Source organism: Helianthus annuus, chromosome 4 (assembly GCF_002127325.2).
Source record: "Helianthus annuus cultivar XRQ/B chromosome 4, HanXRQr2.0-SUNRISE, whole genome shotgun sequence".
NCBI classification, from domain to species: domain Eukaryota; kingdom Viridiplantae; phylum Streptophyta; class Magnoliopsida; order Asterales; family Asteraceae; genus Helianthus; species Helianthus annuus.
The window spans coordinates 205,823,228-205,895,316 of record NC_035436.2 but is presented as its reverse complement, the minus strand read 5'-3'; the positions used below and the strand labels follow the sequence as shown (position 1 = coordinate 205,895,316).

Below are 72,089 nucleotides of genomic sequence, written 5' to 3'. Positions count from 1 at the left end.
TGTTATGTTTACAAAAGAAAAAGGGGCAGCAGACAGGTTGTTAGACGAAATCATAAACGGGTCAAAAGTTGGTAAAAAGGGTAATAGGCCGAAGAGTTTAAAGTCTTAATTTTTGATAATCCGGATGCTGGATTTTAACTCCAAATGATGGGGGATCAAGTTACAAGTACGTAGGAAGAAACGGTAGGTCAAACAGATAAGCGGTTTGAAAGACACGAAAGATTTCGTGTCAAATTACGGCAAAATGGAAAGGCTGAACCCAGTGCCCACCGTAAATTACGGTCCCACCGTAATTTACGGTGGAGATGATTCGTTTACGGTGAAGGTCTACTGTTTTATGGTAGAAAACCTTGAACCCAGGTGCCACCGTAAATTACGGTCCCACCGTAATTTACGGTGGAGATATTTTTCATATATTTTGTTTTTCATTTAAAAATCAATTGTTTCCCGGACATCGTTCGGACATGATTTAAACCCCGTATGACTAAAGCATTTCATGTTTATGAAATGTAGGTACACCTTGGATGCCGGAAGACGATCAAGCTCAGCGAAGAACCGAACACGATAATGATATACGCTTCCGCACTTTGCTACGTTGTAATTTTTTTTAAACAACAAATTCGATCACGTTATGTAGAATAACTTATGATTTATAAAAGTTTTAATAAACCCGAATTTTTGTAATATGTGTTGTCTTAGTTACACACTAATTGTTGGTAATTACATACAAAACCGTTAATTAGTAACCAGGGTGTTACAAGTTGGTATCAGAGCCTTGGTTTAAGAGATTCGAGTATGGTGGGGAGGAACCATGCTTGGACTTAAACCTTATGCTCTTGATAAGGAATAGTGTTCGGTTCGAGGCTTGATCGCAAATCCGGTAAGTACGCGTATGTTAATAGTTTTGTATGCTAAGTTGTTGTAAATAACACATAGGGCTATCGTGTAAAGCATGTTACCCCAATTAAACGATAGATGTGGTTGGCGAAAATACGCGCGTTGACGCGTATAGTAGAAAAAGCCTTGTATTATAATACGGGCGATTATTAAAGCTGACGTTACTAACTTTTGTGAATGTTATAATAAAAGGACACTCGCGTTTGAAGACGACGAGAGTCAAACAAATTGCGGATATGATGATGAAACGGTCCGAAGTATACAAGAGGAGCATGCTCACTAAGGACTAAATCGCGCAACGACCGCGAGCAAGGTTATTGGCAAAGAGAGCCTGTTAAAGCAAGCTTTATCAGGTGCACACTTTTAAATTTAAATGCACAAGTAGTAATATGCAACAAACACGTAAGTAATGACGGTTGCATACATATACGATAGAACTTGGAAAACCTGATTTCCAAGAAAAATTTAATAGAAAATGTGTTATTCACGACGATGAATAACAAATGAGTAACAAGATTTGTTCACATGGAGACTTGGATTGGGGTAATTATCCAAGTGGAAAACTCTTAATTCGATGCTATTGAGAAAAGTAGCAATCACGTAAACAAATGTGATTATATATATTAGTTTGATAAAAAAAAAAAAAAAGAGAGGAACATTGTATATGTTTAGGAATGAAACCTATAAATCTAATAATTGTTAAATAGTAACTGAATAAATGGTTGCCAATGAAAGTCAAGAATATAGAAAGATTAGAGGTGTCACTTACATGGGGTGTAGTGCGGAAATTATGAAAAGGTCATGTGCGTCATGTGTTGATCGCTTACTCTGGCCAAGTAAGTAGTGAACACATGATGATATGAACTTTTTATGATGGACATACTTACATTCGATGTAGTAGGGACGGGGTGAATGGGACTGGCATAAAAAGTACCCAAATGAATTAGATAAGCAAAATACTTGATTATCATGTAAACGCACAGCTGAGTGACAGAAGCGTATTATATTAGAAAAATGAGCCCGAGAGAAGGGGGCAAAGAAACATGTAAAATGATTAAGATATGCATTGGGAAGGAGTGTACTTACACTCGAACCCGGAAAATGCAAACATGTAGAATGATCAAGATATGCATTGGGAAGGAGTGTATTTACACTCGAACCCGGAAAATGCGAATACGTCTCTAAATGGGTCGTTTTTGTAAAACGCCAAATTCGAGAACAAAGTAGGAATATAAAGGCGAAAGGAAGTCATAATGCATACCGTAAAGGTTGCAATAATAACGACTTCGGTAGAACACCCGGTTGGTGGGTAAGGATTTAAACACATGCGTGAACCGAGAAACGGGAACTCGGATGGAAAGTTAAAAGACTCGGGTTTTGAGTCTTAACTAAAAGACGACAAAATAATGTAAATAGAAATTTTGAATAAATCATGTTCAGCCATTTCAAAGCTGAACAGGTCAAACAAAGACTGAAGTTTGGCATTCGTAAGCGATGAATGTTCACACGAACAAGTCAAACAAATTTAATAAAGGATGACACTTGCTAAATTAAGTAAGTGCGAATCGAATAAATTAAAGTGCAAAATATTAATAAACCTATGTAAAGGAGTTAAAGGCGTTAAAAACACTGAAATAAAAGAACCCGGGTAATGGGACGTAAGGAAGTACAGGTAAGAACCGGGTAACGGTAAGTGTATGGAAAACCTACGTGTAATTGACGTTAGAAGTCGAGAAGTCGGAAAGATGATTCGAAAGAAAACAATGTAGCCTTAGACTACGGTCAAGGTCAAATGAAATCCAAAAAGTAAAAAGATAAATAATTATAAACATAAAAAAAAGGGATGCCTTAACTCCATATGCGTATATAAACGTATACACATTTGAATAAAGACTAGAATAAAAGATGATCTACGGGATCATCATAACCTACGGGATGTTAATTAGGGTAAAGGTCTACGGAGCCAAAATGACCCACGGGACACGAATTGAAGCAAAGGGGTCATAAAGGCCTCGTCTTAAAAAGGTGAAAAATCTAAAGAAATAAGCCTACGAGGCTGAGTGAAAGAACCTACGGGTCAATAACGTGAAGTGAGGAAAATGGTTAAACTTCTCGTGTAAAATAAATAACGGAAGGTAAAAGTAGTATAAAAGCGAGGGGTTTCGCTAACTTAACTAAGTGAGTTAAAAGCTAAGGGATCGAGAAAGGCCTGGTTAACAAAAGTGAGGGATTTCACTAAAACATCTAAACGGACAGAAATATTACCGAAAAGACAACGGAAAGAAATGAAATTTCAGATGAAAAGTCCTGGAAATGAGTAAAAGATGTAAGACAAGGAGAAAAAGGGAAAGCTAAACAAGAATTTAGTTTTAGTAAGAAATAATGTTTTAACAAATATGGATATTACGAGAGAGATTAGAAAATAGTTAACATCAAAGAGCATGGGTCTCGACATTGATAGGTGCGAGACAATACATTCGAAAAGAGAAGCATGATGAAGAAACGTTAATATAAATTAAACATGACGTGACACGATCGCGATCAAGAAATGTAATGTGAAGTAGAATCACATTATAACCAAGCAAGCGGTAAAAAGGAACTGGACAAATAAGTCTAGTTAGTGAAACCGGTTAAGGTCAGCAATTCAAGTTAAGAAAATTTGCTTCGCTTGTAAACGGTAAATTCGGTATAACTAAACCGAATAAATAAAATTGAAAATAAAAGGAATTGTTGCTAGAGTGAAAGATTTCACTAGAGACCTTTAAACGGGTCAAAGTAATGGATTCATAAGGAATTCAATAATATATAAAAGCGATGGAAATCGCTAAGTTAACTAAACTAGTAGAAATAACGGAATTACGTTATTTCGAAGTTACACTATGTCGTATGAGATATGAAGACAATTAGTAACTAAAAGATGTTACCGTACTTTTCGGGTAATACTAACGATTGGTTAAGAAGTATAGGTAATGTTTAAAAGACTCCTCGGCTCAAATACATTGAGTTTAAACCCAATGAATTATGTAAGAACAGGTTTCGAGGACGAAACCTCTCTAAGGGGGGTAGACTTGTAACACCCCAAAAACGGGTTTGGTAATCAAACTCCGTTAATACTAAAAGACGGGTAAAGTACCGTTAGTAGCAAAAATAACCAAGTAAATATTTGGATTAAAATAAGAAATCCTAACATTAAATACAAGTGAATCAAAGTTTCAAGTGATTGAATTTAAAAGAGCCCGAGTTAACGGGACTTAAAATAAAACGGTTATGACTTCCCGGAACCCACTAAGTAACTAGGAATATCAACCTAGTTAGTTAAGTGTTGTAAAAACAATAAAAGAAACATAAAATAGATAACCCTTTTATAAACTATGAAACTAGAGGGACTAAACATGGGCAAATGTAATAAAGTTTGGATTAAATCAAACTTAACTCAACAAAAACACACACGTACGTGTGTTCCTGCGATTTCCACAGAGCTTCTAGAGCTCAAACCCTAAACTCCAAGAATTCACCAAATTGAAAGGGGAAATCAAGCCTAAATCGAAATCCAAGCATAGATTATTGATCCTCATCACAAGAGGATTACAAGGTATGTAAAATTTCATAAAAACTCTCAACTTGAAATTCTCATGTAATTGGGAAAATCTGAAATTATAGTTGCATGTATGTCATATGATGATCTAGGAACAACTATAGTGTCTAGGGAGAAACCCTAGACAAATACAAGTTGAAAATCATGTGAAATTGTAGTGAAACCTATGAACACCATTGTAGGTGATTGATGGTTTATGTGAAATTTGATGAACACTAGGAAATAGAGTGTTGATCTAGTATAATGTGACAATTTGAAGTGATTTCAGAAATTATGGAAGTTAACACTTTGTGAGATGGTTGATTTATGTGAAATTTGGGGTAAGAGATAAGCTAGAGACATGATAAATAAACATGTAAAATTCTGCCCTTAAGGTGTTTGTTGAAATGCCTCAAAGAAGGCTCGAAACTAGAATTTTTGTAGTTAAAACACCTAGTTGTGATGTTTCGACTATTATGCAAAAAGTGATTAAAGAGAGTTCTAAATGTGTTAAACGCGATTAGAACTTTGGTTAAAACGGAGGTCTAAAGATAACGCCTACCGAGTAGTTAAAGAGTGCTAAAACTAGTTGATAACTAGAAAATGCAAATTAGTATACTAATGGGCACTTGACTGTTAAAAAGGGTCAAACTGACCTATAATACGATAAATAGCAATTTTGATATGAAATGCATAAGGTGGAATAATCGTATTAGAGTATGATTAAACTAACCACCTTGAAAATGATGATGATAGTTTGACGCGTAACAAGCTAGATGGAAGCTTGGAGTGAAAGCGGGTCAAACAAGTCAAGCATGGAAGAAAAGCGTAGCTCGGATGCAAGGTAAGTGAAACTTACATAATAGTGTAGATTGCTTGTTCATTCTATACGTTATAGATGTAATAATGCTAATATTGAAAATAAGGATTTCCGACGTGATTAATACGAGTCGGAACATATAAAGATGATAAAAACCATGGTTTATGGCAAAAAGGGCAAAACGGTAAATTAATTATGTAAAGACTAGGAAATTATGAATTTCCGTCAAAGTCACCTTGTAATATAACCTAATAATGAGAGAAAGGGTAAAATGGAAATTGGTCAAGTATTGACTAATGTAAACCGAAGCCTAAAGGGAACTGTTGGCGTAAGCCGAAACGGGTTGAAATTTCAAGAAAAGAAATTAAGAGAAAGTGGGATTCGGTAATGAAATCCGGGACGGGATGGATGTATGAATTAGAAGTCAAAAACCATGTTTTTGATTTAATAGGCAACGTTGGGCATATAGGCCGAACGGGTCAAATAGTGGTGATAACACTATTTGACAATATCGACTAATGCGATTGTCAAGTCTTGTGTTAACAGGAGCGATTAGCGGTTCAGTTAATTTCGCCCACACTAAATGTGATAATAAAAGCAAGGTATAAATTTGGGTCTATATGTTGACCCTAGCCAGGTACGTATGCATACGATTATAGTTAACATACAAACTTGGTCAAATATGTAGTGAAAGCCCCTCGTAGTAAATGAGGGGCTAATGTCGACTAAAATGCCCTTGAAGGGTAAATTGAGCAAACAACTTTTAAAGGTTGTTTAGGAACTTATCTTACGATCTTGTAACCTTTAGACGCGTGTAAAAATAGTAGATATAAACTATCAAGGGTTAAATGCCTAAAAATACGTGTTATTGCAAAATAGCATATTTGAGGGGTAAGACTCGGGATAGATAGTCTATTACATTATACTCACCCCATTCATAGTTGTGGTGGGGAAACTAATCAAAGTAAAAGGGCGGGATTATGAGGCATAGAAGAAATGAGCGAAATTAGGCTTAAAAGGACATAAATGTCCTTAACGGGTCAAAATAAGCACTTGAGCATAAACGGGTTTAGAATGTGTAATAACCCATGAATTGAGCCTTGTACAATAGGATACAATTACAATGTTATGTTTACAAAAGAAAAAGGGGCAGCAGACAGGTTGTTAGACGAAATCATAAACGGGTCAAAAGTTGGTAAAAAGGGTAATAGGCCGAAGAGTTTAAAGTCTTAATTTTTGATAATCCGGATGCTGGATTTTAACTCCAAATGATGGGGGATCAAGTTACAAGTACGTAGGAAGAAACGGTAGGTCAAACAGATAAGCGGTTTGAAAGACACGAAAGATTTCGTGTCAAATTACGGCAAAATGGAAAGGCTGAACCCAGTGCCCACCGTAAATTACGGTCCCACCGTAATTTACGGTGGAGATGATTCGTTTACGGTGAAGGTCTACTGTTTTATGGTAGAAAACCTTGAACCCAGGTGCCACCGTAAATTACGGTCCCACCGTAATTTACGGTGGAGATATTTTTCATATATTTTGTTTTTCATTTAAAAATCAATTGTTTCCCGGACATCGTTCGGACATGATTTAAACCCCGTATGACTAAAGCATTTCATGTTTATGAAATGTAGGTACACCTTGGATGCCGGAAGACGATCAAGCTCAGCGAAGAACCGAACACGATAATGATATACGCTTCCGCACTTTGCTACGTTGTAATTTTTTTTAAACAACAAATTCGATCACGTTATGTAGAATAACTTATGATTTATAAAAGTTTTAATAAACCCGAATTTTTGTAATATGTGTTGTCTTAGTTACACACTAATTGTTGGTAATTACATACAAAACCGTTAATTAGTAACCAGGGTGTTACATTATTGTCCATGTTTTTCTAACCTGCAACTTTTGAACTATTTTTTTATTAACATGCGTTTTCATAATTTATAACATGCGTGATTATTTTAAAAGACCGTACCTTCTTATTTTTGTTAGAGGCTTCACGCGCAACAGCATCCCAGTTGACCCCCGTTAGTTGAAGCGGAGTGCTGCAATACTCTATGAGTTGTTGCATTTGTGTTATGATGCCCATAACTAGATTCAACTCTGATATATTATTAATTTCATAGTTTTCCTCAAACAAATCAGAAGTAGATGGTATGTAACACTCATCAGTGAAAACAATTACAAGCAAACATGGAGTAGCATCGGATTGCTTGATGAAGTCATCAACTCTCCTCCATCAGACTTCAAGAACAACGCAAGAGAGTTTATCACACAACCCCTGAAACAGGATCAGAAGATCTGCGACATGCTAGCCGATCTGCAAAACAAAAGAAAGAACGAAATCGCGTGGAAGAAGGCGAGAGTCGTCGAAATCCTAGGAAGTGTTAACTGTAGCGTGTAATATTTTATGCATATTCTTAAATTTGGATGTTTAATATTTCTTTATATTTAATAAAATCAATATCCATATTAACATATTCTTAAATTTGAGTGTTAAGAAAAATTATCAACACTTGTTTCTTCATAATCAATTTAAATAAGTATAACTACAATAAAAAATAACCTACAAAGCTAATATGCAACTAACTATCAACAAATAAAGTAAAACAAACACTAAGCACCCTGTGCAACTCAAAGATAAAACAAAACTTAAACTCTAGGTCAAAACATAGAACATCATAAATCAACTGTAAAAAAAAACAAAAAAAACAAAAAAACAAAAATCATACCTCATCACTATGTGATCGACTGCTTTCATCTAGCTTCGGATCTTTAGCACCCATTTGAACATCTGTTCAATCAATTTTAGGTTTTAATCAGCGTCTGGTGTGAATTGTGATGATATTTGGAGATGATTTAGGGTTTAATGGACGTATGAGTAGAACAATGAGTTGGGAGCTCTGGATTTGAGAGAGAAAGATAGATTGAAAGTATGGTTTGAATTTTGAATGTGGAACCAGAATCATGTATCAGTGTTATATATGTATCAGAAAGTATGGTTTGAATTTTGAATCTCGAGCCAGAATTTTGAATGTGACAGAGGTTTTAATTGAGCCCATTCTCTAATTTGTATTTTAAAAGATTTTAAATTAAGGTGCTGTTTGTTTTTTGGCCAGAAGTACTTCTGGCCACTTATGTCTGCGCCGCGCAGACGCGGGTAGACGTTTGGATGCTGCAGATTGTTTGTTTTCTCGCAGACCTTTCATTAAAAAAGGTCTGCGAGACCTCTTCACCACGCAGACAATGACCCATGTCTTCTTGGAACCTCTTCACCACGCAGACCTCTTCTTCCCTGCCAACCTCTCCACCACCACATCCCTGCCACCACCGCTACCACCTCCACCACCACATCCCTGCCACCACCGCCACCACCACATCCCTGCCACAACCACCGTCACCAACACCCACCTGCCATCACACCCCACCTGCAACCACCTCCACCTCCGCCACCATCTCCATCTCCACCTCCAACTTCCTCTGCCACCACCATCTCCACTCCGCCACCACCTCTGCTCCACCTCCACTCCGCCACCACCTCTGCTCCACCTCCACTCCGCCACCACCTCCGACATCATCATCAACATCACAAACAAAACCCCCAAATCGAAAACCCTCATCATCATCAACATCGATCGCAAACAAAACCCTAAATCGAAAACCCTCATCATCATCATCATCATCATCATCATCGACATCTGGAACGAAGAGAGAGAGAGACCGTAGAGAGAGAGGGGGCGGCGGTGGTGGTGGGTTTTGATGGCAGTGGTCGATCTGCATCATCATCATCATCGATCTGTGGTGTAATGGTGACGGTGGTGGCTGTGGTGCAGTGGTGACGGTGGTGAAGTGGTGGCGGTGGTGAAGTGGTGGCGGTGGTGACGGTGGTGGCGGTGGTGAAGTGGTGGCGGTGGTGAAGTGAAAGCAGAGAGAATAGTCTGGTGTGTGTTGTGTGTGTAATGTGTGTGAAGAGGTTTATGTATAAAAAAAAACCCTCTTCTCCTTGCAGACTGCAGACATTTGGTCCACCTCTTCTCCTGCAGATACCTACAGATGTGGTCCGCAGACTGAAGACCTTTTCCCGCAGAAAAAACAAACAGCACCTAAGATTTATGATGCAATAATAACATTAAATAAGCATTGTTGAGCAGCCTTTCTGATTGCTACGTCAGCATTGTGATAGATATTTGTGGAAACACAAATATTTGTGGAAAGTATAGATTTTTTCTTTTTATATAGAAAGTAAAGATATTTGTGGAAACACATTTATAGCTAGATGAGAATAATTAATAAACATAGTGGGAAACCGTTTTGAGAGGATCACTATTCGGAGAAAGGGACCCTAAATATGATAAAAGAAATATATATTAAAAGTGAAAGGTGTAGAATAGTTTAGGGGCCATACATGTAAAATCCAAGGTCCACAGGCGCTTTTTTAGTGGCGATTAGGCGAGAGAAGGTTGACAAGCATACAATAGTGGGACATATATACTTCTGAACCAATGTTACCAAACCGTCATATTTACTCAACTGTCAGAATAGCATACCTCTGTCACCATAAAGACAGTTACTCCGTACCTGCATTCAAGTGAAAATAATTATCATTATGATATTCTTTACACGACCATGTTAAAGATTTAAGAGTAAATTGCCATTTTAGTTCCTAAGGTTTATCTAGATTTATCATTTTAGTTAATTTTTTTTTCTTCTCAGTGTCTCTAACTTTTCTCTTTTGTTGCCATTTTGATCACATACCCTCACCCAATTACGCAAGCTGCGACAACCACAAACCTCCGATGCCCTTTGATACTCGCCGAACCCCAGACCTTCGAAAACCCTAATTGTCGTCGGTACTACGTTTTTTCGGTCGTCTGGAAGCTCGTTAGGTTTGCAAAACTAGGGTTTGGGTAATTCAGATGAAGAAGATGTTAAGAGTTGATGATGAAGAGGGAGAGGGTGATGGTCGGCATTGGAGGTGTGCCGGTGGTTAGGGAGGTGATGCTGGTGCTATGTCGGTGGTTGCTTTGTTATTTAAAGAGTAAATTGCCATTTTACTGTGATAAAAAGAATGGATCAATATGGCAAGTAGAAAGATTTGCTCAAGATTTAATTAAAAAAAAAATTAGAAGCATTTTTTTAATTTTATAAGTTTAATAAAATAAAAACATATCTAGATAAATCACAAGTGAAAAGCTCCCATATAGATCCTGATACATCCGAGTCAAATATAACCTGTTGAATCCAGATTGTGTAGAGAAGTTTAATAAATCATATGTATAGGTTCTCACAAAATGCATCGTAGTGTGACTACAATCAAATTAGAAGCGTCAATATCAAGTTCGTTATACCCTTAAGGGGCTCATATGTTATTGTCGATGACAGATAACAATACCTAGTATAAACGTTAGTGAGTTCATGTAAGTTAGATTCGTTTAATATCTCTCGACACATACTTACTTTCCGGTGATAAACAAATACTTATTCTCAATCCGGAGGGTAGTCACATGGAGAATACCTTTCTTGTGGTGAGGCTAATGACTTTCTGATTTGTAGATCATGTTTTTGACTCCCAAACTAACATACTCCTAAATGTTTCATTTTGTACGTCCATAACGGGACTTGAACTGTCAGACAACTCTCATGTGGAAGTTAACGTCCTAATACAAACTAGTTTCGGGTCTTGCTTCTTCAACACACGAATAGTCTTACACGTATGCTTGTGAACACACAAACACATGCATGCGAACAAGAGTGAGTATACATAAATATAAATATATATATATATATATATATATATATATATATATATATATATATATATATATATATATATATATATAGAGAAAGTATAATGTACATCAGGGCTTAACCTACATTAACATACATGACAAAAAATATAACGTGCGTTATTATCATAGAACGTGCGTGATTATAGTCCCATGCGTGATTATGTGGTCCCATGTGTGATTATGTGGTCCCATGCGTGATTATACCCCTGATCCAACGGTTACCATTGTCTCCTACGTGATGTATGATAAGGCTTTTTGTATGTTAACCTTACTCTATATATATATATATATAGGGTAAGGTTATTGTAAAAAAAGTTAAAAGTGTGAGAAATATGAGAAATATTGTGGAGATGACATGTGTCCTAAATCTAAATTAATTTAAAAGGGTAAACAAGTAATTTATCATTAATTCAATTACTTAAAAACTTCCCATAACCGCCACCTTAATTATAGGAACTGGATTATTTTAAAAGATCTCTATAAACACCATTCAGCACATATATAACACCATACAGTAAAGTATATAACACCATTCAGTAAGTATATAACACCATTCAGTAAATATATAACACCATTCAATAAAGTATATAACACCATTCAGCAAGTATATAATACCATCCAGTAAGTATATAACACCATTCAGTAAGTATTAACACCATTCAACACATATATAACACCATACAATAAAGTATATAACACCATTCAACACATATATAACCCCATTCAATAATCATTACATCTCTGTATCATCTTCTCCATTGCCGCTCCGCCGCCGCTGTCGTGTAGAGGTGGCCAACGACCCGACACCACCTTGCTGGATGTCTTTTTGTTGCTCGTACCAAACAACCAGAAACCACCTTGTCGGAACCCCTGCACCTTCGGACACCCAAACCACCGCTGGAACGACACATCCACCGTCGCCGCAATCATCGGAAAACGAGAAGGGGGCGCTGTTCGAATTCTGGAAGGAGGGGCGCTGTTCGAATTCTGGAAGAAGGAGGAGGATGATTCAAATGAAGAAGAAAGAGAATTTGTAATTTTAGGGAATTGATTTACAGTTTCCTATTTTCATGTTGATGTAAAAGACACAATTGCCTATACAAAATTCAAATCAGTCCAAACTAATAAAAACATTTTACAATTTGGTCTCTTTTGATCTAAACCATTAGATCAAAAGATCTAATGGCTGAGATTCTTTCTCACCCTTCTCACACTTTTGGTCTTTTTTACAAGAACCTTTATCTATATATATATATATATATATATATATATATATATATATATATAGGGGAGGGCTATATAGAAAACCCTATATATATAGAAAACCCAACCTCCCGACATTTTTTTTTTGAAAAAAATAACACATGTAATATACATGTTTTTAAGAGTTTTGGGCCAAAAAAATCCAAAAAGCGCCGAAGGAATGATTTTTTTTTTTAAAAAAAAAAATCAGCAAGTTTCTGTCTTTTGTGCCTAACACATGTTAGGCAACCGGACATTGCTGGAATTTGTTTATTTTTTTTTAAAACATCCCTTCGGCGCTTTTTTGTTTTTTTTGGCCCAAAACACTTTAAAACATGTATATTACATGTGTTATTTTTTTCAAAAAAAAAAATGTCGGGAGGTTGGGTAAAAATGGGGGGAGATTTGAGTTTCCAGAGTTTTCTAAAAACTTAAGGGTTTTCTGTCTAGCCTTCCCTTATATATATATATATATATATATATATATATATATATATATGATACGTAATAAATTAGTTGATATTCACTTCATTACACACACATGCATGCCATACTCTTTGGACCTAAAGACAGTTACACCATACCTGCATTTAAGTGAAGGAGAAATTATGAATATTATTTAATTTCATTTGAACGAACATGTTTATATACATTTACTAAAAACTAATGTAAAGTTACGTCTATTTTTTTTAAATATGTTAGTCGATTACACACGTATACTTGCGAGCACACACACAAAGACGAGGGAACACATACTTGAAAATTCAGTTCGTTACATGCAAAATGCAGTGCACGAGTTTATGAACATTTTATTATAAACCTTGGCTTTAAATATAAAATTATTTAAGATTGATATATTTGAAGTTTTTCTTTTCGTATTCCCCAAACAAGCTTCAAATGAAATAAAATCAATTTCATTGTGAGACATACCAATCAAAGCAAGTAAAGTTTTAAAATTAACTAAAACAGGGGCTTGATTAATCCGCTAACATTTATTATATATATTAAATTCTGTAACTACAAACTAATCATTAAAACTATTTTCTAATAATAATAATAATTATTATTATTTCTTGTAACAAAAGAAAATAAAAATATGAAGATATATATTTGGTTGACTTTCTCCCCACTTGTTATTTATTTTAGCATTATTTTTATGTGGATTTAAGTTGTTCCTTTCCATACAAAATATTAACGCGGATTGTCAAATATGGGTTCATTGCAACCTTATAAATAGTGGTGTGCATAGGTCACCTTAGTTCGGTTTTTTACTATTAATTATAACTATAACTGTTAGTTTCGGTTACGGTGTCACGTCGTTCCTTGCCAAAGGGTTAGAAAAAAAGACATTGGGGACTCAGATGTTAAAAGTTTTCTTTTTGAGCTAAAAGGATAAAAGTGATATAACCACAGGGGCCAAAATCATAACTTACTAAAAAAAAATACCATACTTTAATTTAGTAAAAACCCTCTAATGTAAAACATAAATACATTATATAGACTTAACACTATAAGTTCAGTTCGGTTTCCGTTATATCAGTTAACCAAAGTTTCATAACCGTAGCCATAACCAATTGATCGGTTAAACAAAGTTTCATAACCATAACCATCGGTTATTAGTTATGACGGTTAATTTGGTCAACCCTACTTATAACTATACGAGTATTTTGCCAAGAATCCTTAAACGAGGGACTTTTTCGTTAATTCTTGAATAATACAGGGGGCTGTAGTTAGCGGGTCTTCCCTCATTTCTGTTAAACCGACGTCCTTCCCTTCAAAGAGAGAGATACAAGGTGTGTATATATATGGGTTGTATATATGTATATGTATGAGAGAGAGAGAGAGAGAGAGAGAGAGAGAACAAACAAAGCAAAGGGATAAAGAAAGGTACAAACTAGAACAAGTACAGGGCACCTCTTTATATATTCTCTCTCCATTTCCCTCTGTTCTTCAAAGCTAAAATTATTTCAAATTATTTTGTGTTATCGAATTCGGGCTCGGGTTTATCTTCATGAGTTCGATCGAATGAACTGTGTTCGTCGATTCACAACATGAAAGAAACACTTATTATGAAGAACAAAGGAGATCAAAAAGCTTCAAGAAATGTTATATCGCAAAAATGGACACTTCTCTTATGTATTAGCAGTTTTTGTGCTGGATTACTCTTCACCAATAGGTATGTATTTATATATAGAGAGAGAGATACATGATCTTCATTGTTTTCTTACAAACTTTTGAGTTTGATCATATGCTTTTCCTTGTTTGTTAATTAAAAGATGCATACAGATTAAATATTGTCGTGTTATGAATTTACATCGAGATAATAAGCTGCGTTGCTACCCTTTTTTGAATAGCAAAACTAAGTCTTTTAAAAACTACGTCCATAGATCTCGCGGTCATAACATAATCTGGTATCGGTGATGGTTGCCAGAAAAAAAAAAAAAAATCATGAACTTCCATTATTTGGTTATTTTTTTTATGATATATTCTTTACATGAACCCCATTCTTTTTACCAAGTTTTTTTTACGGACTTTACATGATTGACGGTTCTGTGAGTTTTTCGGTAGCAGATTCTCATGGTTATTTAGAAAATATAAAATTCATGGACTTTCCTTATTTAGTGGTTTTTTTTTTTTTTTTTTTTTTTTTTTGTGATATATTCTTTACATGAGCTCCATGCTTTGTAACAAATTTGCAGATCTAATTTATGATGTCTTGTACTGTTGCTTGTGACAGTATATTTTATAACTGGTTTCTGGAATATGATCATTATATGTACTTGGTTCTAAGCATTAATATCTTTTTAGGAAATAAATATAAAAAAACAAATGGGCAGTTGGTATACTCATAATTGTTTTTCTGGTAGTTCTACCTAGAATAAATCCTAGTACTTTAAAATTTACAAAATATGTTGGATTTATAAGTTTCAAGAAAATGGTGTGTTACAGAATGTGGCCAGTTTCTGACTCTAAACTTATTACAAGACCAACTTCTCTAGAATCTGAAGGCCTAAAGTTGGTATCAGAAGGTTGTGATCTAAGAAAGGTATGTTTTTTTTTTTTTTTTTTTTATTCATGGTTGATTTTATAAACGTGATTGTGTTCGGTTAATACAGTTACATATGAAGAATGTCAAACGCGATCCGAAACAAATATTTGGGGAAGTATCCAAGACTCATCAGGCTATACAGTGAGTTTTATCTGCTTCTATATTAAGTTTTTTAGATTGTTTATTTAACAATTTATATGTTTATTATTGCTGCTGTTCAAAAATAATAATAATATGTTTACTATTTTTTTTTCAAAGAAAATTAGATATGAATTTTTGAGCATTTTTTCTGTGAAGATTATTTATTTGTATATAATTTTATATTTAATCTATTAATTATAGGACATTAGACAAAACGATATCAAGCTTAGAGATGGAATTAGCTGCAGCTAGGTCCATCCAAGAATCGATTGTGAACGGATCTCCAATATCAGGAGAAGATGCAACGACATCGTCTGAAAAGAGAAAGTATTTGATGGTTGTTGGAATTAATACTGCGTTCAGTAGTCGTAAAAGAAGAGATTCAGTACGCGCTACTTGGATGCCTCAAGGTTTGTAAGAACGCGCAGTCGGTTGGGTTTATGTTTTATCTCTAACGAGCAGAAAAAAATTTTGCTCAAATGAAAAATAGTCAAAATTCATCCAAATTTGTGAATGTAACGTTTATAAGTAATATTATTTTTATACCCATATTTGACTCACCACCTATTTAAAGTATACAAAACCTGACCCATAACAAAGTGTCTTCATTCTCTAACTTTATTGTCTTTCACTTGAATTATATAGGTGAAAAAAGGAAAAAATTAGAGGATGAGAAGGGCATTATAATGCGTTTTGTTATCGGCCACAGGTGTGTTTCTACTTTCTTATCACTTCTTTAACATTTATATTTTAAAATTTATATCAATTTTTTTTTGAAAGATTTATATCAATTTTTTTTTGAAAGATTTATATCAATTTTTATAACCTTACAAGATTAAAATGTGTTTTTTTTTTTTTTTTTTTTTTTTTTTTTTGTTTTGTATTGGTATTTTAACTAGATTAAATGATATTTAGGTTATAGCAATAATGGAAAAAGTGAAGTTACCTCAAATACATCAATATCAAGTGAACTTTTGCTAAAAATAAAGCATATGATAACATAAACTTTTCAGGATTTCATGTGACCACACTTTTATGTTGTTAATCATTTGGGCTTCCACCTTTAAAGTTTATTAGATCTTTATATTCTTAACTAAATAACCATGTTTTGTCTCTAAGACCATGTTTGGGCTTGAGAGATCTAAAACAATTATATTTCTTCTATTATGGGTTGAGTTATGTTAAAAAGGAGATTAGCCTAAAATGTATAAAATAAGAATTAACATATAACGTTTTAATTTTTTTTTAGATACGGTGTATTGTTTCTGTTTCTAAACCACGATGTTTTGTTATTTTTTTTGCACGTGGTATTTTTGTTTAACACCATGTCTAAAAAAATATTTAAAACATCATGTCTAAATTTTAAAACACAATGCCGTAAATTCCTTTTTACACTTCTAAATTTTAAAGTTGCCTTTTTTTTCCCTAATTATTTAATGGTTTTCACTTGAAACCCCCATGTGTGTGTGAGATTAGGAGCAAATGAAAAGTATATAATAATATTAAAGAGTACTAGCGGCAGCAATGTAACACTTTTATAACATTGATGAAACCCCATATTTTTTAATAGAAGTTAGACACTCATTGAATAAAAAGTGCTATATTGAATACCATTTTATACAACTCTCATAGTTTACTATTTACTATTTGAAACTTGTTTTGTATTGAATGAATGAATACGTCCCTATATAAGCCATCATATAAAAGACTCATTATATAAGAATCATGAACTGAACTATTTCTAAATTCTATGATTTTTTTTCGACAGTGCGACGGTAGGGGGAATACTAGACCGCGCTATCGAAGCTGAAGACAGAAAGCATGGCGATTTCTTGAGACTGGTACGCCTTTTTTTCCTCTTTTTCTTTTTTGATTTTTATAATTTAGTTTGTTTGTTTGTTTGTTTTTTTTTTTTTTTGAAATTTTGATAATTAACTCTTAATGACTAAAACACAACCAGGACCATGTAGAGGGATACCTAGAATTGTCTGCAAAGACAAAAACATATTTTGCAACTGCTGTTAATATGTGGGATGCAGAATTTTACATCAAGGTTGATGATGATGTCCATGTAAACATAGGTAACTTTTACCTTTCCATAATCCAAATTAACTTTTGACTTTAATAATTTAAAACCAAAATTAAACATAGGTAATTTTGACCTGTTTTTGTATCTTGATTGTAGCCACACTAGGTCATACATTAGTTAGGCATAGGAAGAAGAAAAGGGTGTATATTGGATGCATGAAGTCTGGCCCGGTACTCGCACAAAAGTAAGCAAAATACTAATCTATAAATTGTTGAAAATAAATAAAAAATGTTGTGTTTTTAATAAATTTGTGATGAAACAGAGGAGTAAGGTACCACGAACCCGAATATTGGAAATTTGGTGAGAACGGAAACAAGTATTTTCGGCATGCCACAGGACAATTATATGCAATTTCGAAAGATTTGGCTACTTATATCTCATTAAATCAGTTAAGTTTCGCTAACAATAATTATATTTTTTTTTTTTTTTGAATAGCCAACGGATCTCATATTATAACAAACAAACCAAACACATTAGTTTTCCAGCCAGAAGCTGGACCAAACAAAATAGAAAAAAAACAGAATAAGCAAATAAAACTAGAGACGGACCGATTACAAATTTAAGTTAAAATCCCACCATTCCTGACGCGAGATCGTCCGATGTTTTGATCTATGCTTCACACCTTGAAAGGAGGCCTCTTTTATTTCTTCCACAATCGTTTGTACCACGCCTTGTCTTCCCGAAAATACCCGTTCGTTCCTTGTTTTCCACAGCATCCACAATGTCTGAATCACCGCAGCGTGTATCAGCTTCCGAATGTTCCGGCTTCTTTGTACTTCGATTATTTCAGCAAGTGTTTCTTTTAAATTCAGCTCCGGATTCACCATTGGAATTCTCAACCATTTTGAAATCATTTCCCAAACCCTTTTAGCGAAGTTGCATTCAATGAGAATATGGTGTGCCGATTCATCAGCCGCTCCACATGTTTTACATGTCACATTAGGAAAGTTCATACCTCTATTCCGCAACGCCAGCAACGTCGGAATTTTTTCGTCTACCGCTCTCCATACAAAAGTAGTACATTTACTTGTTACCCAGTTATTCCAACAGAACATGTATGGTGGCACGTTCAGATCCAAATTTTGACCCAGAGTTTGTTTTACATTTTTTACGCTAAATTCTTGATTCTCAAAATTTTTCCAGTACCATACGTCTCCTGTTTGTGACATTACCTGATTTTGCAATTGATTATTCAAACTTATCATATCTTGTTTCTCTTCGATACTAGCAGGTGCTCTTCCCCAACTCCAATTCCAAAGTTTCCCTCCGTTTACTATACTATAACATTCCATCACAGTTGCCATTTTCTTTGTAGATAGCTGAAATAAAAGAGGAAATTGATCTTTCAACGGTACATCTCCTGCCCAAATATCGATCCAGAATAGCGTTTTGTCTCCTATCCCGACTCTGCTCCTTATGTTTGTTGTAATATTAATATTGCTTTTCATGAAATCTTTGTCTATGTCACCGATACTCTTCCACACCCCTGGCAATGACTTTTTGAACGGAAACGGTTGAGCTTTCCTATTATTTGTATGCAGTGATTTTACGATTCTTACCCATAAATTCTCCGGTTCCATCTTCAATCTCCACCACCATTTTGATAGAAGAGCTAGATTCGTATCTTTAATGTTACCAATTCCGAGGCCGCCGAAGTCTTTTGCCGCCACTACCTTTTCCCATTTAACCCATCTTAGTTTATTATTTGCGCTACAGCCCCCCCATAAGAATTTTCTTCTGATTCCTTCCAGTATTCTAATAACTCCCTCCGGGCACTTGTAAAGGGATAGATAATAATTCGGGACGCAACCAAGGACTGCTTTTATGAGGACAACTCTCCCTGCAAAAGATAAAGTTTTTGCCTTCCAACTTGTTAATCTCTTGTTGAACATATCAATAACTTCCCTCCAGTTTGCAATTCTATTCATACTTGCTCCAACTTTTAACCCGAGATATACAAAAGGGAACTTGCCGACCTTACAGTTGAAAATTGATGCCATGTTTTGTACCTCTTCTTCGTTTATTCCCACCCCAAAAATCTGACTTTTACGTGGATTAACTTTGAGGCCCGATATGAGATAAAAAATGCGGAGGATCCTTTTGAGATTCTTCACATTGTTCCCTTCCCATTCACCAATGAATATAGAGTCGTCTGCATATAACATATGAGTTATACAGGGACCATTTCTAGGCAGTTTTACGCCCGAAAAAATATTACATTGTTTGGCCCTCTCCATCATCACATGTAGGCCTTCCATAGCCACAATAAAGAGGAATGGTGACAGAGGATCTCCTTGCCTTAAACCTCTCTTATAATGAAATTCTCCCGTTGGTGAACCATTCACCAAAATCGACCCCCTTCCTGCGAATAAAATACCCATTACCCAATTCCTCCATTTTGCTGGGAAACCCATGTGTGTAAGTACTGAAATTAAAAACTTCCAATTTAGTGTATCATATGCTTTCTCGATATCTGCCTTGAACACGAACAAATTCTTACCAGACTTCTTCGCCCAACCCACCACTTCATTTATTATTAAAGGTCCATCTATTATGTTTCTATCCGATATAAACGCCGACTGTACACTTGATACTACACACTTCAAAACCCCTTTCATTCTATTGGCCAAGACTTTTGAGATTATCTTATTTACCACACCAACTAAAGATATTGGTCTAAAATCAGAGAGGGTAATAGGATCATGTACCTTTGGAATGAGTGCGATAAACGAGGCGCTACACGAAGGGTGTATCGATCCATGTATGAAGAACTGATGCATAACCTCCATAATTAAACCTTTCAATTCCTCCCAATAAGTTTTAATCAACTTAAAAGTAATTCCATCCGGGCCCGGGGATTTGTTTATACCACAACTCCAGATCGCGTTCCTGACTTCGTCCAAGGAAAACGGACAAATTAATCCATCTGCTTCTGTCGAACTCAACTTTTTAAACCCCTCGGCTCCGATTCTCGGTCTAGAACACACGGGTTCCTTGAACTTGGTATGAAAGGCTGACAAGAATTGATTCTTTATCACCACCGGATCCGTTACCCACTCCCCATCTAACCAAAGCCCGCATATCTTATTCCTGGCGATGTGATTGTTTACTATTGTGTGGAAGAATGCTGTATTTTCATCACCCAATTCTACCCATCTCGATCTTGCCTTTTGTTGCATGTCGGCAGCCACTTTATCGTTCCATTCTTTGATCTTTCTCTTGCATTCGTGCCAAGTAGATAATTCGGATTCTGTTAGCTGTCTATTCTCCACCTCATCGTCTAATAGTTTAAGTGAGTTCCGTGCTTCGATTAAATCTCTTTCTTCTTCATCTTTTTTATTCTTACGCCATAACTTGATTTCTTCTTTTATTGCCTTGAGTTTCTCTGCCAATACCTCATCTTTGAACCTCGATTCACAAATTCTACCCAATCCCCTTTTTATTACCTCATCGAAACCTTCAATGCCGAACCAACTGTTGAATAATCTGAAAGGGGACGGCCCAAAACTATTGTTCACCGTTGTTAATACTAAGGGGCTGTGGTCCGAAATGTCTCTGTTAAGGGCTGTAAGAGAAGCATTTGGCCATTTCCCCATAAAATCCCCGCAAACCAGTACACGATCGATCTTACTTAGATTTTTTCCATCTCCTGATAAGAATGTGTACTTCATCCCCCCCATATTATATTCCATAAAACCCCCACTACTAATGAAACTGTTAAAATACATTGCTCCACTTATATCAAAATGTGAATTGAATCTTTCCTCTGGGAATCTTACCTCATTAAAGTCGCCGAGCATGATCCAACTACCATCGATCGAGTTTTTTGCTGTAAGTAACTCGTCCCACATCCTTCTTCTATTTGACTTTAAAGTTGATCCATAAATGTTAACAATAACTAAATCTTCTTCCTCTCCAGTGATACGGCCTTTTAGTATGATAAAATTCTGGTTCTTAATTTCCAATTCCTTTTTAAACATACAAGGATTCCACAACGACAATAACCCACCAGATCTTCCATCTGCGTCTACCTTAGAGTATTCGAAACCAGTATTATCCCAAAATTTTCTTATCTTATTCAGGGGTAAATCCCTAAATTGTGTCTCTTGAATTGCTAAAAACGACAAATTGTATTTAACGAGAATACCTCTGACTTTTGCGGCTTTGCCCGCCCCACCAGCACCTTTGATATTCATAGTCCCAAAATTCATTGGATCCTTGCATCCACCTGATCTTCTTCTATTGCTTTCTTCAAGATTGCTTCGTTGCCGGTCAAGTCGATACCAATCTTTAAACCAATGCCCAAAGTTGCTTCCACTTCGTCCTTTTCTATCTCTTTCGGAACCCCCTGAATTTCTACCGTTGGCGTTTCAGTCTCCTGATGTGTTTCAGTGTTATCCTCTATCTCCCAATCCGAATCATATTCATCTTCTAAACAGTCATCATTTACCTCGTAGTTATTGAACTCTTCCTCTGTTAATCTGGCTTTTCCTTTATACCTTCTTCTGTTTGTTCTACCCTTTTTAAGCAGGATCCTTCTTTTTGGTCTGGGTCTTGACTCATCAGATAAGTCAATGTTTAGGTCAGGTAATTTGTTCTTACCAACCTTCGATTGTGGTTTCAAATAATTGGTCCGGGCCTCAGCGAGACTGATTCTTTTTCTTTTTTTATGGGTCAAAGTTGAAGGCCCAATATTGTGATCCATATCTGGTCCATTGGGATTTCTATCTCCTACTATTGGGGTCCCAGACAGTTCTGTTGTCTTATTATCCTCACACGTCACCTCAGCTTCTACATTTAGCGGCGCATTAAATTCGTTTGCCTCGTCTCCCAAAAAGTCAGCTCCAACCTTTTCGTGTTCCTTTTCCAACTTCTCGTTTTCCACCGGAGAATTTTGTGGCCGTTCATTCTCCGGTACCGGAATTGTCGACTCTTCCGACTCTATTATTTCCGGCTGGTTAATTGCTTCTGTGTTGGTTGGTGTAGCCTGTTCCTCCTGCTCTTTTGTCGTGTTATCCTCATTAACCGACTCACTTATAAATTCCGGGAACCACAGGTGGTGGACTTCCGAAACCCAGACTTCATATACCAAATGTTTCCATCTAATCTTAATTTTTTCATTTATCTCGGCACCATGATTAACTATAATTCCGATCGTGTCATCATTAAAACACAGGTCCTTTTCATCTGCATCGGATTTCTTAATTACCTTCCCAAAGTATTCTCCGACAACGTTAAAGACTTCGTTAATCCAAAGCTGAAGTGGAATCCCTCTAATTCTAAGCCATGCAATTCTTTCATAGGGAATATATTCTCCATTCCAAGTTGTTAAGATCTTGAACCATAAATTCCATAATTCCATGTCTTTCTTCACAGATCCTTCCATCTCTTCTACCGAATCAAATATAATTAATAACTTCATGCCACCTAAATATCTTACCTGAGAATCTTTCAATCTTAACTTTTTCTTCATATTATTGACATCCCTCAGAGCTTCAATGCTTATAAGGTCTCCAATCACTGCTCTACCCCTCCATAATTTATAAGCTTGAGATTCATTTGTAAAGTTTAAGCTTCTGTCTTCCTCTTGCTGTGATTGCCTCCCTGCTACCACATCTGCCCATGACACTCCGTTACTCTTGTATACATTATTTGGTGCCACCGGTGCACCACTTGTGTTGACATGACCTTCTTCCTTTCTTATCCACTTTGTTTCCTGTTTCCTACTCTTTTTTTCTATCTTAACGAATCTGGCCACGTTGGCTCTAATCTTCCAGCCGTAAAAAGACATCTGGCATAACGCCTTTGTCATCTTCTCCACATCCTTTATCTTTATGAACCTTAGGAAACCAAAGCGGTTCCCCCTTTTGTCCCGTTTTCTAGCAATATAAGCGTCCACTACATGCCCATAGTTCATACATTCTATCCAAAGTTCGCTATCGGAGATATGTGGGTGTATATTCGAGACATAAAAAGTTATAGCTTTTTCTTTTCTCAGCTCCTCAACATAATCTTTGTTCTTTTCACCATCGGACCGGTTACCGGAATTTTCGATTTCTCCCTCCTCCCTTTCCATCATTACTAAGCAATCAAAACCTTTGATTCAAACTTTACTGTGGAAACCGAACAGTCAGCGAATGGAAGTAGCAAGAAAGAAAGATTAGGAAGAAAGGATAAGATCAAGATTCACAGAATCTGTGAATCGAAAGCAGCCTCCACGCAGATCCACTTAAACTGTTCACCGTCGAGCCGAAGCCGGGAAACCCAGGGGTCAGCGAATGGGTGCCAACAGAAAAGAGAACATGCGATGAAGGGGATCAACAATAATTATATTTATCTATTTTATTCTTTCATTATGTTGGTTTTTCTAAAATTGTGTTTAATTATTATTTCAGACACGTATTGCATAAGTACGCAAATGAGGACGTTTCTTTAGGATCTTGGTTTATTGGGCTTGATGTTGAACATATTGACGATCGAAGATTATGTTGTGGGACCCCGCCAGGTAAAGCTTCAAATTTTCTAGTACATACACAAACATAGGTGAGAAAATGGGCGGAGTTGGGTAATGGGTTCATGACTCCATGTTAAAATGAGTAAGTTTGGTGTGGGCCAAATATGATTTATAGTGTTATCATTTTCATACACAAGTTCATAGACTATAGTTTTTAAATTGTTTCGTTACAATCACCAGGGCAAATTACATAAGGATAGCAGGTAGACTATAGTTTTGAACGATTAAATCTCTAAAATTTATATCGTGCGTAAAAATGACTTTTTAATAAATATTTTTATCAGTGTATCAAAACACAAAATCAATTTTAATAAAGTAAAATTAAACACTAACAACACTTTCTGATTTTGGCTATCCATATTATGTCTTTTGTAGATTGTGAGTGGAAAGCACAGGCTGGAAACATATGTGTAGCATCATTTGACTGGACTTGTAGCGGGATTTGTCGGTCCGTTGACAGGATTAAGGAAGTCCATAGACGATGTGGCGAGGGCGAAAACGCTGTTTGGTCAGCCAAATTTTGAGATTACCGATTTGTTGCGTTTTCTTTCTAAATTTGGAAAGACTTTAAGATCAAGAAATTGAAAGCCAAAGCCAAGGTTTGTAAAGAATATGTATATTTTAACACCATTGGAGTGAAGAGGCCAATTGAAGAGATGCCCTGCTATGCAAGATTTCTTCAAAAATATTACAATTAGAGGAATGCAAGCAAAGCAAGAGGCTCTTGCTCTTTTTGCACATTTGTTTCTTTCTATTTTTGGTAATAATAGTTCACTTGGGCAGTTTTAAGGGTTCAAGTTGTAAGTGACAGTGGATTTTGGTTTTATAAAAATATACTAAAAATAAATTTTGAAATTTAAAATTATTTTCTTTATGTTACATAATACCTAAAGGGAAACAGTTAAAACATGTTTCAGTAAAAATGACTGTACTTTATATCTTAAACCGGTTAGCTTATTCTTTTTGGGAGCCTAAAACGGATCATAAACTCATGCCATTTTTTTAAAATAGTAATTTTTTTCTTAGAATCCTAACAGATGGAAATATGACGACATAGTTTTTGTATACGATTTGTAAAAATGCATAAAATCATACAATTCCAACAAAAAAATTCTAAAGATTAAGAGCCGAGGAAATAGGACAGAAGAGTAAGAATTGAATGTGAATCAATCGTAGTTAAACCCTAAAAAGTTTATGTCCCTTAAATTTGGGGACCCTAAGCTTCAACTTATCGCTCTTTTTTACAGTCGAGTCGCCTCTGATAACCCACCAACGTTTATGTCTATAGTTATAAATGTGGTTAACCCATTAATGTTTGTTTGTCCATATGTTTTTGTTAGTTTGCGAGTTCAAGTTGTAATCGGATTAGCTTATAGGCATCGACGTATGTATATAATGATGTTCCTCTCTAACATTGGAGGTTTTTAGTTCATAGTATGGATAGATGTATAGACATAAAAGTAAGATTAGAGAACGTGTGACTTGGATGTTTTTGAAAAAAACTCATATATGCCATATAAGACAACAATTAATTTTCTGTTGTTTTCTTATTTTAATTAGTATTTTAAACATGGTTTAGAAGACTAGTTAATTTAATAATAATAATAATAATAATAATAATAATAATAATAATAATAATAATAATAATAATAATAATAATAATAATAATAATAATAATAATAATAATAATAAAGGTTTCGAATCTGGACCATCAAATTATTGAGTATAAATTATTTGAAATTAACCTTTTATTATTTTATTATATCTTTTGAGGATTAAGGTCAATTTTATATGGCTTGTATGGAGAGGTGACCTACAACTACAAGGACCACGGACCTTAAATGATGTCTTGTAATTCTTGTGGTGTTGTGGATGCCTTATGACTTTGTTGGCTCAACTACAATTTAATAATGTAGACCATTCATACTATAAAAAAATTAGGTGTGGAAATTATAAAGAGAAATGAGAAAAAATCTAATTATAATTTATTTATACAGTAGTGACTATATGTGAAGATAATTTATCTTTAAGATACACAAACATGTCCATGGTATTATAGACTACTGACATCTTGAGGTGAGATAAAGTTTTGAAACCATTACGTTTTGGGTTCGATTCTCACAAGAGGGGTTTTCTCAAATTTGTTGGGGTTCTTTCTGAATTAGTGTATAAACATTATTGCCTAGTATAGATGGATATGATCGGGTGGTTCCTGTCACACCCCGACCGCGTTAAACAACGAAACCGCGGCGGAAACGTCGGGGAGTGGAGCAACAGAATTATTGTTTCACAACCGTAGATTCAAAAGTTTCGTTTTATTAAATATTAAACATTAATATTGTCTTAAAGTTAAAACAAACAAGTTCACATCTCGTCTGTCATCGTTATTATGTCACTAAGGCCTTGTCCAGTCCTAAGTGAGCATGCATCCTACTTGTAATCAACAACATTCGACACCACCTGAAACATATGTAAAAATAAAGTCAGCAAAGAAATGTCAGCGAGCACATAGGTTTCGTGTGAGTGTCAGATTTATGGCTCGTTTACATGTTAAAATAACTTGTACAACTTCGTTATTCGATATTAGAAAACCTTGTTTTGTAAAATGTTTGCATTGTAAAATGAATAACCAAGTCAAAACAGATCCGTTATAGTTTATAAAACTTCGATGCCATGAATCTTAACCCAAAACATTTGTTTATGTAAACCAAATCGTGAATCGTTCTCGTAATAAAACTCGTATGGTTTATATCGTTTAGTAAACATCTTGCGTGTCTCGTTTGAAAATCGTTCGTCCAAGTGAACTAAATAACGCCACGGAATATAATATGATAAAAACATTTATATATAAGAAGTACCAGCGGCGTATCTACCATACTTTTATCATATTACACCCGTCCCGTTATCTAAACACTAACAAAAAACCCATTGTTTAAATCGTGTAAATCGTTTAACTCGTTCTTGTTATAGACCATCGTTCATTTGTTTAAATCATTCAAATCGTTCCAAATCGTTCAAAATCATTCAAATCGTTCTCGTTTTAATTGTGAAAACTACTTTTGGTCGTCTCGTGGAATACATTCAAACCTTCGTAACTCGTCCATCGTTAAACTCATATTAACAAACCACCATAGGGTAAGTTAAAAATTAATAGGTTCAGTCGTTACCCACATAACCCCCACACATAACCATGGGTGCAGTCCGATAACGGGATTTGTCAGATCCTATGGTACCATAACCTAATACTGGCCGGCTTGATCAATGTTAATGAATGTCATTCGTTATGTAAATACGTCCCACAAGTTCGTTCACATTATCGAAATCGTTCTTGTTTAATATAAACCATAGTATTCGTTTTTGAAATCATCGTTTGAAAGCATCGAAATCATTTAACACATATGAATCACCCCAAAACAGTTGAAAACAGTAAAATAGGGGAACTATGTACTCACACTGAATTGCAAGTATCCTTGATCTAATGAACTTAACGAAGCTCAGGCAAAAGGAAATCAAGTAGTACCTAGTAATCGGATCGCTAGTTAATAAATAAACACCTAAATCGGGAGATCGGGTAGAATGAGGTCTCGTAAACCAAATGAGTTTTGGAACTCATGTGATATGGTTTAACAAAGCCTACATTCTAAATCGGAACCTATCCTATGTGCTTACGACCCATTACGACCCATTAAGGTAGCTTATGCTACTTTAACGCGTCGTTCGCGCAAATGCGCGTTCGAGACGCCTAACTAGTCCTATGACAAGTATTATATGCCCTAACATGTTTAAATATGTTGCATAATCAGTTTAGGTGACAAAAGTTAAGTTACATATGCTTAAAATCCAATTATGCATGAAAAGGGCATTTTGGTCATTTTCCTAAGGCATATAAACTACCTATCATACAACTAATTAAACTAATTGACCATAAGGTATAACCTCGGAAGGTTATTCCTTATTCAACTATGGTCACAAATATGCTTGGTCGGATCCTAACGATCGACCAAACGGGTCGGGTTCGAAAGTCTAAGCGGTTGTCAAGACCGCTTGACTTTACGACCCTAAACAAGCACTAGACTAAAAGTGACGAGTTAGACATGTTAAAACATGTTTAACTAAGTTAGAAAACAGGTTTTGATATCAAAACAAAGTGTTTTGATACCCAAAAGTAGTTTCGTTGCAAAATACGCATAAACACGTACTTTGACCGAAACTTTGACTCGTCACTTCTACTAATCGACGTGGTAATCAGTAGGTATAGTCAATGGGACTATAACCATCGTGATTACGCTCACGTTGCAAAGTTCGATTGAACTTTGACTTGACCAATTCGTGGTCAAAGCAGAAAGTCAAACACTGTTTGACTTTCATGCTTAAAAAGAAATAAAAGCATGAAAGAAACTTACAAAAGGTCTAAGCAATGAAGAATTTGATCCAAAATACTCAGGTATGAAGCTAAGGCTTCAACTTAGAGCAAATTCATACCAAATGTGTGAGAAATGAGTGAAGATCAAGTGGGTATTTATATATTTTCAAGAACCGTTAGGATCGTTTCTCGTAATTCGGGCTTTAACCTGGACCATACAAGTGTTGCCCATAGTTTATAATAAATGTGGAACTCAAAAACTATCAAATGGTATTCCAAAGCAGGGATCAAAACCATCAAAACTAGCTCAAATGACCAGATTCATTGTTTCTGTCTGACAGTAGGTCGCGCCCCGCGTAGATCCAAACAAGGTCTTACGCGCCTCGCCTAGACAGTTTCATAGAATGTCAGTTTTAGTCCCTCCAAGTCCAAAACTTTGATTTTGATGCATTTTTGACATGTTTAAGCCCTGTTAACCCCATTTCAAGGCTCAACAATGAAGGTAAAGCATAGGGAAAATGAAATATGCTCAAAAACATCTCGGTTGTCGGTTCGTTTGGTCGTACGGTCGCGTTATTCGGTTAATTACGACGAAAACTCGAACGGACGCGAAAACGATCCAAATTACGCGACGAATGGTATTTTTGCATTCCAATTACTAAAATAAAATATTTTAATGATTACAAAAATTTTGGGTGTCCGGATATGTTCAGAACGTAAGTTATGCGCGAAAATGCAAACTTATGCACTTTTTGACGCTTTTAGTCCCTATTGAACAAATAAGTTTATTTTCGCATACCAAATCCCTCAAAGCATATTTCTAAGCTATGTAAAGGATATTTAGGGTATGTTTAACTTATAATCAAGTTCCGGAATGTTCGTTACCATACGAATCGGCATAGTTTCGCAGCTTGACACAAATAGTCCCTACGATCGAATAAACTTGTTTTCGACACACCAAACCATCCAAAACTTATTTCTAAGTTATGTAAGGGTTATTTAAGGTGTGTTAATCCTATATCACTGTTCCGGAGTGTTTGTCGCGTTAAACTGATTACGTTTATGCATCAGTTTGCGTATAACTTTCCAGAAAACGATTTAAAGCTTGAAATCGAACTCGAATCAAAACGTAAAATCGTCAACACAAATACACACATAATAACACCAAAACAAATCGTTTTATTGATAATTGATATTGTTTTACATCGTACATTGTTTACAGAGCACAGTTGTCACAGTTCCGCTGGTGGCACGACGATACTCCAGTGGTCCGTCAGTGATCCAAATTTGCTGTAAAAAAATACACAAACCCAGTTCACTTCCTATTTAAAAATTTCCATTCTTTGATAAAATTTCATGCACTGGACAATTTTTTGGGTATTTCACAACATTTATGGTCACTCAAGAAAAATATACGAAGATAAAAAGAAAAGATGGCTATCAGCCTATCATAGTTATTTGAAGGAAATCTGCCAATTCAAGAAAACTAACTATTCCAAATTTGTTCACTTTACTATAAAAATATAAGAACATATTAATGGTTTTTTTTGTTCGTAATTTGGGAATGGAAAATCTAATTCATGGACCAAATAAAATGAATTTGGTGGCCAAAGATAGCCTGTGACATGTGACCTAAACTCATACCCACCAAATGTTAGTTGATGTGATAATTAAAAGAAAGATTTATACCCGCAATTATACCCACCAAAGGTTTATTTATTTATTTTTATTTCAACAAAAATCACTTGTTGCAGAAAAAAAAAATGTCGCATACAAAAATTTAAATCGTTGTAAACAAAATTTACATTAAGTCTAACTACCGACTCGACGATTTTTTTGTTCTTTTTTTTACAGATTTGTTTATAACCTTTTTATTTACGTTGTGCAAAAAATGGTGGCCCAACTCGCGTGGGAAGTAAGAGTTCTCATGGTTCTCACAACTCGTGATGGTTCTTAACTGAACCGAATATAGTTGAATATATCGTTGAGGCGTGCTTAATTTTATCTATGGTTCGATAATAAAAGTTTTGTTTGAACGACTGAACGAGTCTAATATAGTTGACTATTCTGGTTCTTTACCTAACGAACCAAACCGATAATGTTTGAATAACATTAGTACGGTCCCGTATAACGTTGGTTTATTTTGTTTTATAATTTATTCTTTTCGTATTTTAATACTAATATAATATAACTGTATAAAAATTCCGAATATACTGTTGCGATTCGATAAAGGTTCTAGACTTTTTTATTCTTTATCGTAACGAACCGAACAGTTCCCGACCAAGCAACATCGTTACCGGTACCGTATTCAGTTTTCTCTACGTGGCGGTGTAAAATTTCTTGAATACAGAGTAGTATACGCAATTGAATACTTTTTGGTATTGTAAGTTTTATCGAGTTTTTGTACCATACCGATATCATGGTGAGCCGAACTAATACTGACTAAACAACACCAGAACTGATATCGATATTTGTTTTTATGGTTTTTTATCGATATAAAGTACGTGTCGATTGATATACCGATCGTCGATATTTATTGGTATGATGAAACTGTTGAAAATAAACTATCCAGGTGCATTACCAAATTTTTTTATCAAGTTAAAGAACATCAAATTTTATGTCATGAATTGAAGTTGCATGATATGTTCAGTTAATGGAATTGTGGGGGATGTTAAAAATATCATGTGCATTATTTTACATCTCAATTCCATTGTTCTTGATTATTTTTCTAATGTTTATTTTTTATTTTTTGTTTCATGTTATTTGCTGAGTGTGAGAGTATTGGACTTGTTGCTGGACATCTGGACTTGTTGCTGGACACACATCCCATTACATCGCATATTGGGCTAATGACATTGGGCTTGCTGGGCTGTTTAAGTGGATTCGCATATATGAAGACATGAAGACTCCGGGTTACCCGGAGATTGTTATATCCGTTTTCTTTTTTTTTTTAACGGCCAACAAATTCAATCCTGAGCACTCTTGGAGCACCCACTGGACAAACGGAGTACTCCGAGAGTAACCCGAGTCCACCACCAATTCCAGGGAAAACCCGGTAACCCACCCGCCCGTGGGCACGACAGTGAAATTACCGGTAAAACCCGTTTGGCTCAAGGATCCAACTCAGGTTTCCCTGGGTCTCCTATCATTGCCCACCAGTGCCTCACTCTACACCAAGTAAGAGTCGAACCTGCATCTCTCAAGAGAAATGCAAGCTCTCTACCACTTGATCTAGAGCTGGATCGCATATAAGAATGTGCCTTGGGATCCTGAGCACACCTAACTGCGTATTGTTCTCTTTGTTTATTTTTTCTTATTCTCTCTTTTAGGTTCCTATTCTTGATCTAGGGTTTCAGTTGATTCATAAAATTTGTGAGTTTGTAACTCGTTAGATTGTGTTAATTAGAAGAGTTGCAGATCATCGTGTTGGTGATCTGCTTAGGTTGAGAATAGTGTTGTTGATTCATTTAGAGCGAGTTGTATCTTTTAATTACCCGGATGGTCCCTGTGGTTTCATGTTTTTTCACGTTTAGTCCCCACCTTTTGAAAATAGCAGATATGCTCCATATGGTTTGTCATTTTGTTACTCGGATAGTCCGTGGGTAGATATTAGTTAGTTTGGAAATAGCTGGTATGCTCCCTATGGTTTGTCATTTTGTTACTCAGATAGTCCCCAGAGTAAATGTCAGGGGGCTATCCGAGTAATAAAATGACAAACCATAGGGAGCATACCTGCTATTTTCAACAGGTGGGGACTAAACGTGAAAAAATGTGAAACCACAGGGACCATCCGGGCAATTAAGTCTTTGTATTATAAACATTCTGATTCGAAGTTTTGTTCTTGATTAATGATTATCATATTTTGACAGAAACAAACTTATTAGAATTGTAATTATATATAATAAAAGTGTGTTTGTTCGATGACGGATGAAAGTGTGTTAATACAAAAAATGTATTAACACCGAAATCCCCACCTCCACCGAAATCCCCATCACTTTCCACCCCTCCAACCGCCAATCCACCGCCGCTACTAAAATCCAATCAGCCTACCGATCCCACAAAATCCGAAACCTAACCCACAAGATCAAAACCGTCAACCACCAAGCCGATAAACTCCAACACCTAATCCAACAACAGGAAACAGTCGATGCAGTTCGAGCCAACAACAAAGAGAGAATCAAGATCAACGAGGCCTTAATGAAATTATTACTTGTCATCAGTTCATCTTCATTTGGTTTGTCTAGCTGAAATTTTTAAACTTCTTTGAGAAATCAGTGGTGGTGATTTGCACGCCAGGTGTTCGATGAAATGTCTTGAGGTTATTTCAGCTATTTTATCGACAAATTAACCATTGTACGTTGTGTGGGTCTTTCTTTTTCTTATTGACCATGGTGCGTAATGGTGTTCTTGGCACCTCTTCGGAGCCGAGTTCGTCTCTTGGGTTTTTGGCGTGCCCATTTAGTGGGTTCCATTGTTGTTCGGGTGGCCGGCAGGGGTCTAGAAGGGTTTTGCGGATGATTGGCCATTTGAAAAGTGACCATTTATCCTCTGAAACTCGTAAAGTTTCTTTGCGTGAAGCCCTTTCGTTTGACGGGAACCTCTTTCAGGCTACGGGAGTGGTTCTTAAGACAGTTGGGCAGTGGTTATGCGGGGAGTGTATGTCTTTGCACGGCCTATCGCGTTTTTGTCATCATGCTGATCGGGTGGTCAAATTTCAAGGGGACCGCGACTGTGCGGATAGCTACATAGTAGGGTTATGCCCACCGGTCCCCCCTGTTGAACCTGGTGAGAGTGGGGATATTGCCCTTGATGTGTCACTTTTGGATCGTGTTTTTAGCCTCCCTATGAAGACTGTCAAGAGCATCCCTTACAGTTGTCGGATGGCTTTCGCACAGGCTCTCGCCCTTTCCCTACGGGGGGTTTTGGCACATCCTCACTCTATTGAATCTTGGGTTAAGTTAATGGTGCTACCTCGCTGCACGCTCAAGGTTTTTAGACCTTCGTGTAGGCAGGAGCGTAAATCGGGGAATCGTAAATCTTTGCAGTGTTCTGCCATCCAGCGTGCGCTCTCGGTATGGGGGGATGGAGCTGGTTGTTGTGACCTTATTAGACATTTGTTCGCTGATCAAGGGAGCCCCTCTCCTGCTTCTGGCAAGGGTTTAGGTGGTGCTGCCCGGTCGGAGACCAGTGTAAATGTTAAGCAGTGTCTCCGAAAAGTGGCAGATGGACATTTCACGGCTGCTGTGAAAGTTCTCTCTTCTTCTGGGGTAGCCCCCTGTAATGGCGCTACCATGCAGGCTTTGCTTGATAAACATCCTGTTTTGCCTCCTCCCTTGTTGCCAGGCCCATTGTTCGCTGATCAATCATTGGTGGTAGATGTAGAGGATGTCTTAGGGGGTATTAAATCATTTCCGAAAGGGACCTCGTGTGGTAGAGACCGGTTACGGGCTCAGCATCTTCTTGATGCTCTGTGCGGAGAAGGATCTGTTGTTGCAGGTGGGGTTCTTCAAGCTATCATGGGGGTGGTTAATCTTTGGCTGGCTGGACGGTGTCCGGCTTCTCTGGCAGAATTTGTTGCCTCGGCCCCTTTAACCCCTCTTCTTAAGCCGGACAATGGGGTACGGCCGATCGCAGTTGGGGCTATTTGGAGACGGCTTGTCTCTAAGGTGGCAATGCGCCGTCTTAGGGAAGATATGGTTAACTACTTGAGGGACTTCCAATTTGGGGTTGGAATCCCCAATGGGGCAGAAGCGGTTCTCCATAGTGCAAATAGGTTTCTTGATTGCTATCATGCAGATGGATCGTTGGTCATGCTGACCATTGACTTTTCTAATGCGTTTAACCTGGTGGATAGGTCGGCAATGTTAAAGGAGGTGCATCGAGTTTGTCCGTCCCTATCCCCATGGGTGAATTTTTTGTATGGTCAACCTGCTAGGCTTTACGTAGAGGATAACTGCATTTGGTCTACCACCGGGGTTCAGCAGGGGGATCCGCTAGGACCTTTACTGTTTGCTCTGGCTTTACACCCCCTCATTACCCGGGTCCAAGAGCAGTGTCGCCTGCTTTTTCATGCTTGGTACCTTGATGATGGTACGATTATTGGTCCTGTTCGTGAAGTGGCTAAGGCTTTAGAAGTTATCTCAAGGGAAGGCCCTTCTTTGGGGCTCCAACTAAATGTTCGGAAGACTGAATTGTTCTGGCCATCATGCAATGGGGAGAAGTTTGCTGCGGGGTTGTTCCCAGAGGATATTGGGAGGCCTAAGCTGGGAGTTAAGTTATTGGGGGGTGCTGTCAGCCGTGATCGGGACTTCATCAGTGACCTGGCTGTTAAGAGGGCCTCCCGGGCTGTCGATCTCATGAGGGTACTCCCACAACTTAAGAACCCACAATGTGAACTCCTTTTACTGCGCTCGTGCATGGGAGTTGCCAAGCTTATCTTTGGTCTCCGCACATGCCAACCATCTTATGTTGGAGCGGCTGTTACTTTGTTTGATGAAGGACTTCGGCAAGCCATTGATGATATTGTGGTTGGCAGGGGGCCGTTCTTTGGGGACTTGCAATGGCGATTGGCTTCCTTGCCAATCAAAGAGGGTGGGCTTGGATTACTATCGGCGGGGGATGTCTCGTCTTTTGCCTTCGTGGCCTCCAGAGTGCAATCTTTGGAACTTCAAGATCATATTCTGCGAGCTTGTTGTATGGGTGATTTGGATTCGGACTTTAGGGCTGCGTTGGATGGTTTACAAGCCGTTCTTCCTGATGTTGACCTTGGCGGTTTTGCTAATAAAGACACCGCCCCCCGTGAACCTCAAACTATTTTGGCGAGTGCTTTTTATGGTAAAACCGTGAAGGAAATCAATGGTGTTTTCGGGTTATCCCCTCGGCAAAAAGCTGTTTTTGATTGTTTACGAGCCCCCCACGCTCAAGATTTCCTTACTGTTATCCCGATCGAGGGCTTGGGGCAATGTATGTCGGCAGTAGAATATCGGTCTGTCCTCAAATATCGATTGATGATACCATTGTACCCTGAGGATGAACCGTGCCCTGTTTGTCGGAAGGTGTGTCTTGATAGCTTCGGGGAACATGCCCATCACTGCAAAGAGCTTCCTGGCTTCAAGTACAGACACGATCTGGTTAGAGATGTGTTGTTTGACGTTCTCAAGCGAGCTGGTATCGCTGCTAAAAAAGAGGCTCCGGTTAATTTCCTAACGGACCCGAAGGAGGGGAGGTCTTCCCTTCGACCAGCCGATGTGCTGGTTTTTGGATGGTCCGGGGGTAAGCATGCTTGCATTGATCTCACGGGGGTGTCGCCTCTTGCCGGTTTCAGGGGCAGTGGTTTTGTTTCAGGGCAAGCGACGCGGAAGGATGAGGCGGGGAAAATATCCAAGCACGAGCAGGCCTGCATAGATAATCAACATGCCTTCCTTCCTTTCGCGTTCGATACCTTTGGTTGTCTGGCCCCTGTGGCGTCCGGTTTCTTGAAGCGGGTTCAAAAGGCAGCACTTGCGCATGCGACAGTGTCTGTAGGCCATAGTTATGTGTTTAGCCGAGTAGGATTTGCAATTCAAAAGGGGGTGACGGCGCAGCTTGTTGCCCGTCTACCAACCCATGATTTGTAATTTGCTCTAACCTTCTAACTAAGGAAACTAAAAAATTCATATTAACATTTCATTCGTATATTACAAAGAACCAGCTTCGATCTAAAAAAAAAAAAATTCATTTAAAATAAAACATCTCAGGTGTCAACTTTATAACCAAAAAAAAATTAAATTTTAAACTATAAGTCAAATTTTATAGCTATAACTATAATTTTTTAGTTAACTTTTACAACAAACAGAAGTTAAATTTTAAACTATAAGTCAAATTTTATAGCTATAACTATAATCTTTTAGTTAACTTTTAAAACAAACAAAAGTTAACTTTTAACTCTAAAAAGTAAATTTTCTATGACAGTCTTTTGTAGTAAAATATAAAGGAGTCAAATATAATTTTTTTTTCTTAAAATATCTTTTTTTTATTTCATAAATCTTTACTATTAACTAGTTAATATTTCCTAATAGCAAACTAATATATCGAGAAACAGAAGAAACATACAACAAGCTATGTGTCCTTTTTTAATAGCAAAATTCAGTATTTTAAAGAAATATTCATAGATACTGTGATCATAACATATCATATATGTAAAAAGTTAGTACTTCATATTTAATAGTCCAACGAAGAATATGAAGTTAGTACTTCCTTCTATTACGAACTGCCTTTTATATATACAGTGATCATGAATGGTGTATTGTGGGCTTAGCCACTAAGCGTAGGCCCAAGAAAACATTTTTTTTTAATGAATTAACATTAACAGCACAAGCAAATAGTGTTTTTTTAAACGTACAAATTACTAATATCTTGCTAACATATGGCATTCAAGAAGTTAAAGACAAGAAAACAATAAAAAGTTGAATTTGAATCTTAGAGAAGGAATCACCCACCTACCGTCTTACCACTTCAACACCCGTAAAATGTTATAAGAAAAAGAGTTAATAGCCAAAATGGTCCCTGAGGTTTGCTTACTTTTGCCACTTTAGTCCAAAATCTAAAATTTTTAAATCTGGGTCCCTGAGGTTTGCATTTTGGTGCCATTTTAGTCCAAATTTCAAAAACTCTCATTTTTTACTGTTGCAACTAGCCTATTTTGTCCTTTTGTGTAGGGGTATTTTGGTCATTTTTATGAGTTATTATAACAAACTCAGATCAAGAACCCAGAATACCTTTGCGCAAAAGGACAAAATAGGCTGGTTGCAACAGTCAAAAAATGAGGTTTTTGAAATTTGGACTAAAATGGCAACAAAATGCAAACCTTGGGGACCCAGATTTAAAAAAATTGGATTTTGGACTAAAGTGGCAAAAGTGAGCAAACCTCAGGGACCATTTTGGCTATTAACTCTAAGAAAAATAGTAAGGTGCTCTTTAGGATTGTATTTATTGAATCACCCACCTACTATCTTACCAATTTAACACCGTAAAAAGGTTATAAGAAAAAATAATAAGGTGCTCATTATATTATATATATATTAGTGGTGATGCTTCATGAACAGTACATAGTACATTGCCCAAACTTAAAATAAAAAAAAAAGAAATGGATTACATGGCAATTAAATAGCTGTAAGTTCAATTTATTTTAAACCTGACTATTTGTTGTTATATTATATCAAATAAAATTCAATATATATAGCAAAAAATGAGTTGGTTTAGTGGTTTGTGTGCACCCTGCTCAAATGTTGAACCCAAGTTCAATCCTCATTGATTTCTTTTTCCTTTCTTTGAATCTCTTCACTTCTTGAATCACAATGAAAGTTTTTTTTTTTACTTTAATTCTTATTTTAGTTAAATATTTGTACTTTGGTTTTTGTTACTATCTAAGTTTCTAATGTTTTTTTTTCTTAATTTCTCCTCTTAAAGAAGTTTATACTTTTTTTATGATTTTAAATTTTAAATATTTTCTAATATCTATAGTTACTTTTAAATATTGGTTTCGATACTAATGTTCGTTCTTTTATAAACACGCGCTGATATATTTTTGTCCATATCACGACTTATTTTTTGGTTGCTATATTAAGGGTTGGTACCATAACGAATATAATAGGTACCGATCGAATTCCCGCCACAATAACGAAGGCCCATGAATAGTTATTTTAAATTTATAACAATATATATCTTTTTAATATTTTATTATTTAATATTATAATAGTTTATTATTATATTCACTTTTACGTTTTAGCATATTTTTACTTTTTTCCATTTTAAAAGTCATATTTTCTTTATCATTTAGGTTTTTTTAATAATTCGTTTTCTTTTCTAAATTATATTTCCTTTATCAGTTAATTTAATATTTCTTTAACAACTTACGTTCGGGTTAATTTTTTTTCCGAGAATTTAAGTATGTAGTTGTGCTTAATTTCTTTTCCAACATTCTGGTATAAGTTTTGTTAAAAATGAATTTGTATTCAAAATAAAGTATTTATTTGGTATCGTATAATGGTATGATAATAAACCGAATTGATTCCGATAACATGACTTTCTAAACAACATGCTATATTTTCAAATTAAATTTGTTTTACATTATCAATTGATTTGTTTCGCCGCAAGGCGCGATATAAAAAAAAACCTAGTTAAAATTATATATGCAACCTTAAGGTTAAACACCAAAACTAACCGGAATGACAAATCATAAAACAAAATTTTTACATATTATTTGAGGGATAAAAGATTTAAAACAGTTATGCTCAACTTCTATGACACGTCTTTGAGACGACATTTGTTTAAATTTTCACGTATTTACCTATGTACTTAAAATCATAAAATACAATGATTAATTAAAAGTTAACAACTTAAAAAAAAAGAACTAGAAATATCTATCTATATATCTATCTATCTTCTAGGATTAGGATCAAATACAAAGGATCCTAATTGTAAGAAATGTAAGAAAGATTTATAGAGTGACAACTGTTCAATAACCTAAAACTAAACCCACTACACAAAAAAACCCACTACAAAAAAAAAAAAAAAAAACCTTAAACATCCACCACCACCAAAAACCTAAACCCACCCCCCCCCCACATCACTTTTTTTTTTTTTTTTTGCCGAGGGGGTGGGGGTTTAGTTTTTTTTTAGGTATTTGGGGGGTGGGGTGGGGGGGGGTTAGGTTTTTTGGGGGTTTTTTGGTGAGGTATAGTTTTTTTTTTTTTTTTTTTTTTTTTTTTTGGGGGGGGGGGGGGTTAGGTTTTTGGGTGGTGGTGGGGTGGGGTGGGGGTGGGTGTTTAGGTTTTTGGTGGTGATGTAGTGGGTTTAGTTTTAGGTTATTAGACCCTTATCACTTTATAAATCCTTCTTACACTTCTTACAATTAGAAGCCTTTGTAGAATAACTTGACCCCTATCTTCTATATATATATATATATATATATAGAAAGTATAATGTACTTAACGGCTAAACATACATTAACGTACGCGACCAAATACATAACATGCGTGATTATTTTTTTCATCAACTTAACGTGCGTGATTATCCATCCTATGCGTGATTATCTGTTCCCATGTGTGATTATCTGGTCTATGCGTGATTATAGCCCTGATCTGACGGTTACCATTGTCGCATACGTGAAGTATGATAAGCCGTGAAGTATATATGTTAACCGCTCTCTCTCTCTCTCTCTCTCTCTATATATATATATATATATATATATATATATATATATATATAGGGGATGGTTCAAATGAAAACCACTTTTATTGTGAAAACTCGAAAACTAACTAAAAAAGCCTAAAAAACATACAATTTTTTTTTTTTACAATTTTTTTTAGAAAAATCGCTACTTTTTATATATGGAAAAAAATTTTCAAAAAAAAAAAAATTTTTTTGGTTGTACTGCACATGTGCACTAATACGGAAAGCCTAAACCACTTAACCCACCCCCCACCGACACCCCCCAAAAACCTAAACCCCCCACCCCCCCCCAAAAAAAAACCTAAATTCACCCTCCCACCAAAAGCCTAACCCCCCCCCACAAAAAACCTAAACCCCCCCACCCCCCACCCTCCCGAAAACTTAAAACTAAACCCTAAACATAAACCCGAAAAAAACCTACCCCCCCTCACCCCCCAAAAACCTAAACCCCCCTCCCCCCACACCCAAAAACCTAATCCTAATCCTAAACCTCCAAAAAAACTAACCCTAAAAGCTAAACTAGACTCAAAAAGCTAATTTTAAGCATGTAATGCACATTGTAGTACATGTTATATTGCACATGTGCACTACTATAATAATAGTATTGAAAACAAGACGACACCATAAATCTTTTTTATGTCATAAAAATATGCTCGAATATACTTGAATGAAAGATAAGAAAATTTGTGATCTTATGGTGCCATTTTTGTTTTAAAATGATAACGTATGGAGAAATGGGAAATGTTTGAAAAGTTATATATTTTTTGTTCCAATTTTACCCCTCCTTCATTAAAAGTCTTCCCCCCCTCCTTTTTAGTGGGTTTTAGTTAGTTTTCTAGTTTTCACAATAACTAGTGGTTTTTATTTGAACCTTCCTCTATATATATATATATATATATATATATACTATATAATACATCTCCCATGTAAAAAAAAGTAATTTCCTTAAAAATTTTAAGATGTTAGTCGAAAAGTCAAGTTTAAATACTTATTTTTTTACCATTCTATTCCAACTTACCCCTACTCTCTTCATATATACAATATATAACAAACCATTTAGAGGGGCTAAACTTGAACATGGTCTAAAAATTCAAGACGCTTGGAGAATTCTGGTACAAAACTCCTCCCTGGCAATCAATCGTGTGAATCCCAATCGTCTCTGCCTTTCCACCTTTCCTTGTTCCAGTTTAGGGTTTCTTTATATACCAATTTCATGATCACTTGAATCTCGGCGATGTTACGGATCGTCAACATCGTTATGGTATATATTAAATTAGGGTTCCATTAGCATAGAAGCATCGCAGAGTAGAAGAGATCAATCAAGTAACAGCCGTCGTAATAAGTCGGACGACAATGGTTCACGCCATGTCTACGGTGGAGCTCCACCCTAAGGGCTTTCCAATCGACCATAATGGAGTCGGAAAACATTGCCGCTGGCGAGTGTGATGACCCATTTAGGTTTCTTGATCGAACTTGCAATTGGGAAAAAGGTATGATACCAAAATCTGTGTTCAATTTTATAATTATATTACTACGTAAAGTAGATAAACAATCATATTATCGATCTATTAGGACCTTTCCTTATACCCAACCGGAGAGTTTGATAAATTTCAAGAATTTGTTGAATAGGATGTTTTTCTGTGGATTGTCATTACAGCTGTAGCGCGGGTTTTCTTCTTAGGTAGATTGTTTTTGGGTTTCAGTTTATCTTCAACCTAAAATAATTACCTTAAATTTTCATAAGAAACTTTCATGTCGTCAAATTTTTTGATTTTTTCGGTGTCGCCTTCATCATCAAATGTACCGGTAATAGTTGGTGATGTAATTGCTTCTGTAGATGGCGACAAATTTAGTTTACTTTCAGTCATATTATGATATAGTTCTAGGTTTCTTTTTATATAATTTCCGTCATATCAGTTCGACTTTATCATAGATTCAAGAGTGTTACTTATTAATTTCTATAACTGCGTATTGGTGTTTTTTTCTAATGTTTGAAAATTCGATTTAACCTATCATCTCTGTTTAGTATTTAGTCTCTTGCTATAAAATTGTGCTCCCGGGGGCAATTGGCAGCCTCTTCTTTAAATTGGTATGTATTTTTTTTCTTAATCTTTTGTGATTTAACTAGGTCTTATTGTTTTTTAGTTCTTACTTGGTATACTTTTCTTTTCAGTTTACCCATACTAAACAAGAACTATTATAATAGCATAAACTGAATCACTTAAAAGACAATGGCTAAAGGAAGATTCGATATCTACAGGAGAAAAGGTAATGTTTTGTTAAGGATGTTTTATGGGAATTGCCGTAACAAAGCATTGATGTGTTTCTTGATGTATCGTTCCCTGCAGGATGTGGAACCGTCACAAGGGTTCACTTGGGTCCATGACTCCACGAGCACTAGACGTGGATGGATGGATCGACGGGCGATGATCAAAGTTGGTTTGAGGTTGTACGGCTTGCCCGCCTTTCAGATATCTCGATTTCATATTGAAAACTAATGTAGCAAGTTGAACATTTGTAGCTGGAACTTATTTAATATCATATTTGTAATACATGCAATGACATTTTCTGTTTTTCAGATTATTTTTGGCCAAAAACCGGTTCTAATCCTTCTTAAAAAAACCTGATCCGGTTAAAGAAAAAAAAATGTCAACTTATCTCTAGGCCCAGTTAATGTAATGGACACTTTTTGCGCCATTTTTCCTCAATTATGTCGTCAATAAGGTTAAAATATAAGTTTCTTAACACATGAGTTCAACATCCGTTTAGTCTCAAATTATTGGACGGGTCAAATGGGTTACAAGTGATCTTATTATTATTTTTGGTAAGTTATGAATGACCCGCTAAAGATAAAACATAACCCAAATCAACTTATTCACAAATAAACGGATAGTAGTTTGTTTATTGTAGTTATTATTACTATTTTTTTTTGCATATAACTGAGACTAGCAGAATGCCTGGCATTAAAATAATGGATATTGAAAGCTAATGTTTTTCTTGAATATTGACAGTTTGATGTGTTGTATTATTATTACCCGAGACGGCTGGGGCAAGTGCTATTTGTCGAAGCTCCGTTTGTATTTCAGCCAATTTGACAGCTTGCCAAGCCCTTAGTAAAGTCGTATGCTTCTCTGGTATACTTTTTACACCGTCTTTCCATACAAATTAGTAGAAGTGGCGAACTGGGTGGGTTGCGTAACGGGTCAAAACTCGTAATTATTTAAACGGGCCAACTTCGCTTGACCAGTACACATTTTGTATCGAGTATTGTAATTGTTTTGGGTCAAAAAGTTTATAGGTTTTATGCATTAAAATACGCTTTGGGTGACTTTTTGCCCGCTTCCTTTTATAAACCGGTTTGACCCGTTATAGATTGAGCGTAACGTAAATCAACCCATTTTACAAGTAAATGGGTCATAATTGCCATCTGTAACTAGCACTATTGCTCCTTCCTTTCATGCTTTTTAACATTTAAAGGTACGGTTTTGCTCGGCGGATGATGTGAGAAAGGAGTATTTTACAGAATCAACACTTCCGGAAAACTTTAGACATTAACAACATATTCTGGTTTCTTCATGTATACAAAAATCATTCCAGGTATTTAATTTGTACATCAATGATGTTTATCATATGTGCATATAATAATTGATTCCCTGATTCATAGTCCAGTAACAATCGTGTAAAGTTGATGGGTTGAATTAATGAACCCAAATACAACCTATATAGATATTTGTGTCAAGCTACATGGCCCGTGTAACTCTCTAATCCAGTGATTATATAAAGAAAATAGCTTACAATAAAATGGACTGAATGAGTCAAAAGTTATGCAGGGTGTGTTTATTTAAAAGTTAGATTATATCAACAATAATATATTTTTGGTAATCGTATGTAACCCACTTCTTATTTATAAATTTTTTTACAAAAGGCGTTTTCTATAGTTCTGTCAACAATACTACCCGTTTTGACCTGTCATTCTACCACCCATTTGCGTATTTTTCCTCAACATTAAATTATTTTTTTGAACTTGTAAGTAGGTTAACTTCATGGGTACATGTCAAAGCTAGCGCAAATGGGTACGGGTCATCCATGAGGTTTTAAAGTTCAATTCCAAACAAAAACAAAGCTTGTTATTACAAATATGAATCCTATCCGAATTCTTTTATTAGTCTTCTAAAAAAGAATTATAGTTATTTTGAAGTCTTGGGTTCAGTTTTTATTATTGGTGCTAATAGGTCGTTAGTGGAGAGTTCAAATGAGGTTTAACAGTTAAGTTATGCGATTTGTTTTAGCATTGTTGTTTCCCCTTTATTAATGCCCACTTTCAGATTCATGCGACACTTAGTGTTGTTCCGAGGCTGTCTCTAGAAATGGTACCCAAGTTTTAAGAAAGGATGGGAGAAATAAAAACATCTGCAGAAACTATCCTTTCTGGTTTGGTGAGAAAGGTGGGGGATATAAAAGAATATCCGTTCCCTGGTCTAATCAAGTCCAAACCAACTCAAGTGGTGCAATTATAATTTGGAAGTGGCTGGGGCAAAACTCACAATCTGAGAATGGCTTCTTCGATGAAGAAGTAGAAAATTATTCTTCTAAATTATTTTCACCATCCGTTATCTAATTATCTACAATTTAACAGGTGCTGAAGGTAAGACATTCTAAAAGGGCAACGTGTAGATGTAGTTTCATGATTAAATGGCTTCAGCAAGATCTGAACGGTGAAAGTTTAAAAGTCCCTTCAAGTTCGGTAATGCGATTATCAAACAAAAGCATCACTGATCATCCAACAGTTGCAGCATTCATAGACGTAGTGGAACTAAATAACTCGAGTTTCTCATGTTTGTCTCCACTGCTTAACATTGTTAGCGATTTCGATATGGATCTACATGTTATGTTAGAGAAACATATAGAAGGAATCAAAAACTCAGTTCATGATTCCAAGAAAAGAATTAGAGACGAGATCTTCGGGTTAGACGGTAATAACTCCATAACCGACAATATGCTTTAAGTTAATCTGTTTGTTTTCAATATTTTTTAATTTTATACTGTTAATTTGTTATGAGGTTTGTTGATGCAGTTGATATTGATGAACAAGTAAAAGAAACCGATATCTCGATGCCACCGTAAAAGAGCCAGAAATTCAAGTTCTCGACAAAAGTCCCCTCTGAATCCTCTAGCTGCTCGTGCGGCTCTTGCTTCTTTGATGTCCATAGGGATTAACGAGATCTCCAAAATTACGGAAATACCCTTGGAAACGGAAGTTACTCCAAAACAAGACAAAACGAAGAAGTCTCTTTTCTCAAAAAGTAAATCATCAGATGTTAGTACAAATGAAACCAGGTGGACTCGTGGATAAATACAGAAAGTCAACGGCGTTCTTGATGATGATAATAAAAGTAGCAAGAAACCGAGTCCTGTGACAAACAGGAGGGCTACCCGTTCAGTACTTAAAAATGAGGCTGCAGATATAAAAACAGATGCCGCAAAAGAATCAAGTGTCGATGAACTTCCAACTCGGGAAAACAACAAGAAAATGTGATTGCTATAGTTTCAATTAAAAAAAGCTAACGGAGTTATGTTTTCTTCCGAATTTCAAATTGATGTTTTAGGGATTTTGATTAGAATGAGGTTACGAGTCGATTAATGTAAAACTTATGTTGATACGGTGCTCCAAACGACTTGGTTTTTGTTAATTAGAAGGTTAAACACCTGAATTTAAGCAACGTTTTCGTTGTTTGAAGCACTATTTCGAGATAAGTTTTACATCAATCGATGCGTATCCTCGTTCTGATCAAAAGCCCTAAAACATTAGTTTGAAATTCGAAAAAAAACTTAACTCTGTTAACTTTTCTTAACGGAGCTCCAGTGAGAGAAAATTACTTAAAAGGTAGGACCACCAGTGGTAATATTCAAAGGTTAGATTGCTAGTGGCCAACCAGCTCTAGGTAGGATTATTAAAATCCAAATTCCTACTTCTATATATATTTAATTTTGGTTAGTAAATGCATGTTCGTAGTTATTTTTGTCTCATAAAACGTGTCATGTCTTTGTTTGCTAAAAATAGAAGACATGTATCTATACTATATTATAATGTATGAGGAAGGAATGTTTTAAGATACTTAAAAGTTAAGAACTTTTTTTGATTAATGCATAAGATATAACCCTAAAAAGAGGATAATTTAGTCATTTTACATTACTTTTAACATACAAAAACCTTTAAAGCTTATGTACAAGCATTTAAAGCACACCAAAATTGGAAAAAGTCATAAAAACTCTTCAAACATGCACAAACTCAGGCAGGACAAGCAAAAACCCTAATCACATTTCAAATTTTAAACCCACGTCTCTCTTAGATTTTCTATGTATCAGGATCTGGATCCTCATTCTCTCTTCACCCTTAAATGGTGCTCGATCAGCCTCAAACATTAGTGAGTGTGTCAATTGCTGTTCGATTACTTCTTCCACTTCTGCACTTGAAAGCACATATCACATAAACCAACATGACAACATGTGAGTTTAATCAAGTGTTAGTTTAAATTCTATTTGATTTTGTATTGAAAAGTTTCCATTTTTTACAATGATTTCTTACATTCACAAAACTTTTTGTTCATGCTTGTGATTATGTGTGACACTCCACCCGATAAGGATGCTTTATGACACAGTTGATACTGAAAGTGTTTATCTTATTGATAATAAACGTATTATACAATTTTTGGAAACACAAATAACAACATCTAATCAAAGTCTAGCCTGACGTAACAACACTTCCACCAGAGCACACCGATCCGGGATATACATTTCTACCAGACTATCACAAGTCTGGGACTATGAGCAATGCTCATGCCTTAACACCTGTGACACATGCTTAAAAGACGACGTCATCTATTGCCGGTGAGTTCATGAATATACACAAGTTATAAATCACATTATTTCACTATGACTTTGTACCCGCCCATATCATCATAACCGAACGTCAACACATGACACTAATCATACAGTCAATGCCCTTTACACCACAAGCTTAAACCAGACAAATCCCGACGTATTTGCACGTATAAGGGACCACAAATATCACGTGTATGAGTGCACATGTTATGTACATGCGTAAAACAGTCATGGCATATTATTACAGTTTAGGACAAGCATGTTCACATTTGGAAAACATTCATAAAACTCACCCGTGTAACAGTTGCTAGCATAATCAGGTAACAATTGCTAGTACAATCAGATAACAATTGCTAGCATAATCAAACAATATCTCTAGGTCCTGATACAACATAAGAAATCCTAGGTTATGTTATGATACATCTAACTACTTATTATTATGGTTGGATATTGGTTAATGCTTTCTTATTTAAGTATGGGTGATCAGTCCATGCCTAACTAAGGCTAGACTACCTAACACCCAACCCTAAGGGATTTTTTTTTTTTTTTTTTTTTTTTTTTTTTTTTTGTATAAACATATACATCTAAGGGAAATGTTTCAACACTCTTTGCATTATCGATTCAATCTTTATTGAAATTTCAAATTATACATGTAATCAAAATACCTTTTTTTTTCAGGAAATGTATTTGTCATTAGTATATTAAATACACAAGTATTAGCAACCATAGTTTTCTTTGATATAAGTTTTTATTAAAAATTTTACTAGTTAGCCTATATTATCATAAAGTTCAACATGTATAAGAAATAACACAAGACATATACGTACTCTACTCAACATAATATCTTTCATTAATAAAATATTAATAATATCCTTTTTACATGAATAAATTATTAATAATATCCTTTTTACATGAATTAATAGCATAATCAAGTTACCTTTTCACAGAAGTTTACAAAAGACTTGTGGAAATTTAGAAGCAACATGCACGTGATATTGGCACGGCTCAATCAAAAAGCAACGTTCAATGCATCATTTGAACATTGAGTTCTTATTGAACCGAACCAACATCTCGTTCAACAGCTCCCTCTCATAGAAGTTGCAAAGCATGTATACATATTCTTCTCATATGTCAAGTTATATAAAATGGCAAATAAATAAGAAAAGTGAGGGTGGTGGCCGGTAGCATTGAAGGAGTGGAATTAATGATCCCAACTACTCAAACGATGGAATAAAAAAGAAAAGAGCAAGAATCACGAAAAGATTTCACAGGGACAATTTTTAGGACATTTATTAGGGGCCAGAGGATGTTTTCCACCTATTTTAACCAAGGTTAATTGTATCCTAATAAATATATGTATGAGAATACTATATGGCCTTATGGTCTAGTTATATTGGTAATTGTATCTCAGAAAAGTGAAAAGTGATGCGAGTTCATATCCGTACAAGTAAATATTGATTAGATTTTTTTTTTTGAATGGCTAACGTTGCATACCATGGGGAATGAACCCCTAACCTCTCCTATCCTAAGATCTATCTAAACTCACCAATACTACTGGGCTATTCCCAAGTGGATTAAATATTGATTAGATGGTCAAGAGAAATTATCTCTTGTGGGGATAACAAAGTTCAATTCTTGGGAGGTGTAAGTATTTAAGTGGAAAAAATAACCGTTTAAAAAAAAAAAAAAAAAAGATGGTTGACCCTCCGTCATAATTGGTAGGGACAACCGGTCACAATTTCAAATGAAGAATGGAATTAGAAAAACTCGTTTTTGTGGTCGTTGTTCGTTTTTGCTTTCTTGTTCTCAGCTTCTTGCTGGCCCTTTATATATATATAAAGTGTGTTTGCCGTTCAAAAAAAAAGAAAAACTCGTTTTTATGACGAAACTATAGAAAGATATGAGAGATGGTTGACCCTTCGTCATAATTTTATTATTATTATCACGATCCAACATCGTAATTTATTGTAGTTGGCCCGTCTAAGAAGTTATTGCAACCTTTCATAAAAAATTATAATTATGTATTACTCGTGTTAGTGGTTTAGTTTATGGTCACATTATATATTTTTTTTAACGTATCATTTGGTAATGCTTTGGTTTCTTTTATTTATCTTAACAAAAATTCCTAACAAAAACTGTTTGAACCGTTTGTATATTATACCAAAAAAACTACTTGCTTTGTTTACAAGAATGGCATTGTCGTATCAAATTCGTTTGGGGAAACGGTGATGGCACTGGAAACATTGGTCATGTTGGTGGAGGTGTGACAGCGGAGATGACAGTGGTGGGGGTTAGGGGTGTTCTTCGGGTTTTTTTCTCAGGTTTCGGGTTTTTGGCTGTCAAAAAGTGATCTGATAACTGAAACATTTAAAGCTTGTGTTGGTCGGGTTCGGGTTATTCGGGTTCGGGCTAGTTCGTTCTCTCTACGTAGATGCATCTTACTACATACAGCTTGTTGCCCTCTGCCTCTTTTATACGGCCGAATTGCCCTTCTAATTGACAGAATTACATATAAAATGACCGAAATGCTCTTCTTATTAACAGAAAAAAATGGATGAAGTTAACCCAGTGGACTAAAATGGCAATGGTGAAACTTTTTTAGACTCACAGACCAAAATTAAAATCTTTAGACAAACTAGCAAATGGCCTAAACCACATGAACTAAAATGATATTTAACTCTTGTAACTAAGACATTAATAATTCATGTCTTTATGACAATTTGCAAGAGGATGTTTTTATGAGTCTACTTTTTTTTTTTTAACGGCCGTCAAAAAAATTTATTCATTGTAGCAAGACGCTACCACCAAATATACATACAAAGTTCATCACCAATACATTTGACAATACAATTCAAAATCTAGCCGCCAAAGTTAAACCTACTCCAATCTTCCCATGGTAATGCCGCTTCCTTTAATCTATTTTTTACCCAAAGGAACGCCATTGATTTAATTTCATCTAACATCTTCATAGCGTTTGGGGAAATTTGTCTAAAAACGACATCATTCCTCATTTTCCATATGCACCAGAACGTTACCAAGACGATGGCATGTAGTGCTTTCCTTCTCTTCCTCGATCCCGAGCTAAACCCATGTAACGTCAGAAGGTCATTCATACCGAAGGCAATTATAGGCAGTAACTTGCACCAAGCCGCAATGTTCAGCCACACTGTTTGTGCAAAATGACACGACACGAATATATGGTCACATGTCTCTACATATTCGCCGCACAGTACACACATATGATCACTAACCGACACATTTCGAATAGCAAGAGCATGTTTGGTTGGCATCCTTTCCAATTCTGCCCTCCAAGCAACTATGCCAACTTTTTTTGGTACCCAATTGTTCCACTCGAAAACACTTTCCGGTCTAATACGATTTGCAGAACTCAATATTCTTTTTATGCTGGCCTCACTAAAATTACCACTCGGATCATAATTCCAGCACCATCCATCTATACCCGAGGACAGATCCAAACCGCCAATCAAGCTAATGAGCTGTTGGACCTGATTTAACTCCTCCAAACCGAGGTCAGGCTTGGTCCAGGCCCAATTAAAGACAATAACATCATCCCCAGCATTAATCCGGTCAGTAACCATGCACTCGTTGTCCCTTTCAACTTTAAATAAATCTGTACATTGCAAATAAAACGGCAAAGAACCTGCCCATCTATCTAACCAAAAGGAAATACTGCTACCATTCGCAATCACCGCAGAGATAGCCTGATTCATGTCTATATCTGCGGACAAAAGTGGTTGCCGAATGCTTGTTATACTCTTCCAAGGTCCTGCAATAGAAGTTTTAACTGGAATATCATTCCACGCCCTTGAACTATGATGGATCGCCCAGATTACTTCCCGCCATAGTGCTTTCCTTTCTGATTTAAATCTCCACCACCACTTTGCTAGCATAGATAGGTTTGCATCCCTAAGTGATCCAAAACCCAACCCCCCATATTCGACTGGAACAATTGTTTTCTCCCACGCCACCCAATTGATTTTAGCTTTTTCTTCCGACCCACCCCAAAAGAAAATCCTCCTGATCTTATCAATGATTCTAGAACTTTTATAGGGGCTTTAAACATTAAGAAATAGTTTGTTGGTAAAGAATTCAAGACCGATTTAATTAAAGTAATTCTGCCACCGTATGATAACATTTTGGCCTTCCATAATGAAAGCCGATTCTTAAAAGCTTCAATAACCGGCTTCCAATTCCCAGCGAGATTCATGTTAGCACCTACCGTCAAGCCAAGGTGTTTAAATGGGAACGAACCATGTTTACAGCTCAAAAGGGCAGCCATACCTTGAATCTCCTGCTCCTCTACACCAATACCATAGATACTACACTTGGCCAGATTTATTTTTAAGCCTGAAGTAAGATAGAAACATCTTAGCATCCTACGCAAATTTATTATGTTCGATGATGACCACTCTCCAATAAACATCACATCATCCGCATAGATCAAGTGAGACAAATAGGGACCAACATTAGAGACTCTAACCCCATTGAACAACCCAATAGACGTGGCTTTCTTCATTATACCGGTAAGTGCTTCCATAACCATAACAAACAAAAAAGGAGATAACGGATCCCCCTGGCGAAGCCTACGGGAACAGTCAAACTCCCTCGTTGGTGATCCATTGACTAAAACAGAAGCTCTAGCCGACTGTACTGTAGCCATCACCCATGCTCTTCATCTTCCCGGGAAGTTCATTTGTGCCATGATCGAGTTAAGGAACCCCCAGTTGACAGAATCGTATGCCTTATTGATGTCAACTTTAAAGAACATACCCCTTTTTTTATTCTTTTTTAACCAACTTAAGACCTCATTAAGGATTAAAGGACCATCCATAATATTCCTTCCTGCTAGGAAAGCCGACTGTTGTTCCGAAATAAGATTCCCCATCACCCCTTTTAGACGGTTAACAAGTACTTTGGAAATCACTTTATTAATTACCCCAATTAAGCTAACTGGCCGGTAGGCCGAAGGGCCAGCCGGATCTTTAACTTTTGGGATCAATGCAATAAATGAGGACGTACAACACCTGTTAAGAGAACCCTCATAATAGAAATCATTGAACAACCTGATGAAGTCATCCCGAAGCCCAGACCAACACCTTTTAATAAACTTGAAGTTGAAACCATCCGACCCTGGAGCATGATCACCTTCACAGTCCCACACCGCTGCTTTAATTTCCTCTACTGAGAAAGGGCACTCCAACATGGCTGCCTCAGTGTCGGAGATAGCAGCCAAATTCGGGCACACCAAGTCCGGTCTAATTGGCATTGGTTCAGTAAAGTAAACTGATGAGCAAAAAATTCATACAAAGACTCTTTAAGCGATAGTGGGTTGATAACCCAGTCACCACCAATCATCAGCCCATTCAACCTGTTGGTACTAATATTAGAATTAATCACATGATGAAAATAAGCAGTATTTTCATTACCATCTATGGCCCATTTTGCTCTTGACTTTTGTCGCGCGTCTAGCTCCTTAACCCTATCAAACTCAGCCACAAAGCATTTACATTCCTCCGTTTCAGATAATTCTTCATCTAGAAGTGCCCTTTGTTCCGCCACATTTTCGATATCCGCCAATCTCCTTTTTTTCCTACCATACATTCCTTCCCTCCTTTCCTTTTCTACTTTCAACCAAGATTTAATCCTATTTTTTAACCACCGCATCTTAAGGAACAATCTGTGACACCGTCCATTTGATGTGTTTGTTGTTTGAATTAGGGGGGGGGGGGTTACAAGTATTAATTCAAATATATTTCTCCTTCTTATTTAGTTTCTTTTTTGGTTTTATGGGCTAAGGTTTGGCGGCACCTTTTGAGTTTGTGTCAAGATTCGGCTTCCTCATCTTGTGTTTCAAGATTTTCAGCATCCTCTTCTGCTCTCTCTACGCGTATGCATCTTGCTACAACTTGTCGCTCTTTGGCTCCTCTCTTTTTATGATGCGATGATTTGCTCGGTGATCAAATATATTTTCGAGGCAATCCTTTGTTGTTAATAATCAATTCGACAGAAAAAGCAATCATTTCTTCTCATCTGGTCTTGAGTATTGTTTTATTAAATTGTTTAATCATTCGATTTGTCTTCTACATCTAATTAGTCTTGTAATTCTATCATTTATAGATAAAAGTGTTTATTTTCCTTATAAGTTCCATAAATTAAGTTTTGACTCATTGTATAATCTTAGTAGACTTAAATTGATTTGTTGTCAAGTTTGACTCAAATGAACCGATATGTATTTTTTTATCTAAACAATAGAATGGGCATGATTGCAAGGCAACCGGTTATTTGTTTAATTACAACCAAAAAAAACTCAAATATAAATAAATGATCATTTAAAGAAGTAATAAATGACTTAGATACTGTGACAATTGATGGGTACATGTCATCAATAACTAGGGTTAAAGACCTGTCTGCGTTGCGGCGCGGGGTACATCGTAAACATTGAATGGATTAGTCTAAACGTTATATGATGCATTAACCATATGAAAATAAACATTTCGACGTATCCAGTTGAACTCAGTGTAACCTGTATAAGCATTGTCATTGGATCAAACATAAAGTAAATGAAATTCATATCGAACAATAACTTGAATTTATACGAAAACGTACATAAAAATATGCATGTAAAAATGGTTTCCAGAAACGAAAACGTATTATATTTGACATGACTCGTCTATAAAAAAGTTTACGTCAGAATGTAGAAGAAATCATATTTATACATACCCGTACATAAAATATACATGTAAAAAAATAGTTTTTAAGTAAAGGAAGTATAGGGGTAAACCGAAACAAAATATTAGTAAAAAATTTAATAGGTTAAAACGTTCGTAAAACCGTGCCAAGTAGCACCAATGCCACAACGACATCGATTCTCAACATCGTAAAAAAATTAGAAAAAATGGTAAAAATTACACTGAACGAAAAGGAGACTAAAATCGTTGAACCACGCACATCCGTTACAGTGTGTTAATGCGAAGAAATTAACCAGAAACGTAAAACGTAGAAAATAATAACTTAGTCGATCTAGGACCCGCCCATTGCGGCGAAGTTTTCAAAAGGGAAAAAATGGATGCGTTGCGACGAGTCTGTCAAATATGGGAAAATAGAGTAAAAACGTTGAACCTCACATGCACGCTACGACATGTTAACTCGCAAAACTTAGAACGAAATGTAAAACGAAAAACTTGCGAAAGATAAAAAGTATGGGGGACCAAACTTGTAAATAATAAAGTGTTGTGTTAAATTAAAAAGATGAAAACGTTTGAGTTAAAAGTAAAAATTTCAAATGGGTTAAAATGTAAAAGATAAAACTTTAAGGTTGAAAGTAGAAAATCAAGTAATGGGTAAAAATTTAAAAGATAAAACTTTAAGGTTGAAAGTGTAAAATCATTTTTTTTTTTGAAAAAGCTCCCAAGCATGAGGTACAAATGATAATGCACAAGAATGTTGCAAATTTATATATGGAATAATAATAATAATAATAATAATAATAATAATAATAATAATAATAATAAGGAATAACGAAATTTAAGGGGATGAGGGTGGTCACGAGTGATAGAATTCTATCACTCACAAGTATCCAATCAAGTTCTGTCATGTCATTAACCATTTTTCCATCACTCACAACTTTTTTAGTGGCATTGGTCATCATTCACAACACCCACAATAAACCCTCACACCCCCTCACATGTTCCATCACTAAAAGCCCATAACTCGTTGAAAACATCACGGTCATTTGCTATCACTCGTTGAAAACTTCAGTGGCGGTGGGTTGTTTGTTCCCACCACGCATGGAAGAATCACTATCACGGACAAAAGGGCACCACCCCCAGTCCCCAAATAATTCTAACTTAAAAAATAACCAGTTGTGGTCCCACATTTTCACATATTGTAAACTAGTGAACTTTTATTAATAGAACCTTAATTTCTTTTTGTCCCCTTATCCTTTTCGGTTTAGTAAAAGTCCATTGGTTTACAATATATGAAAAAGGTGGGACCACCATTGGTTATTTTTAAAGTTGGGACTGTTGCCGGCAAACGGCTAATAGTTAGCATTATTAAAATCCATTATTCCTAAGACCGTGGGGTATGGTGGGGCGGGGGTTTGGGGCATGGGTTGACACGTGGAACATGAAGAACTCAATACACAAACCCAAGTTGTAGGGGGTATGTTGGGCGTGGCTGGGTTGGCGTGGCCAAGCCACATCAATTTTTTTAATATATATATATAAAACCATTAAAAACTACATAAACATACATAATAATTATCAAAATAAAAAACAATCATTCTTCGTCGTCTTCGTCGGTTTCGAACCCAGGAATCGTTGAAACATGATCCACCAAATCAGATCGAAGGTTGTGATGTATATCCCTTGACTTGAACAAAAATTCATTTGAAGCTTTATCTTCGTCTGTAACTGTTACGTTACCTGGTTGGGGGTCATCGTCATCATAGTAGGTAACGACCGCTCTACCTTCATCCTCCAAAATCATGTTGTGAAGAATGATACATGTGTACATCACGTTTCCAATCTGATCCTTGTCCCATAGTCGACAAGGCATTGCCAATATTCGCCACCTTTTCTTCGAAACACCGAATGCTCGCGCGACGTCTTTACGTGCAACCATTTGGACCCTGTTAAACTTTAATCTCTTTGGATCTATTGTACCATGTCTTGTGAACGATTTTACGAACCCCCCCCCCCCCCACTCTGGGTAAATCCCATCAACTAGGTAGTACCCATACACGTACTCAACCCCGTTTACAAAGAAAGTTCCTTTGGGTCCTATACCATTTACCCGATCATTGAAAAGGGGGAGGGGGTGGTTTATGATGGTAATATCATCATATGAACCTGGTATACCGAAGAACGCATGCCATATCCAAAGATCTTGGGACGCAACCGCTTCAAGCATGATGGCTGGCATCCCGTGAAATCCACTCGTGTGAGCGCCTTGCCATGCGGTAGGACAAAGTTCCCAAGGCCATTTCATACAATCTAAACGACCTAGCATCCCAGGTAGCCCATGATAATCTGCGTGACGTTCCAATATTTGTTGCATGTCACTGAACGAGGGCTTTCTCAAATATCTTTTCCTATAAAGTTCTAAAGTACACGAACAAAAGTTGTGAAGACTTTCTCTAGCTACACGTGCAGACATTTTTAAGTAGTCATCCATAATGTCCGAACTATTGCCGTACGCTAACTGCCTAAGTGCGGTCGTGACCTTTTGCCACGTACTAAATCCTAATTGTCCGGTTACATCCGGTTTTTGTTGGAAATAAACATACTTCTCCTCAAGATCTCTAGATATCCTTAAAAATAAGTTTCTACTCATACGAAAACGACGCTTAAACATTTTTTCATCATACTTAGGTTCCGCTGAGAAGTAATCGCTTACCAACAAATTGTTAGCGGTGTGCCGTTCACGAGCGATGTACCTCCTCCGTTTAGGTTGCGGAGTCTCTTCCTCATCGTCTTCGTCTTCCACGATAGCTTTCACCACCGTCTCGATCGTTTGTAGAAATATTTCCGCACCATCGTCAGATGATGATGACGATTCACTTGAACTTGAAGAACTCATGGCAAGATTGTGTTTTATGTGTTTGATATCGTGTGAGAAAAATGTTAAATACGGTAAGGTATTTATAAAGGATTTTTTTTTTTAAATTTCCCAACGGCTAGTTTGGTTTGGCCATTGAGAGCCCGCCATGTCATATTCATAGACCCGCCCCACGCCCGGCTTTAAACTCCCGCCCATTGGGTCACGCCCCAACCCAAGCCCACCCGGGCTGGTGGCTTGGGCGTTTTCAGCCAACCCAAGCCCCAACCCAAGCCCCATACCCCACAGTCTAAGGGTGGAGTGAGTGGTCAATCACTCCCCATTTTCACTACCCAATAATCTCATGCCATGTCAATTCCCCACTTCATTCCCAATTTTCCACTCAAACAATAGCAATGGTCAAACACCCACTTAATTTAAAAAAAATGTGATTGATTGGGTTAATGAGTACCCACCATTAACCCCTCTCCCTCCCACCTCTCTCCTCTTCAAACACTCGGTGAGTATACACCGATTTAGACACTTCCCACTCACCGAACAAGGGCTAGCACCACTTCATCGCGCGGCAAAGTGAGCTCCCCGATCAAGTCCCCGAGACCTTACGGTCCCCCTAATAATAAAGATAGCGAAGGATCCCTAAACAATATAACACACATGAAACTTCTTGTCATCCTTCTAACAAATATCAAATATCTTAATGAAACTTCTTGTCATCCTTCTAACAAATATTAAATATCTAAAAACAATTATTGCGTGTTATTGCTTTCACTAGATAAGCCATTATCTTTGGTATTTTAATCCAGTTATTATTATATAAATATAGTTATTCAATCACTCAAAACGATAGTAGATAAACTGGGATGTTCAAATTAATCAAAACGATAGTATAAAAAATCAACGACTTGTATATTATTCCCACTATAATTTATCAACTTTCAAATGTGTATTTTTTACTATTTAATACTAGGTTAGAACCCCATGTATTACACGAGTTGAATAATGTAATTTTATATATTAAATAATAAAAAGTTATATCTTTATGTATCTTGTATATTGTACGGGTTAAATAAATGTAATTTTATATATCAAATAATAAAAAAATTATATCTTTAAAAACCATGTGTAGTACACATATTAAATAAATGTAATTTTGTATACTATATACTAAAAAGGTCGTATCTTAAAAAAAACCCGTGTATAATTGGGTTGAATAAATCTACCAAATAATAAAAAATTACATCCTTAAAAACCCCGTATATAATTACACGTGTTGAATAGATCTAAAAAAATGTTATATCTTTAAAAACCATGTGTATTACACAGATTAAATAAATGTAATTGTGTATATTAAATACTAAAAACTTCGTAATAAAAGAAGTTATATCCTTAAAAACTCTGCGTTTTCCACGAGTTGAATAAACATAATTTTGTATACCAAATAATAAAAAAAGTTATATTTTTAATAAATTAGGATAACATTTAATATTAATTTATTATTTATATATTTAATATGAGATAAGTAGATAAGATAGGTATTTGTTTTAAAAATATATTAAATTAATAATTTAGATTTGAGGATAATATTTTATCAAAGTATGATAAGATTTAATATTAATTTATTATTTATTTAGATAAATATAAATTTGAGAATACCTTCAATGAATGACACGTGTTCAAAAGTTGGTTTCTTTTATTATAGTAGTTAGATTATACACAATGTAATGCACTAGTAGATGTCCCGCTTGCGTTGCGGGGCGATGGCCGAATAATTCCCAATCAATTAAAAAAAGACTATTATAATTTTGGTAGGAAAAAAAAAAACAAAAACGATGATAAGACCGTAATTTTGGGCTCAGGGCAAAACTGTAATTTTTCAGGACTAATGAGCTACTCATTGACACGAAAAAAAATTAAATCGAGTAAACCAATTAAAACAAAAAACCTTTATAGTTTTGGTAAAAAAAACTAAAACGATAGGAAAAACGTAATTTTTAACTGAGGGTCAAATCATAATTTTAATTCGGTGATAAATCGTAAACTAAATGGACCAACAGGGGAGTGCCAGAAAGTTGCCGGCACGACTGTAATTTTACACTGGGGGCAAACTTGTAATGTCACCTGGAAAACAAACAAAAACGATGGGGAAAATGTAAATTTAAGTTGAGGGAAAAATCGTAATTTGGCTGTGAGAAAAAAAAACTAATGGCAAAACTATAAATTTATACGAGGTAAAATCGTAATTTTTGAACAAGGGCAAAATTGGAATTTTTAGCTAGGAGCAAAAACGCAAATTTATTTTTAAGTGGGGGTAAAAACATAATTTTGAACTGATGGAAAATCGTATTTTTAAGGGAAAAAAACTAATGCCAAAACTATAAATTGAAACGGGGCAAAATCGTAATTTTTAACCGGGGGCAAAATTGAAATATTTAGCTGGGAGCATAAGCGTAAATTTATTTTTAAGTGAGGGCAAAAACATAATTTTTAACTGATGGCAAAATTATAATTTTAAAGGGGGATAAAATCGTAAATTTGTTGGTCCAATAGGAGAGTGCTAGGCGGCTGCCTGGCACTATTGAAGGTGCCGCCATTAAATATTTTATTCACACTATATAATTTATTCAAAATAGTTTTCGTCACATAACGTTGTATTGTTTTTCTATTTATCAAACTTTCGTATAGGTTATTTACTTTAACCTCTTATACTTTATCTTTTATAAATTTATCATAACGCATTTTTCATTTTTAACTCCAATTCTTTTTCACTTTCAACTTTGATCTCATATACTTTCATATTTATAAATTTTTCGTTTTACATTTCCGTCTAAATTTTGCGAGTTAAAATGTTGCAACGTGTGTGTGTTTGGTAAAATTTATTTTTTTTCTCAAACGTTCCTGTCGCAATGCGCAAGTACTAGACCGACGCAGTTATTTTTTCTATATTTTACGTCTCGGTCTAATTTTCGCGCATTAACACACCGCGACAGGCGTGCATGATTTAACGTTTTTACATCTACTTTTCGTTCGGTTAATGATCTCGTCACAACACGCTTTATTATTAGTGAATAAGACTTGTGCTTAACTAATTACATAAAAGCCAAAAGACTCAAGTGCTTAAAATTAAAAGTATAAGAATGTTTAAAATATACTCTTGAATGAATTTTAAAACATAAAAACAAGAGAAATGATTTATGTACACAAATAATTATTTCATACATATCAAATACAATACAAATATAGAGTTAAAAGTTCGCGTATAAATACCCTTAACGTACACGAAGGGAATAAAAAGAAAAAAAAAGCCGATGATATTTTCGTAATTATTTTACTCGTAGGGTAATTATCAAAAATACTTTACAAATGATCTTGTAGGGTAATTATCATAATTACTCTACAAATGTATCGAAATTACTCTACAAATTTATCAAACAACATACATACAAGATCATTTGTAGAGTAATTATGATACTCTACAAAATTACCCTACTAGATCAAAATTATCCTACGATTATTTTACATAATTACCCTACAAGATCAAAATTACCCTACAAGATCATGTGTAGAGTAACTATGATACTCTATAAAATTACACAACAAGATCATTTTAACTAAATTACCATACAAGATCAAAATTACGCAACAAGATCATTTTACAAAATTACCCTACAAGATCAAAATTACCGTACAAGATCAATTGTAGAGTAATTTTGATAATTACTCTACGAATAAAATAATTATGAAAATGTCACCGTATTTTTTCAGAAAAACTTTCAGTTTTTACGTTTTATACTTTAAAGGTATTTGTATTTGATTTTTTATACTAAAAGAAATTAATGCCTTTTCTATGGAATATTATGAGTTGTGACCACACATTTGGAAAAAGAAACCCGTTTGTGTTTGGCACTTAGGCTATATGTCCATTGAAGAATATATCAAACCCGAATTGTCTAGAACGTATGATGGGCCGATTTACATTAAGTAGGCAACAAGTTCGGTAAACGTAGCTCAAAAAGATGTTAAGGAGGCCCAACCACATGTTTGTGTTTACCGATTTGTGTAAGATTGGTTAGGGTGAAAGAGGTGGTCATCACATTCCATTACCCATCGCACTATCACATCTATGGTTATAGAAATCGCTAGTCACTAGTCGACCGGTAGGGGTGGGGACTACCGATTGATCGGGATTAACTGGGGATTAATCGACAATTAATCGGGGATTAATCGGCATCTAGTCGGGATTTTTACAACCATGATCACACCCAATCATTATTAGACACCTCATTCCATCACATTTCACTTACCACATTTGCAATAGTCATCACATTCTATAACTAAATTATAATTTTTTAAATAAAATATAAAATTAAATAAATTAATACAAAAACAACTTTTTTTTTATAAAATAAAGAGTAAATTACAAAACTCGTCCTTTATGTATGTATGTTATTGCAAATCATGTCCTTTGTCTTCAATAATTACATTAATCATACCTAATGTTTACAAATCCTAACATGTTACATCCTTTACCCTAAACCCAGTTAATTTTCTCAGTTAATTATAGTCACGTGGGGCCCAGGTGTGGGCAATAATGTCTTTAACCTACTCATCTCTTTCCCCAATTTAAAAGGCCCCCCTTATTCCCACACCCCCTATATTTTATTTTCACATCCCTAGTGTATACGGGCCGTATACAAAATATACGGCCCGTATAGAATGTTTTTGAATAGGAAAATGCGCAGAGAATGTTTTTTTGATTTTACTATATACGACCCGTATATAGTTATACGAGTCGTATACATGTTTATACGATTTGTAAAATGTATACGGCTCAATGGAATTATTTTGGTAGGTTTTTGATGTTACCAAATGTATACGGGCCGTATAACTGTATACGGGTCGTATATAAGGATGTTTTTTCAAGTATCACGTTTTTTCCAGTAAAAACACAGTCATTCTAGGGTTTCTAAACTCTTCATCACCTTTAACAAACGTTGATCGAAACACTCCGCTTAAATCAGAGCACAAGTAGAGTAACGTTACCGATCAGTCCGTTGATCGAGTAACTAGCAGAAGAACCCGACACAAACAAGTTCTCCACAGTTTGTTATTCAGATCTCTATTCGGTCATCTTTCCAAACTACAACACACGATAACTTTAAACTTTATAGTGTGTGATTTGACCAGGAGGTGATTTGCTACTTTTAATAACCTGTGACCTGTCATAGTTGTCAAATTCGATTTCAACAAATCTTTTCCTTTTCCTTCAATTTCTAGAACATTCTCCGTAACATGAAGATGTGTCGGGTTCTTCTACTAGGGTATTTTAATGAAGTATTGAAGATTGAATGTGCAAACCCAACCCTTTTTTACTACGGAAACGTTGGCTATGCAAAATACAAACCGCAACCATTTTTTACTACGGAAACAGTGGCTATGCGAAATACAAACCCCAATCTTTTGTGACTATGGGAAACACAAGTTTTCTTTTTGAGCTTGATGGATGTCCGTTATCTCAGTTGAGGCGGGCATTGTTTAAATCTGAATATAATTAGATGTTACGTGTAACTTCATTAATTTTACATGTGTTCGTATCAGCATTGTTTATCACCCTGTGTGAGCATTGGAAACCCGACAAACAGTCTTGACAACTGTGACAGCTTATCTATCTGTGTATGTCACATCCATCCTGTTATAGCAATCGATATGATTAATTTTACAGATTTTTTTCTAATTAGCGTTGTTAACTACCAAAAGAATGCATACACAAATAGTTCTAGTGGACGAAGCAAAGAGACCGTTGTGTATATGAATCATGTTTTTTTTCTAATTAGCGTTGTTAACTACCTAGAAATTGATATGGTGAGTTGGTAATCAAAATCAAGATATCAGACAACGTGCCTTTCGAGATCCAAGAGGAAATAATCAAACGGCTTCCAGTAAAATCACTGATTCGATTCCGATCAGTCTCCAAATCATGGAAAGCTATTGTTGTTATTGTGCCTATCTCGGTTGTTCAGTACTTTCGTGATAATAAAACAAGCAGGCATTGATTTTGCCAAGATTGAAGGAAAGAATCTGGCCATAAGCGTTGTGGATTCTCAGCGTTATTCGAATGTAAGTGGATCGGGTTCTGCTAGTTATTCGGAATGTTTCGAATCATAACAGAAGACGGATGCGGTTTGCATATTCAATCTTCGTTGTTTCATTAAAATTACAAAACACGATAAAATGTTTGGAATCAATTCAAAACCCTCACCCTGAAAATCAACCAGAAACCAAAGGAAAAAGGGCAGATAATGGCTGATGATTCTTCGTTGAGGAAACCAAACGTAGACGGAGATGATAGGCCTGGTAACTGGAAGAGAAAAAACCCTAGTGACGTCGTCGACGATTATGAACAGATATTGGCCATTATTCGACCTAGTAATCAATTGTATTTTTTTAGTTGCTTCTATTGTTAAGTTTCTGAACCAACCAACCTAAATCCACAAATTCCAACAATTTCTTTGTAGATTCCATCCGATTTGCATATTCAATCTTCATTGCTTCATTAAAATTACAACACACGATAAAATGTTTGAAAATTGCATCAATTCTCCTATATCAACATACTCTTCTCTAGACGCTATGTTGTTATGAATGACAACTTGAGGGGTCTAGTTAACTTTCAGATTCAGGAAGCATATGAAACCGAAGCTGTTATTTTTGTTGTTCAGTACTTCCGAGATCTGAACCAACTGAAATCCACAAATTCCAACAAATTGCATCAGGAAGCTCAACTTGAACGGACAATATGTATCTTCTATCATGCGACGGACCCAATTCTTACAAGTCAAATCCACAATCAACGTACACGGGTGCAAGAGAATGGCGAGTTATTTTCAGTTATTTCTGTTGATCCACAAATTCCATTGTTTAAATAAGAATCAGGTTCTCAAGACAAGGATCGTTCTAATAGATTAAAGAGAATAAACCAATTTTACCATTTTTTACCCATAGTATACGGGCCGTATAACAATATACGGCCCGTATACAATCATCGTATACATAGTATACGATCGGTAAAATAAATTTTTACCGAGAGTATACGGCCGTATAAACCGTATACGACCCGTATACATATGGTAAAAAATGGTAAAAACCTCTATAATCTTTATATAGTGTGTGATTTGACCGGTTGTATTAAGTTATCTCTGTTGAATTTGATTTCAACAAATCTTTTCCTTTTCCTTCAATTTCTAGAACATTCTCCGTAACATGAAGAGAAAAAACGCAGTGACGTCGTCGACGATTATGAACGGATTAAATATAAAAGTGCCGAGAAAGAACTATAAGCAGACGGAGATGATAGGCCTGGTAACCGGAAGAGAAATCAATTGTATTTTTTTAATTGCTTCTCTTGTTAAGTTTCTGAACCAACCGAAATCCACAAATTCCAACAGTTACTTCGATTTTACCGTCCGCTTACCAAACTCTTTCACTCAAAGTTAATATTCACTGTGGTGGATGCAAGCATAAAGTTAGAAAAATGCTCAAGAAGATTGAAGAGTACACAACTGAAGGTTCAGTGCACGAAAAGTTTCTTACGAACAATATGTATCAGGAAGCTCAACTTGAATGGACGATATGTATCAACAACTTATGAGTGGGTGTAACACCTCGAAATTTTGCGTCCTATAAAGTAATGACACGTGTCATATGTTTGCACGTGGCAATAATTACTATAGGGGGACTAAAGTTGACAAACATAGAAAGTATGTGAATTTAAGGGTTCAGAATGTCAACAAGGGATAAATATACTTTATAGTAACCCTACATGATGCTAATACCTTCGAACGAATGAATCATGGAACGTACGGAACGAAATGTGGAAGAAAGTGAGGAATTACAAACTACAGGGGTCAAATGTGTCAACATGTTTAAGTTATACCTCTGAGTGACCCTTTGGCATACCCGAGGCTTTGTAATGGTAAATTATACTCACTACAATGCGCGATATAAATTTCATCATGTACCGTTACAATATGAGGAGGTTATGACCAAATTCGTTTAAGAAGGGTTAAAAGCGTCAAACACTGGAAGTTACGACTTTTCGGGTAATTATAAAATAACCGAGGATTAATAGGTTGGGTAAAAGTCCCGAGGCCCTTATTCGTAAATAAGATAGGCCCAAAATGCAAAGTTACCCCTTCGAAACGCCAAGAGCCGACTGTAATAATTGAAAAAGATTTGAAAATCTTACAGCAGGTCTCAGGCGGGCCGCGTAAAGGTTGCAAAGGGCTTTACGCGGGCCGCGCTGACAGTGAAAGATATGGGTTCTGACAAAAGGATTCAGACGGGCCGCGTAAAGGTTAAGATGACCCTTACGCGGGCCGCGTCAGCCTCCCAGATACAGAAAATGCGGACAGAAGCACTGTTTGCTGTTTTAACCGACTTAGGAGCCATTATTATCAGCATGGGCGCCCCCTAAACGACCCCTAGCACTCAAGGACACTTGTTGGTGATCTAGGAACCCTTGTAGCCTTAGTTGTAATGATCCTAAGCATCCAAGATCTCTATATAAAGGCCATGAGTTGCAACAATTTAGTTCACACCTCATTCTGCTTTCTTGATCATTTCTGGAGCTCAAGGATCCTCTCAAAGCACCCCTGGTCGTGTACTAGACTTCAGTAAGCGTGCTCAACCCTTCTTAGTTAAGTTTTTGCTTAGTTTTAGCTTAAAAGTCAATCCGTCGTAATTAATAATTGACTTAACGACTAGTCACTAATGGTCCAATGATTAGTCGAATCAAAGGTAGTTATATGTTGGTAATTATGTGGGCATTAAACCCTTAAAAGGGCACCCTCTGATTCCCACTCTAACTAGTCCAAATGTCGGGTCAAAGTTGCTTAGAAAAAGTCAACAGAATGCTAATTTTCGATTTAATGCATAAATAATAATGTAGATGACATGTAACCTATTTTATCACTCATATAACTTGATAATAAGTATTATAACTGGTCTAAGCTTGTTTGATCCGACCGTTTTCTGTTTTGACCCGGTTCGGAACCGAAAGTCGCAAAACTTTGACTTTTGCTTTGACTTCAGTTCTGACCCGATTTGGTATGTTTTAGATATGCCTTAGGACTCTCTTAGGACCAGGTTACATGATGGTATAACCCTCTGTGGCTGGTCCGTTGTTTGTCCGAGTCGTTGACACATTTCCGTTATATGCTTAAAGTTGACCATAATGCCCTTTTGATCTTAAAACGAGAATTTTGGATATGTGAAAGGACAATAACCTTAGTTACTGAATTCTAAACATGTCCCTAAAATTTCATATCAATCCGAGGTCTAGAATAGGAGTTATGCTAAATAGCGCAATTAAGAAAACCTTAATGATTTAACGGCGCAATTAGCATAAAGCCTATCTAAACCCAAATTTCGACAAACCTTCTACACCCTGATGTAAAATAATATTTTGGGATTTTTTTTAAAGATTTTTAATTATTTTTAACCTGCTCATAAACTGCGGTTATGGCATTGATTCGGTAAATACCGAATCTACCATTTTCTAACATAAAATGAGTTCTACATGGTATTTTGACACGAATCCAGTTACTACTGATTTTAAATAATAAATAAAGTATTTTGAACTTTATAACCTGTTCAGAAAACTCAGATTTCCTGTAGAACCCGGAAATCTCTTTTATAATCTTTAAATTGACCAAATTACCCCTACGGGGCGTATATTGGTATTAAACTCGTTAGGGGCATAATGGAAGGTATCCTACTGATACCACAACCTCTTCGGAGCATATTAACTTAGGAAATCTGTGTAGGACTCATGCGGTTACCCGTTACGCCATTTACGCGTTCGGTACGGTTTATGTAACTAGTTTACATAAATTAGCCGAAACGGGTCAAACCTTGTCGTTTTTACCTCAAAATCCAGAATGTGGTTGGTTTACCCATAATATGCAAGTCCCCGAACTTGTTGGGTCCAAACCACATTCCATTCCCGGTTTTCGCCTTTCATGCGATTAAACCGTATTTATCCCTTGAAACTAACCGGTCTAAGCCTAGGCTAAATTAAAGACCCGTTAGGATTCTAATAGGTTATTATAAACCTTCGTTCCAGAATAGGAGACCAGTAAAAGATACTTGCATTTGCTTGTTGTGGTTATTACTTGCTCAGGTAAATACTTTTAACTTATTTTCCCTTATACGGGCTTGGGGTACGGTATATAAAATACCGCTTGGTCGGGCAATTGACCCTAACTCATTAGTAGTTGGGTATTATCAACGTGACCCGCTTGAAAATCTGTTTTGTTTGTTTTACGCCTTTAGGAGCTTAATGACCATGTCCCGGATATCCTTGGCATCATTTTACGAAATGGCCACGACCTTGACACGCGGGTGTAGGCGTACACCCGACAATGTGTCCATATTTATAAAGGTATGACCGTTGGTTTTCCCGCCGCGGTTTTATACTATGTGGTGTGTCAATTAACCTTAAACCCGGCACGAACCGGGCGACTGAACGCATAACGAACATGTAATTCTTTTACAAGATTAAATTTGATTAATGTCACACCCCGATTTCCACGTGTCACCGGTGGGCCCGGTGTGGGGTACAGTGACGTAGTTGGCATCGTCATAGACAAACAACACAATATAATAATGAACAGCGGAAGCAGAATAGATACATTTCAACTTTAATTAAAATGACATAATAAACATCATAAGTAGTTGAAACGGATCCACAGGCGGATCAAATAAAAATGAGAATAAATTGTTCAACAGTTATTTGTCGTCCGAGCTTGCGAGACTATAGTGGACGCTCTTAGGAAACAGCCAGCCTATTTCGTATAGTACCTGCACTTAACCTTTTGGGAAAAATACGTCAGTTTACACTGGTAAATACAAATCGACTGACTCATTTTGAAAATGATTGAAAATTGATTTAAATGCACAAGGCATAAATATTTTTATTAACTTGGGATATTTATGCAATATAAACTTGTGAACGATTTACATGTACCCGTACTTATGGTGGCCCGGGATCTGCTGTCCGGGCTAAAGATTAAATGACACACCACATTAAAGAGTTATACACGCCGGGTGTACGCCTACACCCCGTGCTCTGGTCGTGGCCATCTCGTAAGATAATGCCAAGGATATCCGGGACACGGTCAATAACCCCCCAAAGCCTAAAGTAAGACAAGACTGTTTAAACGAGTCGCACAAGCTATTCAAGACTGTACACCCATAAGGTGCAGGACTTGTGCGCCCGATCAAGCGGTATTTTAAATACCGTACCCCAAGCCCGTATAGGGAAAATAAGTCAAAATGTATTTACCTGAGCAAGTATAAGTCACAAACGGTAAGTGTAGGTAGCTTTTACTGGGCCTCCTAATCTGGAACAAAGGTTTATAATTAACCTATTAGATTTCTAACGGGTCTTTTATTTAAGCCTAAGCTTTGACTGGTTAGTTTTAAGGACGATACGGTACAAGCGCACGGTTAAGCGAAAGACCGGATAGAATGTGATTTAGACCCGACAAGTTTGAATACTTGTATAATATGGGTATGCTAAATACATTCTGGATTTTGAGTTAAAAATGATAACATTTGACCCGTTTCGGTCAATCTACGCAAACTAGTTACGCAAACCGAACCGAACGCTAAAAGGGCATTACGGGTAGCCAAAAGAGTCAAATGCAAGTTTCCTGATATAATATGCTTTAAATATGATATAATATCTGTAAGTTATGTTCTATATTGCCCGGAATAATTTTAAACTCAATTTATGCCTTATAAGGGCATTTTGGTCATTTAAAAGATTATAAAAGAGTTAAATTAGAAATCTGAGTTTCGGGTCTGGTTTATACAGTAAATATACTTCATTTAACATATTATAACAGTAGGGTATGACCCTTATACCAAACTCACCATTTAAAATCAAACTATGCACCGTAGGGGTATTTTAGTAATTTCACAAGGGCTAAAACTGCCAAAACTGGAAACCTGAGTTCATATACTTATACTTACTGTTATTATATGAAAATATACCAATTACATCAGTAGGTATAAGTTTTATATGTTTAAAATGAGTATAACGCTTACTATGCGTTAAAAACGCTTAAAATACGATTTAACGCCGTTTCCGGGTTTTCAAAATAAATCTGGGATTTTTATATTTCCAGAATACTTAAAATAATTTATTTAACATATAAAATCAGTAGGAAAAGGTTTCGGGTCAAAAGAATGCATAAAACTCATTTTATGGCTTAAACGGTCAAAACCGACATAAACCGAAATAACTAAGCGATCTAAGATACGATCAGCCAAAAATTAAATAAAAATCATCAAAAATCCCAAAATATTATATAACATCAGTGGGTAAAAAGTTTTGTATCAAAACGTGGCCTGAAATGGGTTATATGCGAAATGTGCCGTTTATGTAACTTAAGAACATAGTTTTACGCTAATGGCCATAACTCAAAATCTGGACCACCAACTGATCCGAAATTTTCGGTGCAAGTTTATATATTAGAAATAAAGATTTCTACTCTTTCACTTTTCCAAAATTCACGTTTTATATCAAAAAGGGCAAAATAGTCAACTTTTAAGCATAATCGGAAACATGCAAATGAATCGGCTAAGTATAGACTCAAGCAACAAAATTTTCCAGAGAGTTTTACCAAAATAAAAATAGTCAAAAATACTCTCCAATACAGATCTCAAACATGCATGTACGAATCCGAATCGATAGCCTACGAAATAGTCGTTTTACAAGACTTTCGGCTCCGATTCGTATTTATACTAAAGATTGTCGATTTTATTATGATAAAACATATTCTTACATGTATTACAAGTTATTTATGATGATCAAACAGATTGCATGTCCTTTACATTACCATTCAAGCTTATTTTCGCAAAAACAACTTCTGTTGACTTTTTAGAAACAAGTTTGACTCAACAATTAGCATGCATATAGTGGGAATCAGAGATTACCCTTTTGAGGGTTTGTTTCCCACATAAATACCAACATATATGTGGTTTCAATTTGAGAAATGACTGAGTAAAACTCGTTTAATCAGAAAGTCAAAGTATAAGAACAACAGTTTGACTTTTAGCAATTAATCAAAGCAAGAACGAATTTGAGGATGATATGAAAGATTACCAAGGTCCTAATGAAGCCTAGCAACCACTTGGAGTCGGCCTTGATGTCCAGAAATGCTCCAGAAAGTCTTAAGAGCTTTTGCAAATTTGGGAGTTCTTGTTTACAACACAAGTGTTTAGTAAAATGAGCTTTTGATCTGATTTAAGGAGAAATTCAGAGGTTGTGGGTAGCTCACTGTAGTCATAGGCATGCATGGATGTTTATTGGAGCTCAAGAGAGGTGAAAACAGCTGGAATGCACACAAATTCGGACCCAAATCGCTGCTGTTCGCGAAAACCGGAGCTGGGCGCTGGGTCGCGGCCCGCGTAAGGCCTCAGGCGGGCGCCTGGGGTCTGCAGTTCCAAACTTCGCCCATTTGTTGCAGTTTTGGTCCCTGTACTTCGGTTACGACGATTTGGTTATTTATCTTGACTCGTAAACTCTCGAATCTGGTTTTTAAGAACCTTGGGACATTTACCAACATGGTAATGTCCTCGGATAACTTTGCGCTCAACCGAAAAGCCATGAAATTCGACGTTGACGCTTTTAGTCCCTCAAGTACGGTTTTGGCCATAACTTTCTCATACGTTATCGAAACTTCACGAAATTTTTACCACACGTTCTAGTGAGTATATTTTAGCATTATAAAGCTTCGGGTCTGCCAAAAGTTCACTCAGAGGTATAATTTCAACATGTTGACACTTTTGGCCCCTATAGTTTGTAATTCCTCACTTTTGGGCATTTTCCGCTTCGTATGATCCATGAACCACCCGTTTAAGGTTATAAACATTATGTAGGGTTATCATAGAGTCTATTTATCCATTGTTGACACTTTGGACCCTTACGTTCCATAGTTTTCACCGTTTGTCACTTTTAGTCCCTCTAAAGTTTGTTTTCACATACCGGAACCTTATGACACGTGTCAAGACATTATTGGACGAAATTTTTCGAGGTGTTACATCCTCACCCCCTTAAAAGAAATCTCGACCTCGAGATTTACTGAAACAAATGGGGATATTTCTCTTGCATCGTGGATTCCACTTCCCACGTGTATTCGGGACCTCTACGGGCATCCCATTTGACCTTAACAATAGGCACGTGCTTCCTTCGAAGCTTCTTTACCTGTCGATCCTCAATCGACAAAGGTTTTTCTACGAACTTTAAACTTTCGTCTATGTGTATATCTGTATGCGGTATAACCAGTGAGTCGTCAGCGAAACACTTCTTCAAGTTACAGATGTGGAACACATTATGAATAGCGCTAAGTTCTTCAGGCAAGTTTAACTTATAAGCAACTGACCCGACACGTTCGATAATCTCGAAAGGTCTTATATATCTCAGGCTTAGCTTGCCTTTCTTTCCAAATCGCATCACACCCTTCCAGGGCGATACTTTAAGCAATACTTTATCACCTACATCGAAGTGAAAATGTTTGTGCTTAGGATCCGCATAACTTTTCTGCCTATCCCTGGCAGCTTTCAAACGATCGCGTATCTGCACGATCTTGTCCGTCGTCTCAAAAACGATATCTGGTCCTGACAACTGGACATCTCCAACTTCTGCCCAACAAATGGGCGATCTACACTTTCTACCGTATAGGGCCTCAAAAGGCGCAGCCTTTATGCTGGAATGGTAGCTATTGTTGTAGGAAAATTCAATCAGTGGTAGGTTCTTATCCCAACTACCACCCAAGTCGATCGCACATGCACGAAGCATGTCTTCCAATGTTTGAATAGTACGCTCACTCTGACCATCAGTCAGAGGATGATAAGCCGTACTAAAATTCAAACGAGTGCCCAACGATTGTTGGAAACTCTTCCAAAAATGCGACGTATATCTAGTATCTCTATCGGAGATAATAGATATAGGTATACCATGTAGCGCTACTATCTTATCGACGTATAATTGAGCTAACATATCGGAGCTATACGTCTCCTTGATGGGTAGAAAATGAGCTGACTTAGTCAGTCTATCTACTATGACCCATATGGTATCATTTCCCTTTTTCGTCTTCGGCAACTTGGTGATGAAATCCATTGTCACCATTTCCCATTTCCACTTGGGAATTTCAGGTTGTTGAAGCAAACCTGACGGCTTCTGATGCTCAGCCTTGACTTGCGCACAAGTCAAACATTTAGCTACATGCTCAGCTACTGACTTTTTCAAACCAATCCACCAGTAGTTTGCTTTCAAATCCTGGTACATCTTATCAGCTCCAGGATGAACGGAATATTTAGAGCTGTGGGCTTCCTGGAGGATAACATCCCGAAGTCCTCCATAAACTGGAACCCATATTCGTCCGTTTAGTCGTAGCATTCCATCTTTGTCGTAGGATAACTGCTCCTCAGTTACTCCCAACTTCTCTGCAGGATAGTTAGCTTCCATCACAGCTTCCTTCTGTGCAGCTAACACCCTTTCATTCAAATTATTTCTTATCTCAATGCGCTTGGCATTGATTCTGATCGGTTTTACCCTTTCCTTTCTGCTTAAGGCGTCGGCAACTACATTGGCCTTGCCTGGATGGTATCTTATCTCACAGTCATAATCGTTTAAAGTTTCTATCCATCGCCTTTGACGCATGTTCAATTCCTTCTGATTGAACAGATGTTGAAGACTCTTGTGATCCGAATATATTATACACTTGGTTCCGTACAAGTAATGTCTCCATAGCTTCAAAGCAAATACAACAGCACCCAATTCCAAATCGTGGGTGGTGTAGTTCTTCTCATGCACCTTTAATTGTCGAGAAGCGTAGGCAATGACTTTGCCTTTCTGCATGA

The 72,089-nt window shown here is 36.2% G+C and overlaps 1 protein-coding gene and 1 long non-coding RNA gene across 2 annotated transcripts; one reads left to right on the top strand and one right to left on the bottom strand.

Moving 5' to 3' along the window:
- Window positions 1–14,112: 14,112 nt before the first annotated feature.
- LOC118491245 (probable beta-1,3-galactosyltransferase 2) lies at window positions 14,113–24,989 on the top strand. The gene is made up of 11 exons (XM_035988831.1): window positions 14,113–14,507; window positions 15,281–15,377; window positions 15,448–15,521; window positions 15,723–15,931; window positions 16,167–16,230; window positions 17,290–17,362; window positions 17,482–17,602; window positions 17,707–17,794; window positions 17,873–17,998; window positions 24,006–24,115; window positions 24,500–24,989. Exons 1-11 carry the CDS (start codon window positions 14,383–14,385, stop codon window positions 24,646–24,648), a joined length of 1,236 nt encoding a protein of 411 aa, XP_035844724.1. The 5' UTR covers window positions 14,113–14,382; the 3' UTR covers window positions 24,649–24,989.
- A 20,864-nt stretch (window positions 24,990–45,853) lies between these two features.
- On the bottom strand, window positions 45,854–47,721 carry LOC118491244. Its single transcript, XR_004890935.1, has 2 exons — window positions 47,518–47,721; window positions 45,854–46,962 (listed from the first exon to the last, which is right to left on the bottom strand). It is a non-coding gene; the product is annotated as an uncharacterized LOC118491244 (long non-coding RNA).
- Window positions 47,722–72,089: the final 24,368 nt, after the last annotated feature.

What these genes read in the sequence shown, in the direction of transcription:
- LOC118491245 (XM_035988831.1), top strand. Translation starts at nt 14,383, where the DNA reads ATGAAAGAAACACTTATTATGAAGAACAAAGGAGATCAAAAAGCTTCA. An exon ending in AAGGTTGTGATCTAAGAAAG is followed by an intron (nt 15,378 to 15,447) that starts GTATGTTTTTTT and finishes CGGTTAATACAG; the next exon opens with TTACATATGAAGAATGTCAA. An exon ending in CGCTACTTGGATGCCTCAAG is followed by an intron (nt 15,932 to 16,166) that starts GTTTGTAAGAAC and finishes TGAATTATATAG; the next exon opens with GTGAAAAAAGGAAAAAATTA.